The following is a 72,089-nucleotide window of genomic DNA, read 5'->3' on the forward strand; positions in this document are numbered from 1 at the left end:
AGAATGCCACTTAACCCCATATAATCTCATGTGCACGGTTTATCCCTTGCATACACTGTGTCTTTAATAGCTATTGTTGCCCACCAACCCTGAGGTTAAGAGGCTGGGAAATAATTACTAATATCTCATACCCTTGTTTGTATGATTTTTTCTAATCCTGCCCCACATAACATGGGACTATTTAGCCCATTCAATCTTACAATGAGACTGTACAGTGTAGGAATTTTTTAGCTTTTTTTCTAATCATTGGCTTATTGCAATCACATTATTATAATAGGCTTTACTGATTGGTGTACAATTGATTACCAAATGATAAGCTTGAGTATATACACTGGGTGTTAAGAAGCAGATTTCCTGCCAAATGAAACTTTAACTTGGTCCCAATTTTATGAGTATTAAAGGAAGTGTCCGGCAATCACAATATTATGTCTTATATGTTGGAAAAATAATTATCAAGTACGAATCACATAGTTTTATTCAAAACAAACTCATATTAACTATAAAAACGAATAAAAACAACCATCTCTCAACACGCGATATTCAAAATTCCCGCGTCGAAATTTTCTAGAGCAAATTGTGAAATCAAATAAATTGGGCAGGAAAAAACTGTCATTGGCCCCTGAGCATTTTTAAAGCAAAACCCCCTACGTAACCTGTTGGTACTTTTGTTTTAAACATGTTCAGGGGCCCAAAATACAGGTTTTTCCCGCCCAGCGACGTACATGACGTTATTTCTAATTTCATTCTCAGAAATCATGAAGATCTTGTCGACCATCTTGATTGAAGTAGTTGCCGTCTCCATGGTTACAAGTTACCCGGGTAAGTAATAATGATCTATTCCATTTAAAATCCACTCTCCCTGTGGAAGATTTAGCTAGTGTCTTCCACAGAGGGCGTATGAGTTTTGAATGCAATTGGGTAACTTCCATTTGAAATACTCACACCAGTTGTGAAAGATATAGGTAAAACCATAATACAGGGGGAGTATGGGTTTCAATATGACCAATTACATTTGAAAAACAGATATTACCAAATCTTCCACAGGGGTAGTGTGGATTTCAACTGGAATAGCCCAATCACCAATGAGGCTACACTCCAGCCATGCCAGCAAACACAAAATGTTTTTAAAACGTTTTAAATCTGCTATATTTTGGTTAAAAAAAACGTTTTAATGTCGGGTTTTAAATTGAACAACACTACAACATTTTTAAAATGTTGTCAAAATGTTATTGTAAATTATTTGTTGCAAACATTTTTTGCCAAATATTTCATCAACACTTAAATAACATTTTTCGAATGTTTTTAATGTGTTTTTGAATGTTAAGAAAACGTTTTATACCCTTTCTATAACCCGACATTTAAACGTTTTCTGACAACCTTTTACGAATATTGTCGAACACATTTTATATGCTTGCTGGGACCATTCCCATTCATGCCATTTGTGACGCTATATGGCAAATCCGCCATAAATTGTCACGGACTATATAGATAAGGGGTTGTGCAATAATTATGAGCCCTGGAAGAGGGTAAAATTGGGGTGGGGCAAGACATTTTTGGCGATCCGAAAGAGGGGGCAAGCAAGCCGAGAGGGGTGGGCAAGTGATTTTTGGCACATTCTTGGGGCGTCTTAGGAAAACCGTACGGAAACGCTTAAATATGCAAATTTCCCTGCTCGCAACATGTATATAGACCATTTAAGGTTTGCAAATTGGGATCCCAAATATTTGGCATGTTCAAGGGGGGCGGCCAACGATTTTTTGGCGGGCCGAGAGGGGGGCAAGCGATTTTTGGCGGGCCGAGAGGGGCAAGCAATTTTTGCCGAGCCCTTTGGAAATTTTACTCCCCCCCCTCCCCCATAATTATTGCACAGCCCCTAAAATATTTTCAAAATCTGCTTTAGTCTGATTTCTTAACTAAAGTAGCCAGGCTGTGTGGAGTAGCGATATAGCTTACTACTGCACTAACATTTAATCCTCGCAGTCGGCTAAGTGCTGCGTCAGAATCCTTGTCCCAATTCCGAAATTGTGACGGTGTCCACTGTCGCAATTCAAATAGAATCGGGTGGATAAAATATTGCCCTGCGCAGGGTCCAAAATATGTTCCAATGTATTAAATTTGCATAATTAATGAACTAATTTGCATAAATGCTAATTGATTATGCAAATATGCAACTTGGGGGGCGGCTTCACTATATAATACATTAGAACATATTAGAAACACTTTGACCAAGTTTCAGGGCAACAGTATGTAAAATAAAAGTACCCTGAACATTTATGCATGGATTTTGAGCAAAATATTGACAATTATAATTATGTCAATGAACTTCGCCTGTCATTTTAACTTTATTTGATATGTCCGATTTGCTTTAAACAAAAGGCATATTGATAATTGTGCTTTGCTCAATTAGTTTAAAACATGCTTGGCACTTCCATAATGCCTCCAATACCACCTTAGGCCTAATGGTAATGAATTATATTTTCAAATGTTCCTACTTTGCCCTGTGTGTCATATCTTATAAAATCATAGGGATCAATATCCAATAAAATGCAAAAAACGGTTTTATTCTATTTGTAGATACTTATCTTCGAACATTACTGGATGCATTGGATCAAATAACAGGTTCTGGTAAGTTCACAAATTCCTTAGGTAGGCCTTAAAAATGAGCGATTTCGCAATGGTTAAACATAAATCAATGGGAATTGTAGACCTGTTATTCCCTTCTATTTTGAAAACATACAGAGTATCCAGGAAAAAGGTTTCATTTTACAAAATTTTGAAATGGTGCAACAAAACATGTAATTTTTCATATGCTTTTTATTGCTCCGATTTTGATATTTGGTCTCAAATTGTTCCATTTAGAAAAACATTTTAACCAATGAATAGTTTGCTATATCGCACGTGTCAATATCTAGGTAACATGGTAAGCCCATTGAAACTCTCTTCAAGCGGGTGTCGACTGCAGACAAGGTTTTTTTAATTCAAAAATTTCAGAAATGTAAATGTTCATGTCCGTATTTAGAATCGGCATGACAAATGCATTTAAAGGACTACAAACAAGCCTAGTATTGGTTCAGTGCTTCTTAAGATAGCTTTTGAGATATCTAAAAACCTGGACTTTATTATGCTGAAGCATATGGCTAGTACTGTTAAATATCAAAATTTTTTAATAATTTGCCATAAAATGTGTATTACATTGCGAATTTCAAAAAAATCAAAATTATTTGATATCACTATATATCAGAAGGACATTCTTCGTATTCAGAATGCAATTCGATATGTCTGATGTGCTCTAATGTCCCACAATAAATACTGTCCAAACGTTCATACCCCATCCCTTAACGATTTGGAAAAAAAAATCTGTTCAACTGTACGAGTTTAAAAATTATTGAAACGGTATTTTTTAATTTCTCCTTAAACTTAGATGCAACATCCAATAAAAAACCCTTTAAAAAGGGATGTACCGGGACAGGAATGATTTCATGTGATGATTAAATAATCCTTCTGAAAGATGCTTGTAATGTGTAATATTTGACAGGCGAGACATGGTTTTAAAATGACAATTGTGATTCAAGGATGTACATCTAATTGATTGGTCTTGGTTGGATGCTTGCAATTAAACATATGGGGTAATCTCTGATAATTATGTGATATTGTTGGCTGGCAAAATAGGGAGATTTTGGATGGTGGGAAGTACTGGTTGATTGGTGGTAGGGCCTATTGGTGAAAAGGATTAGTTGACGCTAATTCACATGTCCTCCTACTCAAATATTATTATCACCAGGTTTGGATGGCGTGAGTAGGAAGCAGATACTGTTAGGGTACAAACACCCCTACACATATACCCCACATACATGGATTGCTAAATGGTCTTGTGGCCTAAAAAACAACCGACGTTCGCACCTTAGGGCCTATATTATAGATTAATTCATTCATAGCTCTTTTTGTTTTTGAGAATTTAAGCATACAAAGTAACAAGCAAAATTTCGAGAAATATTATTTTTCGAAAACTGAACCCAAAAATAGCACCTTTAAAGCCACACTGTGAATGTAAAAAGTGGTAGGGTATTCTAAAAGATAGCCAATATTCTAAGTAACAAAATTCAATCATTACTTAGGACCTATGCCCTAAGCTTCATTCTAGTTGTGACATATTTGTCATCATAAAAATAGACCCAAATATTTGAAGGTGATGTGTGCAGCAATAGCTTTTGGTCATCATCGTGTTACCAGGAAATGTACATAGGCTATTTCCAATATTCAGTGATCTTGCTTATTTATTAATAGGCCTACAGGTCTTCGATGTGAGGGATTCAACTTTTACCATGTTTACTGCATGTTGCATGGTCAAACATGTTACATGTAGTTGAAAATTATCCAACACATAGGCCTATTAAGATAACAGACCACCACAGACAGACCACTAGGAACATGAATAGAGTAAGATGTGTAAATTAAATATGTCATCATAACTCAGCAGGTAGCTCTCACCAGAGATATTGGATCACATACCATACAACACACTGAGATACTGAACTCACACAAAGCATGTATGGTACCCGGTGTGTCTGCCCACATGATCCCATAGCCTGCCAAGATAAGTGTTCTAGTGAAGAGAACCAGCAAAACTTCCTAGTCTAGATTCAGAAAAATTATTTTCCTAAAACATATACCTATGTTACCTTACCATGCAAAATCAACACAATATTTCTGATATCCGTTCAACCACAAGTTATATGTTTACACATTACAAGCATAAAACATCATAAAAATAACTTGATTCAGGTACGTGCTTTCTTCATGAATGTCTGTTTCATACATAGCCTAGAAACAGCAATTTTTTATATCCAACTAATAAGTACCGCGGCCAGCTTTGCTGGCCCCGGTACAAAAAGACGAATGAGAGGGCGCCCGACGCATACGCGATGAAAAGAGGAGAATATGATTGGTAAGTAGGGCTAATAATGGGAACTACCTGCCGATTGGCCAAAAAGAAGTTTGCATTATCAATTGGCCCAATCAGCAACATTGTTAGAATAATTTCACCACGCAAAAAATTGGTGAATTATTTGCAAAGCTCCATTCTGATTGGTGATTAAAGTGAAAATATCATTGACCAATCAGAGGCAATGTTAGATCGACAGGTAGTGCTCAGTGGCGGTCCAGAATCAGCCTCAATATGAAGAAAATCACAAAAAAGTGAGTTTTTGGCAATATTTGTTAGGTACATCATGACAAAAAAACACTTTCCAAAATATTTTATTTTGCTTTTAGCTCAATCTTGAGGCTCCATTCCAAAAACTGTTTTTTTATTTGTTTGATATTGGCCTTATTTTTTGAGATTGACCATATAAGGCATCAAATTGAACTTCTTAAAATTCAAAAACGCCTATTTGCACAAAATCATGCCTAAAATCGGAAATAGACCAAAATATAAAAAGAGAAAACCGTTTCTTGAGTCGATCATGCTTTTTACGATGATCATATTTGCTTACCTATAGATGCTGTATTTATTGAGTTATCGTGTACCTAAATCGTCATTTTACCGAGAAAATAAACATTGAAATAATGGCCGTTGAATACGCCCAAATGTATTAGGAATACGCCCAAATGTATTGTTAACGCACCCAAATGTATTAGGAATACGCTCAATTGTATTAATACACTCGCCCAAATGTATTAGGAATACATTGTTGTACTATACATCAAAATGTGTTGCTTTTTCAAACCACCGAAAAAAAATTGGGTCAACCTTTTCGGGCTGTTGAGGAAGGGGCGGCCACGGTACGCCACTGCAAATGTATTAGGAATACGCCCAAATGCAACAGGAATACGCCCAAATGTATTAGGAATACGCCCAAATGTATTAACGCACCCAAATGTATTAGGAATACGCTCAATTGTATTAATACACTCGCCCAAATGTATTAGGAATACACCCAAATGTATTAGGAATACATCCAAATGTATTAGGAATACATCCAAATCTATTAGGAATACACCCAAATGTATTAGGAATACGCCCAAATGTATTGGGAATACGCCCAAATGTATTGGGAATACGCCCAAATGTATTGGGAATACGCCCAAATGTATTGGGAATACGCCCAAATGTATTGGGAATACGCCCAAATGTATTGGGAATACGCCCAAATGTATTAGGAATACACCCAAATGTATTAGGAATACACCCAAAAGTATTAGGAATACGCCCAAATGTATTGGGAATACACCCAATGTATTAGGAATACGCCCAAATGTATTAGGAATACGCTCAAATGTATTAGGAATACGCTCAAATGTAGTAGGAATACGCCCAAATGTATTGTTAACGCACCCAAATGTATTAGGAATACGCTCAATTGTATTGATACACTCGCCCAAATGTATTAGGAATACGCCCAAATGTATTGGGAATACGCTCAAATGTATTAGGAATACGCTCAAATGTATTGATACACTCGCCCAAATGTATTAGAAATACGCCCAAATGTATTAGGAATACGCTCAAATGTATTGGGAATACGCTCAAATGTATTAGGAATACGCCCAAATGTATTGTTAACGCACCCAAATGTATTAGGAATACGCTCAATTGTATTGATACACTCGCCCAAATGTATTAGGAATACATCCTAATGTATTAGGAATACACCCAAATATATTAGGAATACACCCAAATGTATTGGGAATATACCCAAATGCATTAGGAATACACCCAAATGTAATAGGAATACACCCAAATGTAATGGGAATACGCCCAAATGTATTAGGAATACGCCCAAATGTATTAGGAATACGCCCAAATGTATTAGGAATACGCCCAAATGTATTAGGAATACAGCCTAATGTATTAGGAATACGCCCAAATGTATTAGGAATACGCCCAAATGTATTAGGAATACGCCCAAATGTATTAGGAATACGCCCAAATGTATTAGGAATACGCCCAAATGTATTAGGAATACGCCCAAATGTATTAGGAATACGCCCAAATGTATTAGGAATACGCCCAAATGTATTGTTAACGCACCCAAATGTATTGGGAATACACCCAAATGTAGGCCTATTAGGAATACGCTCAAATGTATTGATACACTCGCCCAAATGTATTAGAAATACGCCCAAATGTATTAGGAATACGCTCAAATGTATTAGGAATACGCTCAAATGTATTAGGAATACGCCCAAATGTATTGTTAACGCACCCAAATGTATTGGGAATACCTTCAATTGTATTGATACACTCGCCCAAATGTATTAGGAATACACCCTAATGTATTAGGAATACACCCAAATGTATTAGGAATACACCCAAATGTATTGGGAATACACCCAAATGTATTAGGAATACACCCAAATGTAATAGGAATACGCCCAAATGTATTGGGAATACGCCCAAATGTATTAGGAATACGCCCAAATGTATTAGGAATACGCCCAAATGTATTAGGAACACGCTCAAATGTATTAGGAATACGCTCAAATGTATTAGGAATACGCCCAAATGTATTAGGAATACGCCCAAATGTATTAGGAATACGCCCAAATGTATTGTTAACGCACCCAAATGTATTGGGAATACGCTCAATTGTATTAATACACTCGCCCAAATGTATTAGGAATACACCCAAATGTATTAGGAATACACCCAAATGTATTAGGAATACACCCAAATGTATTAGGAATACACCCAAATGTATTAGGAATACACCCAAATGTATTGGGAATACACCCAAATGTAGACCTATTAGGAATACACCCAAATGTATTAGGAATACACCCAAATGTATTGTTAACGCACCCAAATGTATTAGGAATACGCTCAATTGTATTGGGAATACGCCCAAATGTATTAGGAATACACCCTAATGTATTAGGAATACACCCAAATGTATTGGGAATACACCCAAATGTATTAGGAATACACCCAAATGTATTAGGAATACACCCAAATGTAATAGGAATACGCCCAAATGTATTGGGAATACGCCCAAATGTATTAGGAATACGCCCAAATGTATTAGGAATACGCCCAAATGTATTAGGAATACGCCCAAATGTATTAGGAATACGCCCAAATGTATTAGGAATACGCCCAATTGTATTAGGAATACGCCCAAATGTATTAGGAACACGCTCAAATGTATTAGGAATACGCTCAAATGTATTAGGAATACGCCCAAATGTATTAGGAATACGCCCAAATGTATTAGGAATACGCCCAAATGTATTGTTAACGCACCCAAATGTATTGGGAATACGCTCAATTGTATTAATACACTCGCCCAAATGTATTAGGAATACACCCAAATGTATTAGGAATACACCCAAATGTATTAGGAATACACCCAAATGTATTAGGAATACACCCAAATGTATTGGGAATACACCCAAATGTAGGCCTATTAGGAATACACCCAAATGTATTGGGAATACACCTAAATGTATTGGGAATAGGCCTACACCCAAACTTGTGCGATTCAATGGCACCAAATTCCATTAAACCATTGATGTCTCGATTAATCATGTACCACGGCTAACCTAACAAAATTGTCCACACGTTCATATAACTTGCATATCGTTACTGGGCGGGAAAACTTTTGGCCCTTGAACATGTTGAACATGGATGAAGCAAACCATTCAATATAAAGTCTACACTTACAAGGATTTATCATCTTTCAAGGGCCAAAAGTAAATAATTACGAGGTGTTTCCTGCATGTACTCTTGGCCCTTGAACATAACTTAACTTGCATATCGTTACTGGGTGGGAAAAACCTCATAGGCCTGTACCTTTGGCCCTTGAACATGGATGAAGTAAACCATTCAATATAAAGGTTTTTCCCGTCCAGTGTCGATATTTTAACCAATACCCGTCATTTTTAAATGAATTTTTGGTATAGCCTTGCAATGAGTTTTTCATTCTCTTTCTATACGATAGGAGTGGTACAAAGACACTTTGCGGTAGCACGTTGCAGACATTTAAAGGAAATATTTGTGGCCGAAAGCGAGAAGCTAAAGGTAAATATACACTAATCGCCAAACGTATTTAAACTCCTGTAGATAGAAGATGCCAAAATATTACCCCAGGGGGTTCTTCATTTTTTTTGTATGGGATACCGACTTCCTAAAAAGCATCCAATTGTGGGCGCATTTGTCTCCACTGAAAACCCACCATCGATATACCGAGATCGCTGAAAAGGTCATGACCCCAAATCCGTGGCACATCTGCAATAGCTGCCCATGCATTATAATAGACATTTTTACAATTTCCGCATTCTCTTTTCGAGAAATTTTGTCACGAAATTTGCAAAATAGTCTCGTTTGCAATCGTGTTTATATTTGCAAACTTCCGCGCAACGCTAATTTGCAACATGTACATTTATGAAACTTAAGGCGATATAATACCCTGATTTTCATCAGTACCCATCTTCTTTTTTTTCTTGCAAATTAATGACGTATATAAATATGTTCATCATCTCATGTCCTGAACTTATAAAATATCTCTACATATAAAGGGGTTTTAAACCATTTTAGAAAATCATTTTAGCCCTATATATTTTGTTTACTGTAGCCTGGTAACTGAGATGTGTGTTTCATGACAAACCATAATTTATTCTTTTGAACATGTCCAAGTAGAATACATGAATAGAATACATTAAATCCTTTGTTATACTATCTATAGAAATGTACTCACTGATTATAACACTGAATAAATTAAATATGCCTAATCTCTTCCACATGTTTCTTCTATAATGTAGCTTAATGTGTTGTTAGGACAAGAGATTAAAAAAGGCTATAAGGTCATCAAAGGTCAGGTTATAGGTCAATTGGTTCAGGTCAAATTCAGGCATCAATTTGGAATACATGTGATAGTCTGTGATATCATACATGTCATAATGAGGCATCAATTTTGATATTTTGTCTGTTACTAGATATATAATGGAAATGTGTGAGGTGGATATACTACAATACCTTGGGATGTAAATGGTGAGTACAATTTAGATTGCCTAGTTGAGATGGATTGGGCAAATAAATATAAAATAGTTACCAAATTCACAAAAATGAAGCTTACGGAAAACTACCTAATATGGCGGTGTAGGTGACAAAAAAATACAATCTTTTTCAACATTGCTGTAGTGTGGTTGTGGTAACCTGTTACCTATGGCTTAATTAAGTTTCAGTGACATAGTGTCGCAAGTTCAAAATACAAAATATAGCTCGACATTGAAAATAGAAGCATTTTAACCGGTTCGTTTTTGATAGTTGTGGAGCACCAAGTTCATGAAGTCATAAAAGAAATCAGGGACCACTTATTCCCATTTTACATATCAACATTATTTCCCTAATGTGTTAGCATGTAAGCTACATTGATACCGATGCCACCAATAAATTTGTCCCTTCATTTTGCATACCACTTTGCCCAATTTTTTGTTGTAATTTCTTCACAAAATGCAAAAAAATGCAAAAAAAAATCAATGGGTGTAGTACCCCCTTAATGCAGAAAATACAATCTAGCTCAAGAGAATTAAAAGATCAGTTGAATATAATCGGCATTTTTGTCTCGCCTGATAAGGCAGGAGACTATAATAATCACTTTTCCGTATGTGTGTATGTATGTGGTGGTGGGGGGGGGGGGGGGGGGGTGCGACAAATTTGGTTAAAGTTTTGGTTAAAGTTTTCCTTCCGCCTGTTTTCTCGGAGACAAGGGGTCGCACGTTCCTCAAACTTGGTGGGTGGGTGTATCTAGGGTTCATCTGAGGTCAATTTTTGAAAAGGTCATTTCAAGGTCACCAGGGGTCATCTGAGGTCAAATTAGTAAAAACTGTCATATGGGCATGAAACTTGGTGGGTACAGTCAACATTTAAAGCCAAATTTTTGGAAGGTCATTTCTGGGTCACCAGGGGTCATCTGAGGTCAAATGAGTAAGAACTGTGGTATGGGCATGACACTTGGTGGGTAAAGCCAAATTTTGAGAAGGTCATTTCGAGTCCACCAGGGGTAATCTGAAGTCAAATTAGTAAAACCTGTTGCATGGGCATGAAACTTGGTGGGTACAGTCGCCATCAGTCGGCTAATCGTGCCCAGCCGATAACCGCCAAATTCATTTACCTCTACCAAAAGTAATCGCAAAAGCAGGCGGTCACAAAAGCAGGCGAGACTCGTGGTTCGAGAACCGCCTTGTTTAAAACATTGGATATGATGATAATATTATTGATAATTGTGCTTGTTCCCCAAGTTGTAAAAAAATCACTTTTAGTCCTTACAAATATCCGCTATCACCCACAAGTCGATTTTGAAGCCATTTTTCAAACGTCACCACGGTCAAGGTCAAACACATATTGAGGTGGGTTTGCATGTGATGTGTGTTTGAGTCTATACGTCGCATTAGTGGGTATAAGATGCCCTCAATGTATCCCGGGGGTGGGGAAAGTCATTAATGTAACGGCACAAAAGATGATTCCCGGCCCTCGCATATCTGAAGGTAGAGGTCATAATTGACCTCCCTTAATAGTGCAACGTAATGCATAAATGAATACTCTATATATGTTCGGTCGTTCTGTGCCATGTAATGATCACGATTAAGACCCCTACCCTCAAAGAAACGAGGGGGGCCGGTAGGTCATCTTTTGTACGGTTACAGTAATAACTGTTCCCACCCACGGGGGTGTATAGGCATCTTATACCCACTAATGTGACGTATAGTCCCACACACGTCACATACACAAACCCACCCCCAATGTGACTTGACCTTGACCGTGGTGACGTTTGAAAAAGGGCTTCAAAATCAAAATTTTGGCCTCCATTTCCATCCCTCCCCTCACGATGCACAGTGTCATCGCCCGATATCTTCATATCAGAAATCGCCATGGTAGGTTGAATCCACGGCCATTTTGTTCCGACCTGTTTAATAGTTTTGAGACGCATAATGAGCCGAGGGACATCCGACCAAGGCTACTGACAATAGCCTGGTAATTGACCTCTGTGAGTGAGCATGTATACGCCATGGGGTCATCTGCTTTTAGACTGCCTCGAGTGAGTGCAGCTAACCTACACTGCGCTATAGTTCGGCACATATAAAATTAGAATTTTCGTTCAGTTTTTGAGCTCAAGACGCACGCTTCTTTCTCAATACGCAAGCTAACGACTATCATATTATTTCAACACACATGTTCAAGTGCAAGGAAATAAATTCATTATTTTATACCCCGGTATCCAAAGATTTATCGCCTGAATATCAAATCGTGCATAGCACATTCACGTGTATCGATCCCGTGTATTCATTTTAGCGTCTCTGCTGTACAATGTAATTATTAACCAGGCGATGTCGGTGTGCGATGTGGGTGATGGCGGATATTTGTAATGAGTGAATTTTGTGTGCAGCTTGGGGAACAAGTGATGTAATGAAAGATATTAGTATCATATCCAAAGTTTTCAAAAATGCCGATTATATTCAACTGATCCTTTTTAAAAAGAATTTCAAAAATTCTTTTGAGTGTATAATACGAAAGGATTTCAAGTATTAGCATCTATTATAATAATAATAATTAATGACGAAGGTTAAAAACGAACAAATGTGAGTGGACACCACGAATCGGCCGTAAAGTCGGCCCGGTCAATTTTGTTTTATTTCGGGTTTAGAAAATACAGTAAGCAAAAGAATTAGGTAGCAGTTGTGTTCACCCCTGTATATCCTAAATAAAGAATGTCAAAATTCAAACAAGCAGCCGATGCCTGTACTCTTTATATTAGCTCTGATTTAAGACTTTATTTGTTGAAATTGGTTGAGAATTAAAGAAACGGTGATCCAAAACCTAATGAAAATACGAAATAAAAAGTTGCACTTTTGTGTTCTAATCAATGAAAGCACGACGCTAGTTCTCTTGTTCGCGAACGCTTTGTGTACAAATCAATAGGGCATGTAAATAATGTGGCAAACTGCAACTTTTAAATATGCATCTTCCTTGGGTTTTTGGATCGTCGTGTATTTAAAATATTTTCTCGAACAAATTCGAGCCAAAAGATGCAGCTATTGGCTGTTGGTTCCAATTATGACATATCTGTCTTTGTGTAGGATATACATGGGGTGAACGCAACTGGTACCTTAATTATTTGGCTTACTGTATATATCATATATATCATTTGACTTAAAACGATATCCAGAAGCGGGGTTATGGTTTGTTGAACTCTGTTCCTTCAACAAAATTGTACCCTTTTTCGGTTCTACGTGCGTCTCTTTTTCCACATTTCTGGTAATAAATATCAAACTGTCATAATTGGCGGTCATTTTAAATCATCCCCAAGTCAACGAGGTTCAGGAATGTCTTCTCAATTGTTAATATTGTTAAATGCTTTGTTATCCACCACTTCAACAGGATTTAGCCAAAGCAAACAAAGACAACTAGATTTAAGGATTCTATAGAAAGAGGTAGAAGCTTATTCCTCTTCATCAGCAATAGGATTGATTATTGATTGGTATAAACAGTGTTTGATGATATACTTGTCGCACCGTATTACGATACCTATGAATACGACCTTCACGCACATTTTACACTAACTCGGAATACAAGCTATTTCGAGGTATTTTGGGCTGCTCTTTGGATAACCAGAGAGTGGCGTGTTATTGCTTAAATAAAAGTGTAAAGCCTATGCATGAATTTGAATCGCCATTGCCAAAGTCGCATTTGTACAATTATCGAAAAAATCGGTCCGCGAATTAAAACGTGGGCATTGATGTATATAGAATTGGCTTCATTATTAACTAAATGCAAACTATAGATGGCGCTATTTATCCTAAATCATATTTCTTTGTTTGCAAGGGGTAGGTGATTAATACTGCCATTAAAACAGCTGGAATAGGTGAAACAAGCAACAAGGAAACCTATTTTATCAAACAATAAAATGAATTATTTGTATTAAAAGCTTGAAAGAGCAATTTCCAGTAACTAAATAGCGCCACCAATTTTGTCATTAAAAGATACATTTTATATCCGAAAAAGCTTTAAAAAATGCTATAAAAGTGAATAATTTTGTAAAAGAGGGAAATTAAAGTTGAGAATGACTCAAAAGCATCTGTATACATTAGCTTGATATCACTTTAAGCTGTTTAAGTTTTGTTTGAAAAACTAATAAATGATCCCATCAAACAACCGTGGGCAGAAACGGGTTTCCAGCCTTGAGTTCAAGCATGGAAATAGTAGATAAGGAACCAAACTAATCATCAAAGTTCCAAACACATTGCCGTCACGTTTCTATACAATTAGTGGGTTTTTAGCGGGTTCGCGCCGTCGGACAAGTTTAGAACTGTCAAGCTTTCGTCAGGATACAGTAGGCCTACCTAAGAATGAGACCTGTAGACCGCCCCTTGTCTACTGATGACTCTGAAAAGAGCCGTTCACTGAAGACTGCCCCTTGTCAACGGAGAACAAGCAGGTCTCGCCTATCTGCTAATAAAGGTTTTGGTGGCTCTGAAAAGAGCCGTTCACTGAAGACTGCCCCTTGTCTACAGAGAACTAACAGATCTCGCCTATCTGCTGATTTTGTAAGTTTTGGTGGCTTTGAAAAGAGCCGTTCACTGAAGACTGCCCCTTGTCTACAGAAAACAAGCAGACCTCGCCTATCTGCTAAATTAAACTTCTATACACTTCAACCGCTATTGTTAAATCATAATCCTCGGGATTATATCCCAACACGATGGTCATCGGTGACGTAACATTTCTATGACATTACATTTTCAATTCTAAGGCTGCAGTCAAGCGACCATTGCTTATGGACTAAGTGCGGCCTTGTGAGCAGGAAAGGGCGGGAAATATGAATGCATTATGGGACAGATGGGATAACATAGCCAAAAATAATGCCTTGTGGGAAGGATGTATTACCAAAATCGGAAGTAGATAGCCATATTTGAAACATTTAGGGGCAAATTTACCTATGTGGGAGGTCTTGGGATCATATGCAATTTGATAGAATTGATTAGTCACAGGCGATCGAAAATCGATATGGTTAGTTGTGGTTCCTTCTCATCTAGGGCCTACTATTTGCATGGTTCAAGCCAAAAACAGTGAGGGCGTTGTTTACGGGCTTGTACCGGGAAGGAGGGATGAATTGCAACATAAAGTAAAACATTCATCGATTTGTAATCGACTGGTTATTATCAAATATTTGAGATATTGCCCAAAAGAACTCCAAACGAGCGAAAATTGGCATTTTTACGTGTATTTCAATGGGGCGATTATTTAGTATTCGCCACTTGCACGGTTCCGCCATTATGCACTATGTGCGGGGAGAGCATCGAACTGGCAGCATACATGAATGGGAAACGAACCAGTCATATAACATTCTGTGTAAGGTTACGTAATTCTTCCTTTCATGTATGCTGCCAGTTCGAGGCTCTCCCCGCATATAGTGCATAATGGCGGAACCGTGCAAGTGGCGAATAGTGCGCTCCCTTTAGTATCAAAATTTAGCACTTTCGCGTCGTCCTTTGTGCGCATTTGTTCCGGTCAAGTAATTTTAGTCCATGAAGAAGGTCATTGGGTCGACTTGGAAATATTATTGTGCTCCCCTTGGCCCAAAAGCAATAACGCAGCCTGGAATGGCATGTAGGCGATAATGAGGCAAATTGATAACCCCTCCGGCTCAATATCGGGAAAAATCGATCAGGCCCCCCCCCCTTAGGAGGGTCAAAATTATTCAGACCCCCCCTTTTTTTGCATCGGCCCCCCTAACAAGTGTTTGTGAATGGTCCCTAATTGAATGTTGAATGGCGAGTTGATTGGTTCCGTTCTGCTTGAATCGCTTGTCATATACCCAAAGGACAAGCTGGTGAACATTGGGCTATTCCATTTGAATTCTTCCACAGGGGTAGTGTGGATTTCAACCGGAATAGCCCATTGGTAGAGGTCTCACAAACCTTAGGCGTCCATTGGATGCATCTGTACTTATACTTTTTAAACAAATTATTCATTCTTTGTTTTATTCATTATAGACGCTCTTGCATTCCTGAAAACAGATGAGACGCCAAATCGTCAGATTACAACATTGGACCAGTTTATCACTTACGCAACATCTACCACGCTGAGCATGGCGCTGAGTGAGGAATGTTGTGGGGAGGCGTGCTCCCGCGAAGAAATTGCCGAAACATGCTGAAAAATACTTGACGGTCACGTAGACGGTGTTATCATTTGTCATAATTTGAAATGCATGAATTGAATTTCTTATCAGTAAAATGGTATTGTATAAAGTAGGCCATAGGTCTACAGTTATTTTCTAACGGGTGTCTATAAAACTAAGACCTAAGACCTAAAAACTAAGACCGGAAAACTAAGACCGGAAAACTAAGACCTAAAAACTAAGACCTAAAAACTAAGACCTGACACAATCAGCAAGCTCTTACTATCAGTTTTATATTAATAAACAAAATATCAAAATATATACTGTACCGTAGCTATTGTTGTTGAAACAGCTATAGCCACAGACGGGGCCACAGGATAAATTTTATCTCTGTGCTGCTACATGTAGTGAGCAGCACATGCTTGTTTATTAATGTACAAGGTTATACAATTTTTACAGGGAAGGGTCAGGGACACGGTGCATGATGTAATGTTATGGTGTGCAGTTATTATCATGATTATGGTCAAGATCAGTATCATTGCAGGGGGGAGGACAACACAAATTCAGAAGACTAGGAAGGCAGAAATGAAGAAAGAGGAAGGAAAAATCTTCTCATACCTGTTTCACACCAAAATTCAATCACACACATTATCCAAATAAAGGTTTTTTTTACATTACAAAGTCTTTCCAAGCAAACACAAAACGTTTTACGTTTAAATGTCTGGTTTTATTAAAAGGGAATAAAATGTTTTAATACGGATAATATTAATGTTTTTTTCCCCGAACGATCATTTTCATCACCTTTATATAACCGGACATTTAAATGCTAAACATTTTGAATAACATATTTATAACGTTTTAAGAACATATTTGTGTTGGTTTGGTCTCCCTTAAAAAACCGTCATGATGATGCACACCAGGAAAATGTCCAGCTATGTCACCAGAACCGTTATGAAAATTTTTGTCCCCTGACCAAGAAGGCGGGGTAACCCCAGGTTCTGTTGGGCCAAGTAAAATAAAAAACATGTCCGGGTTTGTGAAAAAAAGGGGACTTTTTATTTTATATTTTTTATCGCATAATCAGTGTAAATACCTCTTTATTTGTTGTTCTGAGAGATAGACCCCCTCTAACTATCACAGAACCTTATAAAAGTGTTTCTTGTGTATTAGCAAGGCTATAGAAAGCATCTCTACTTCCTAGACATATTTTTTGAAAAGTTATAACTGAATTTCAAAAAATAAAATTGAAGAAACCTCAAATGGAAGCGGGAGGGGACGTGAAACATGTTTATTTTTTTATTTGGCCTTATGCAGTTTGTTTTCTATTTTGTTTGCTAGAAATTCCATTGTGAAGGAATACATGTTGTAAATGGCCCAAAAGTTGAGCCCAAAAGATTAATAGATTTATTTCATCGCAACAGTTTAGCTACAAAACTATACAGTAATATAAATATGTCCACAATATCATTGCCCACTTAGCTCTGATCAGACTATAATGATATAATCTGTGGTTGAAGACTCAAGACTAGGATCTTTGATGCGCCACCATCAACGATCATTCTGCCACATGCCGCACAGTGCCACTCGGCATAGCATAATAGAAAACGGAATTCCCGCATATCAATTAATACCCTGCCGAGCACAGTGAATATCGCAATAATTTATCTCCAATTGGGTCTTTTTAGTTTTAAAGGTCTTTTGTTTTTGGGTCTTAGTTTTTGGGTCTTAGTTTTTGGGTCTTAGTTTTTGGGTCTTAGTTTTGGGGTCTTAGTTTTTGGGTCTTAGTTTTTGGGTCTTAGTTTTGGGGTCTTAGTTTTGGGGTCTTAGTTTTGGGGTCTTAGTTTTGGGGTCTTAGTTTTGGGGTCTTAGTTTTATTGGTCCTAAGAATTTGTACATGATGAATGGGGTCTTAGATCTTAGGTCTTAGTTTTATAGACACCCTTTTCTAACTAGTGTTTCCCTATGCTCTAAATGTAAAAGGACCACTCCAAAAAGTTGGCCCTCCCATTGGGGTGCATAAATACTCTTTTTGTTCACACGAGAGTAATCTTAACATCGATTTTTTAAGTGTACTAGTGTAGTCACTGCAAGAACTTGAGGCACGACCAAGGAATGAGCCATTCCATTTAAAATGGCTCATTTGAAGATTTTGGAAATATCTTCCACAAAGGGAGTATGAATTTCAAATGGAATGAACACATTAAGCAGCTCCATTTGAATTGCACACACCTTCTGAGAAAGATTCAAGCTGATTCAACAGGAGGGAGTTTCAAATGGAGGTGCCTAATGTGTTAATTCCCAGGGTTAATTCCATTTGAAATTCATACTCCCCCTGTGGAAGATTTCCAAAATCTCCCACAGGGGGAGTGTGAATTTGAAATGGAATAGCCCAATCTTTACCCATTTCCCACGTAATTTCTACAAACTCAATTCTCTCGGATTTGTACATTTTCATGACCATGTTTCGAATCTGCATGAAGAATACAATAAAATGAGTACAAACAACCCCAATAAATTCCTGTAACAATCGTGCCAATCATGTTAAATTTGCTGCATTTGGCGGAGATACAGTACTTGCAGTGCCGATTATTATAGGTTATGGGTGCATTTCAACAGCACCCTTATTGGTGGGAAAAGGTCATTGGACTTTACGGAGGTCAAGTTCAAAATTGCTTGGACTTGGTTAAAAATACAAGCAATGTGTTCCTCAGATTCAGAAAAAGTAGTTTCACCCCGGTCCCCGCACTCCGTGCATCCGCGGGTATTCATGCTCGTCGAAAATTTCGCGAGATAAGGGGTGTTTTCAGATGAAGAAACGCGATTCGCGAAACGCACAAAAGGGGCGTTTTTTCAAACCGCGTGTTCGCGAAATTGAAAAAAAGGGTATTTTCATCGAGCAGCCTACGCGTTTCTGCCAGAAAAGGGTATATTAGAAATATCGTTCGCGTTTTAGCGAAAATAGGGGTATTGTCGAAGGGCAAATAATTCGCGAAATCGCTAAAAAAAGGGGTGTTTTTCCCCTAAAAACTTCGCGAAATGAGATGCAAAAGGGGTGTTTTTAAAGTTTCACCGATCTGCGATGTAGGCCTACAGTCATGGAGTTGCATGTAACATCGTGACGTCATGCGTCTAATTTTGGCACCAGTTGACAAAATTAAAAAAATGCTCCGATTTTGTTGAAAAATTGTCCCAAATTAATGGCATTTTCATAATAAATCGGAAAAATAATACTTTGCGCTATGTAGGATGTTTCGTTACTTCAGTAGGCCAACCCATAAAAATCGACAACGCCCATTGAGTTCTATTCTATTGAATCACTTTGAACTTGACAAATTGTTGTGTTACCTGGATAAGAAAGCACCCAAGATTCAGGGTGTCCCAAAAAAAAAAAAGAGGCCCCTCATTGCGCCCTCTTTTTCTCCTTATCTGAAAATATGATCAAATATATTTTGGTATGTAAAGAAACCTTGAGTCGTTAGCTTTAATAAACCAAAACAATTATATCAATCAGCTCACAACTTTGAAGATATGCTCTTTTAAAGAAATATACCCGTTTTTCACTCTGTCCACAGAAGGTTTGGCTACTTCAAAGATTGAAAAGGAGTACACATACCATGCATGAATATCAAACATTCCTCAATGATAACTTTATTAAATTTGTTAATAGTGTCATTTATTTGTGGGTAAAATGGATGCCGAATGGGACTTTTACTTTACTTGCAATTACTTATTTTTGCTTGGTTATTTATGCCTTTTTGTTTTATTATGTTTCTTACTTTCTTACTTTGTTGTTTCTTGCTTTTTTTTTTTTTTTTACAACATAAGTCATTTCTCTTTTTAGGATAAAAGGTAGCCCTAAAGGGCTGTTTGGTTGTCTTTGGTTCTTCTGAAGTGAGTTTACTGTGCTGCTCTGCCCTCTATACCTGGTTGCCTCCTTGGCAAATACAGGTTTCAGCCCTGGTCCTCATTGCATCAATTGCGTTGCGTACCATCCTTGTGCGCCGGATACTTGCGTATGCATTCAGTAATACGTTTTGCGAAGATCTTGGATTTTGCCACAAAGGAAAAATCAAGTGGTGCGAGGTCTGGTGATCGTGTAGGCCACTCCACAGCATGAACCATCACAACCACTCTCTTTGCTATCCGTGGACAGATTGAAAACGGGTACTTTTATTCAAAAGGGCATATCTTCAAAAGTTGTGAGCCGATTGAAATAATTGTTTTGGTTTATTAAAGCCAACGATTAAAGGTTTCTTTACATACCAAAATATATTTAATCCACTTTCCAGAAATAGGAGAAAAAGAGGGCGCAATGAGGGGCCTTTTTTGGGGGGGACACCCTGTATTCTGGGTTTTTGCAGCACTTTCATTCTCGCCCCTGCGGAGGCAAATTGGACCTATGACGTCACAATGTTACTCTTTTTCCACATAACTCCATATGTCATAGACATGTCAAAGTATACTTTTTCTTAATTCTTATTACCAGAGAATCACGATGGTGCGAGTTTTGAAACGGTCAGTAATTTTAAACCCAACCCTCTATGCAAAGTTCAATGACCTTCTACTAAAATGAGAGGGCTGTTAAAATGCCTCCATAGACTAGATTATCTGCCAATTTTAACACAATATGCATGTAAACTGAAATCGATTGCACTAAAAGGTAACCTTGTGAGACTTTGTACGCGTTCGTGTGACTTTAATAATGGAAATAGGATCACACCTAAAAGTAACGGGGTTTTCACAAATGCTTTCTGAATATTATCAAAACATTTTGTACCCTAATATAATAATTATATAATTATATAACCCAACTTCTGCAGGGAATATAATATAATATATATTATATATAACATGGTTGTAGATCATACACGTAGGTCTGTGTGGTGGTGTGGTTATTGAATATATTCATTAAATTATTCATGTAATTGACTATTGTACTTGGTCTTTAACCTTCATTTCGGTCTCTTTTGTGTGCTGCGCCCCACCCACCCCTCCCCGACTTGCCCCTCTCCCCCACCCCGACAACATTCCAGGTATCCTACTGCTTGCAACCTGTGTAATGTATACATAAATGGCAAAATGAGACCGTTTTTGTAGCATGAAAAACTGTCGCATTTTGTCAATATAATTATCCATGATCATTCTGTAAAAACAGTCGCATTTTGTATTCATTACACATGTTGCAAGCAGTAGGATACCTGGAATGTTGTCGGGGTGGGGGAGAGGGGCAAGTCGGGGAGGGGTGGGTGCGGGCGTGTGTTACTTAAGATAGCGAATCAGTACAGAAAATGTAATGGGAGAATTGCATTATCCCGGGGGGGGGGGCACTTCCATGACGGATATGCATCATGTGCCTCGGGAGGCTTTTTCAAACCGGCTTGTACCCAATGACCCCCGTGTTATGGTCCTACCTATTACCCAATGACCCCTTTAAAAAAAATTCATGTACTCAATGACCCCCTTTTTCTATTTCCTGCTATACCCAATGACCCCCTTTTCCAAATTTAGGTGGTATTTGTGTTCTCCAAGGTGGCCAAGTTGTTTTTACGCAGTTTGGCACTTATGTGTATACTTGATGATACTCTTTTGCCAATCCTGCACTCAATGACTCCCATTTTTACCTTTTGTTACCCCAATGAACATCCTTTTTTCAAAGTTTCATACCGAATGACCCCATTTTTATTCAGGTTTGACCTGAATGCCCCCTACTTTAAACATGGCCGAGACGCATCCCTGCCATTTCAGATAGGGAGTGCCTCCCCGGGAGCATTATGAGAAAAACCTGCGAGGACGAGCATGGATCGGCAACCAAACTCGCATGTGGCACCGCGGGGAATTGAACCCGGGCCACAGTGGTGAGAAGCGAGAAGACCACTGATCGTAAACAGACCTAAGGGGCGGTGCAATTAGGGGGCAAGAACGTTTTGGCGAGTCGAGGGGGGCAAGCCATTTTGGGCCATCCGAGAGGGGGCAAGCCATTTTGGGCACATATTCATGGGGCGCCTTTTAAATAAAACTCTCTGAAAAGGCTTGGGGAAACAGTACGGAAACGCTTCAATATACAAATTTTCCTGCTCGCTGCGCTCGCAACATAGACCTTTTTTATCATTTTATGTTTGAAAATTGGGATCCCAAAAAATTGGCATGTGTAAGGGGGGGTAAAATTATATGGCGGGCCGAGAGGGGCAAGCGATTTTTGGCGAAAGCTGGAAATTTACCCCCCCCCCCGTGCTCATAATTATTGCACAGCCCCTAAACGGTAGTTGTTTTCCAAGACGCAAATATTCCTGAACGGAGTTCGTCGGTTTCAAGAGTGGTTCTAATTTTGCCATCGAAGAGAATAAATGTCCATTTGTAACAATAGTTGGTATAGGATGGAGTGCATGTCGACTGCTGGAATTCGGTGGATACAGTTGATGCAAACGTATCAACCCGTAATGCTTAAAATGTTATGTGTGCTGGCGATAAGCTTCAACATAAAAGTCAAAATTTCTGAAAATATCAAGTGCTACTTCAAGAGTCTCTGAACCAATACTAGGCTTGTTTGTACTCATTTTAATGCATTTTTTGTGCGGACTCCAAATATGCTCGTGAATATGTACAATTCTGAAATTTTTGATTTTTCAAAAAAATTGAAACCTGCGTGGAGAGTTAAAATTACGTTTTATGGACTTCATGGTTTTCAAGTAACGACTGAACCCCGGGGGGCACTCAACACAAATGACCATACGGGTATGCTCCCCGGAAAGACCCCTTTTGGGTTTCGCAGCTCCGAAAGACCCCCTATTTTTGACCAAAATAACGCTCCGAAAGACCCTTGATTTTGATAATTTCAGCTCTAAAAGACCCCAAAATTGCTCATTCCTCATATTTCTTGTTTTCTCAGGCGATTTTCAACCAAAAAGCCAAGAAAGACCCTTGATTTTGACTTTTCGCAGCTCCAAAAGACCCCATTTTACTTGTTCACAGCCCGGTTCGCAGCTCCGAAAGACCCCTTTACCAGTACGCCGTCAGCTCCCAAAGACCCACCACCTCAAAATTCCGGGGGAGCATACCCACCAAAAATTTTTGATGTGCCCCCCCCCCCCCGGGGACTGAACCATATGTCATAAATCGACTATTAGCAGACTAATAAGCATCATTAACATAATGTATTTTCAAAATTTTGAGCAATTATATTTAGGCCTACGTGTTCAATTCACTTCAGTTCAGTTTTTTATTTGTTCGATGTTCAATAAGATCCTTCACGAGACTGTTAATTAAAGAAACTGAAATTTGAAGAAACTAATGGTCGTTGTGAGGACATCCAGCAGTGTTCAGAGTCGAAAAAGATTGATCCTCTTGATTTAGTTTTGTGCGGTCATCTAGAGTGGGAAAAGTCTACCATGATCGTCTTAATTTAGTTTTGTGAGACTATGAAGAATCGGGAAAGTCTACAATTTGGTCCTCTTGACTTGAGTTTTGTGAGAGCATCCACAGTCTGGAAAGTCTATACCATAGTCTGAAAAGACCTTCCTTGATTTAGTTTTAGTTTTGTGCGGACATATAGAGTGGAAAAACTCTACAGATCGTCTTAATTTAGTTGTGTGAGGTCATCAGTCTACATTGAACCTCTTGGTTTAGTTTTGTGAGGGAATCCAGAGTTGGGAAAGTCTACCTTGATCCTCTTGATTTAGTTTTGTGAAGATGCCCTCGCAAAACTAAATCAAGAGGATCAAGTTAGGGAGGTAGACTTTCCCGACTCTGGATTCCCTCACAAAACTAAATCAAGAGGACCAAGGTAGACTTTCCCAACTCTGGATTCCCTCACAAAACTAAATCAAGAGGACCAAGGTTGTGTAGATCACCGTCCCGCACGCCGTGTACGTACTGTGTGTTATGAACATCGTGTATGTGTTCGACTAATAATTCCATCGTATTAATAAGACACCGGTTCCGGCGCTTTATTCAAAATCTCGGATTTTGACAAAACTACAGCACCTAGAGTCTTGACATTTGCAGGGTATATTGGTTTAATAAAGTACAATATAATCGTGTAAAAAAATTAATTTTAAAAAATCATTGAGGGCGTCCTGCTCAACAGCAAATGTTATAATATGGCTTTAAAAGGGCGTTTTGTGATCCACAGCATCATCCCCCACTTTTCTCAAAAAAAGTTGATATTTTTATATGATCACTGGAAACCTCTGGCTACATGATGTTTATATATACAAAAAAAAAATTCTTGCAGATTATTTCGTTTAGCAAAGATATCGTGAATTACAACACATTGTCTATGGAGCATTTTATCCACATAATGCATAACTCGCAAACGCAAAATTGGAATCAACTGAAATTTTGGAAATAATCTACTGAAAAATGTCATAAAAAGAGGATGCTAGGATCACAAAATACTCCTTTAGTAGCAGGGGCGTAGCCAGCGTTCTTGGTCAGGGGGGGCAAAATAAAATTTCTGGGGCACAGACGAAAAAAATTGCAGTTGCATCATACAATACAGAGAGACTGTATGTCTTTGAGCTTCCCGAAAAGGGCCTTATTGGGATGATGTGCGCGCGTAGCTTGAAAAAAATGTTTTTTTACACTATTTTCGCCTATTATCCGGCTGAAAAGGGCTTTATTGTTACAATGTGCGCGCGTAGCGCGGAAAAATTTTGTATTTTACACTATTTTGGCCCTGAATTTTGCTAGAAAAGGGGCTCCTTGCCCTTTTTCTTTTCCTTTGCCCTTCTGATTTTCTCTTTCATTTTTTTTGTCAGAGGGCACTTTTTCTTTCATTTTTTTGTCAGGGGGCACTCTGCCCCAGCCCCCCCCCGCTGGCTACGCTACTGTTTAGTAGTATACTTTTTAGATGTTAACAAACCTATTTGAGGAAGCCTGACCTATACCATTTTTCACCCCGATGTGGCAGTGACGTCAACACGTTGAAGCAGCTGTTTCGCTCGCGCATCTATGCGGCGCACAGTGTCATCGCTCCGATATCTTCATGGCAGAAATCGCCATGGTAGATTGAATCCACCGCCACGCATGGCCATTATACATATCGACCTGTTTAATAGTTCAGTCGCATAATAGGCTGAAGGACATCTGACTAAGGCTACTGACAATAGCCCCGATTAGCTCGGTGACTAACCTCGCTATGTGTCAGTCAAGCATGGTATGCCATAGGTCATATTCTTTTAGACAACCTTCACGATTGGCCTATACACTGCGCTATATAATTCGGCACATGTAAATCAGAATTATTGCGGAATTATTGTCAGTTTTTGACTCAAGACGCAAGCTACTGTCTCAAAGCGCACGCTAACGACTATCATATCTGTTCAAAATATACATTTATGTGCAAGGAACCACATCTGGTTTCTGTATACGAAATCATTTACGGGAGATATTCATCATTTTCTACACCGGTATCCAAAGATTTTCTTCTCATATCAAACTCATGCACAGCAAATTCACGTGTATCGATCCCGGGTATTTATTTTAGTATCTCTGCTGTACCAAGTAATTATTAGCCAGGCGATGTCGGTGTGCGGCGTCTTTAAGCGCGTGCGTGTGTACACCAGCGCTTTGATCGAACGCTAGCGAGTGTAATGAAATTCACACAGTGCTGATGTCACTGCTACATCAGTAGCCTGAATCCTTCTGGCCTCTAATGACGGCGCCTTTTATTTACCCACAAACCTTCACGTTGCCTTATTCACCAACAGCACAACTCGATGACCGTGCGTAGTTGTTGAAAGACTGAAGGATCCAGCCTACCACATCAGGGTGAAAATGGTATAGCTTATCGCAAACCAGCCAAATTTGTCATATCGTCGGGTGTATTACATAGTGACGGATGTTAAACTTCGCCAGCAAAAAAGTTTTTAAGTTAGACGCGATCAAAGAGTACGCCAATTTGTGATCAACCATAGCAGAACACTAACAAGTAAAATCCTCCAAAAGTTGCTGTAATTTAAAAAACTAGTATCTAAAGTATCTTGAAACATCTAGCACATTAAATCAGTAAAATGATTACAAAGTTATACGTCAGCATGTAAAAACGTGAAAACGTTGCACCCCAACATCCGTCACACATCCGTCACACATCCGCCACTATGTCTTGCGCCAATATTGCGCACGCTAATCTGGTCTCTCGTGTTGATCTATGGACATCCGTCACACATCCGTCAGTATGTCTTGCGCATAAAAGTCGGATCAAGGAAGGACTTCGAAGCATCCGTCGGTTCTTTACGCTTATTATTAAACGCTTTTTTATGATAAAACCGACTCGTCACGAGTGCCCACGACATACATGGCATATTGTATTTGAGGATTTACTCCTGATCTTACTAGTTCTCACTCTCATGATATAGCTAGTCACACAAGCTGTAACTTCTTTTTACAAAACGCCAATGATTGTATTCAGTTTTTACCAATTTACACTGTATTATCTGTCAATTTGAAGCCGCCTCTATACGCCTCTGAACATCTTTTGATCATCTTTCAATAACCTACGGTACTCATTAAAAAGGATCATATTTTCGTTTTTTATTACTTAACCATCCCTTTTATATTGTAAAGTTTTGAAATAATGTCTCTAATTGTCGAATCATCTCGAAGCATTCAAAATTGATTAAAAGTGATATTTTACTAAAATAATGATCCATTGAATGTCTGCTCTACGTAAACGTTTTTGGTTTATACCCAGTTATCAACATACGTCAAGAAATCATGTAGGTTTCAATGAACGATATTGAATTACGTACGTTCAAATTGAAAAATCATGTTTTTACATAGTGACGGATGTGACAGATACGCCATACAATTTAGTTGTTTTTCCGAGTAAACGGCGGCGTTTTACATAGTGACGGATCTTAGATACGTCACTATGTAAAACGTCGGGTAATGTAATATATCAACATCCGTCATTTGCATAATTAATTAACAAATTAATTATGCAAACTTGAGCTTCAAATCTTAGTAATATTATACTACTCACTATTTAAAATACATTGCCCAATTTTCATAAAAATGACAAAAATCAACATCCGTCACTATGTAATGCACCCGACGATATGTTTGAATAGCTAGTAGAACACCCGTCAATATAGTGTCAGAAACTCTCACACATCTTAGAATAACCTTGTCATTAATGTGAGACCGAAAGCAATGCCATTTTGGGAATATATTTGAATATTGCGTGGGAAAACATTGCGGTAAAAGTAAGTTAATCATGAAAATCGTTTAATTCTAATAATACCAACCAGTAACGGACGGACACTTAGCCAAGACTATGTGAGAAGTTTGGGGTATGTAAAGCATTTTCTTGTTATAAAAACAAGGAAAAAGCAGTCCAAAATTAAACTTTTTATCACAACGCGATATTGAAAAAAAGGAACATTTGGACAAGGCCTACGCTGGTTCTTTTAATTCTAGTTTCAAATCTGTTCATCACCTGCAGTCCATTTGGGATCTATGGTTTCATAAAAGTATTGGGAACTAATTTGGGTGGTATTTTGGTTTAAAAAAACGATACTGTTAAAAATATCGGTATTTATGCCAGCGACATTTCTATTATGTAAAATGCATTGAAAATTGTCGGCTAAAAAGTGCATAAATTAAAATCGCGAACAGTAATAGCAACAATAATTATCTACATTCCAAGCGGAAACGCTTTTCAAAAACATACCACCTTTTTTGGGCAATTGCTAAAACTGAAATATGAAATTCCAGGCCACCTGTAAAAAATTGCGTGAGCAAAAATAACCATGAACTTGGGTCACCGAAACAAATGTTTATATTGATGTCAGGTCTTTCATAGTGATACAACAATTAGCCCCCAATAATAGCTTTCATTTGAACCGTTATTTGTTAAACTGCGATATTTACTTTGAGAGAAATTAATGAACGTATCAAAACACTTTTCGCAAATCGATATAAAACTGCCCGACCCGTTAAAATGTCATTTAAACTTTAAAATGTTAAAATATACATGTACCAGCAAAATGTAGTCCTTCAAGGAGGACCACGCTCCATTTAGTACGATAGTCCACGCCGTCAGGCGTGGGTCCTTCTAGATTAGACATATCCTGACCTGGAAAGTCGAGGGAAATGTCAAACTGATTAACCACGCCTATTGATTAGCTACTAATGATATTCAGCCAATCCGATTGACTAAATATCATCAATAGCTGTCAGTAGGTGTGGCTTGCCTACCTGCTACCAGAACACTAGCTTCCAGCTTGGAATTGACACCAGTATTGCGTAACAAAATTGATTATTAACCCTCTTCAGTTGCATGTGTTAATCCTGTTATAATACTCGGTTTTCTTCTTAAGGCCGGTTTACACGATGCAATTTTCCATGCAATTGCCTGTTGCACAGACCTTGGAAAAAGATTGCACCGTGTATTTTGGATTTGCAAGGAATTAATCCCCCAAGCATCAGGCAAATTAATCCCCCAAGCAACAGGCAAAAAGGTAGAGACATGCTCTACTTTTAAGGTTGTTGCATGCAATCTAACCTCCTTCAGCCAATCAGCTGAATGAACACCGGCTGGTCACTGCATTCATTTGGGCATGTGTAGGGACCAGCTTGATTCACCATCCACAACATGATAAATGTGTGCACATGCTACATTATAATACACTTATGTAGGCCTATGTTGTTGTTGGTGGTGGTGTTTAGCCCTTTTGATCTTAGTTTTCCTTAGCCTTTTATTTATGGAAAATTGTATAGATATACAGGAGAGGATGGCAATCTTTTGCTTTCAGGACAACACATGAGCCATTTTGATATTAATACGAAAATCATTAACCACTACTTTTTGAGTATATCCCAAACCTATGGCCACGCTCAAGGAATTGCAAGGCCGAACATTGCTTCGTCTATTTTGATCAATTGCACAGCTTCATGGTCAGTGAGCACATAATCTCACCCACTAAGTAATGGGCCTTGCAATGGAAATTTCATCGTGTAAAGCCACCTTTACCCTCAGTTCAATGACCTGTAGGTTGCACACAATCAATTCCTTTTGTCATCACTACATTTAATATTGTCCTGGTTAACCTCGATTCCTTACTATTTTTGTATAATGGTTGTGCTTGAAATTATTGATTGCAGTGCAGTCCATTCAATCAAATGTTGTCATAAACCATTGAGCGTGTTTATAGTGGTGTACGGTATTTATACGGTATCTTTATACGCATATGGGATTAGGCTGGAATGTGACATATCCGTTATCTCGGCTGTTTATTCGCTACTTGCACGGTTCCGCCATTATGCACTATGTGCGGGGAGAGCCTCGAACTGGCAGCATACATGAAAGGAAGAATTATGTAACCTTACACAGAACGTTATGACTAGTTCAATTCCCATTAATTATTCATTTATTTATTTTATTTTCGTTGATTGATTTATATATTGCCATTGATCAGGCTTATTATGATTTCTTTCATTTTTGCTTGCTTACTTTTTTGTTTAGAGATTTTTAGATCAAAGACTAATCATATCAGTGATTATTGATGCTTAATCAGTCACTAATGAATGAATATCATGCATATGAATTATAAACGAATGCAATTTGTAATTGAATTATAGAATAGATTGGTTGATTGAGAGACTGATTAATTTGAGATTGATGAAGTTATGAGCGGTCAATAACTATTTGGCTGACTGATTGAGATTGCCAGATCTAACACTATGGACCACAATGGCCTCATCCTAATGACATAGTGACCTCAAGTTTCAGAGTATGAGTTTTGTATTAAAATTTTCAAAGGTCATTCAATGACTATACAAATGTATTGGGGTTAAAGAATTGTGCCCTTATTAATTATAGATGAGCATGTTGTGGATCCTAGTGTAAGACCATGAAGAGACAATTGAGAGACTGATTATAAATTGAGTGGGTGCTTGACTCGATTACTTGATTGATTGATATTTTAACACCAAGATACGGTACATTAATTGCGAGACTACAATGTAATTTGTTAATAATTGATCGATTGATCGAATGAATGATTATTGATTGATACTTGATGAGTAGTTCAATGATTGACTGACTATCAATTCATCGATATATCAATCTAATAAGTTTTTGTGATTCTATTATACATGTATTATATTATTATATTGATTGATTGGATGACCATATCAATTAATTGATTAATCAATCAATTCAATAATGATTCTGATTGTTTTCTTGATTGTTTGTTGAATACTTATTGGACGGATCGTTGGTTGAATGAACCAACGACTGAGTGATTAATCAAAGAATCCCTTGAACTTGAAGAACAGTTTGCATCCATTTTTCGAAAATCGGAGCAACTTTTAATTTTTCACCCCTAGCGTGCAAATTGACCTTGGACCTGTCGAACCTCAAAACTCAATATGTCCTACGTGCGCAAATAATGTTACACATATGACATGAGCATGTAGGGTGTTTGAGGGTCTTTTTTGAGGGTCACGGAGTTCCAATATATAATTTATATAGCTTGGTAGACAAAAGTTTTGAATTCAGCATACCCGAATTAAACAAAACAATTTGGTTGCCAGCTTTTACGCGAACTTGCCGCTTGATGCTTAAATAAGCACATTTCCAAAATAAAGCCAGACTAATATAACAACACTGATTTTACAAAATAAATCAATATGATATCACGATTTGGGCCTACACTGGTCGAAACCCAACTACTTCAAAAGTGTGAAGTGTTTTGATCCATGCAATCTCATAATCAATCGATTGAGATGACTAGCGTACTCGTCCCAGTTACATAACAGATGCGGTTAAATAATGGGCGGGTTTACCAACCATATTTGGAGTTATTACGTTGTCATTAACTGGGTTGGTTCAGGTCACTGCTTATGGTAATTCGAGTGCGCTGCTGGGGGTAGAGCACGAATCTATAAGGACCAAAGCCTGACGGCGTTGATTATAGTGCTAAATATTGCGTTGGTCCTGTATGGACTAGCAAAATGTGACCCAAGGCAGCTATTGGATTTAGCGCCTTTTGGAAAAAAAACTCTTCATATGGCGGACTACTCAAATGCATTCAACAAAAGCATGATTGCAATCTACTGCGTCAGATCGTCTCACACACATAACAAATGCACTACGATCAAACAGGTTGATGACAACATTTGATTGAATGGACTGCATTGCGCCATGATTACGATGTCCTTCACCGGTTCAAATCCTTTGTTTGGAGCCAATCGATAAAAGCATGCAGGTCCTCTATTGATACATGCAGGTCATTCACATTATAACTACAATGCCATTCATGGAATTCACAAAGCCTAGAAACCGATTGCGGGGGTAAAATAGTATCCCTGAGCAAGAATAATGAGGGAGCACCTGGATTGAAATAAAGCAGGTGAAACCTATTATGGGATGGCACGCATGGACGGCTAACAGAATGGATTGTGGACAGGAACCTCTCTGGTGAAACACTTTCACACAGGACATCAAGCAAGAAGCAAGTGGACGTGTTACTCTCGTTGTGCTCATCAGATACGTAGCCTTTAGTCAGTGATAGATAGGTGGGTAAGTCCACAAACTCGTCTTGTCTAATGAACATTTTGATTGGTTAATGTTTATTTCTTATTCACATATAATTATTATTCATTAAATGAGTATTTTGTGACTCTAGTATATCCCGGGAGTATATCATGGACTTTGATATCAAAAAGCTTATTTCCGAAATTTCAGTTGATTCCGAGTTTGCGTTTGCGAGAAGCATGGTTAGACTTTAGTAGTCCTGCCATGCCAGCAAGAACGACGGGCGAATGAAAAATTTTTGTACTTGCTCAAAAGGACGTTGGCTCTTATCAAAGTTCCTTGTTATGTAAATGAGACGGCCTACTTTCCGTAGCTTTTACACGCGGACTTTGTATATCATAGGGAAAGTCGAGCCGACCAGTGTTGTGCATGGATGATGGAAGGGGGGTGGGCACGGGAGATTAAAATACTGCTTTGTATCTCACAAGATGATTTGTGTATTTTGGACAAATTAATAATTCAAAGAAATCTTTGTAATAACTCAAAAATATCAGAAAGACAATTGCAATCAGTTATCTTTACGCTGCTTTATTAATGTTACCAGACCCAGATAAGCTAAGTGTAGGGCAACCCCCGGAAAGTCGCTTCGATAGCGATAGTAAAAAGTTCGTTTAAACGTATCGTCCTGCAATTTTCTGTGAATTTCTAGAACACATGTCTCGATCTAAATCTGAAATCTGGAGGTGTGCAATTAAGAAAAAGCGAGTTTCAATGTTTTTGTTTGCCACGGTTAAGGGATCTGGAATGAGCGTTTTGAGCATTTCGACAGTATTTTTTGTGGGACATGAGAGCACATCGAATTGCATTCTGAATACAAAGAATGTCTTTCTGATATCAAATAATTTTCATTTTTTGAAATTCACGATATAATACAAATTTTATGACAAATTATAAAAAAAAATTCACATTTTTATATAACAGTCCTGGTGTAAATCTTATAAATCTAATGATATATTCTTGAAGTGTATGTAGCTGGAGGAAAAGCCGACGATCAATTGAAAATTGTGACCTTTCGTATTGAAGATATGGATTTTTTTCCCAAAAGGACCTAATTTTTTTGGTGTTTTGGGGGAAAAATTCATATCTTCAATACGAAAGGTCAAAATTTTCAATTGATCGTCGGCTTTTCATCCCACCTACATACACGCTAAGTATAAATCATCAGATTTATGCCATACAATGTGTATTACATTGCGAATTTCAAAAATCAAAATTATTTGATATCAGAAGGACATTCTTCGTATTCAGAATGCAATTCGATATGTCTGATGTGCTCTAATGTCCCACAATAAATACTGTCCAAACGTTCATACCCCAGCCCTTAACAGGTTTGTGTACAAAACGTATGCGCATGCATCTCAGTCGTTTTGTGGCTGATTGACATGATTGAGAGCTTGAAGTTCATTAAGACTGTATAAAATCTATTTAAACTCGATTTAAACTCGATTTAAACTTGATTTAAAAGCATTCACAATTTAATACTACGGAACAGTTACACACTTAAAACGACGGGGTCAAAATATCAACCCTTTTACGGGGTCAGTTTTATTTAACCCTATTCGTGGTTGAAACCAACTACGGTCGGGGTCATTTTCTGTTTGGCATCATTTTTAATTGACAGGGTCATATTTAAATGACCCCAAATATAATCATTTTTCAACCCACGTTCCGGGGTCATTTTCTAATCGGGACCCCTGAATGAAGTTATTTCAACCACGTTAGGGGTCATTTTCTAATTGTGACCCCTGAATATAGTCATCTTTTGACACTAATAGGATTATTTTCCAACTGATTATGTTAGGGGTCAAATCATTTTTTAACCTTAAATATAGTCATTTTTAACCACAATTTGGGTCAAATTTTTCACCAGATCACCGGAGTCAAATTTGACCCTTTTTAGTCGAAGCATAGTTGACTTGGAGAGCGGGGTCAAAAATGACCCTTTCGGGGTCAAATTTTGACCCCGTAGTTTTTTGTGTGTACGAACATCTCCTTGGCACATTATTGTCTTGCAAAATAGCGCGAACAGCGCACCTCCGATCAACCTACCTTAAGTACTAATGGAAAAATAGCATAATACCGTGAATAGCGCCGGCTTCAGTGGTAAGGCATTTTCTGATCAGAATGGACCAAAGTTCAAAAACGCAAAATAGCGCGAATAGGGCCCCCCCCCCCCCCCGGTCTTTCATCATAAGGCCGAAAAAACAGTGTTGCCCTCAAGTGTGACAAATGGGAAGGTTGGGTCGGTCGGTTTTTAAAAATCCCCACAAATATTAACCTAGAAGTATATACAGAGCCATATTTTGTAACACGGACTACGAAGGGGGTTGTGGCAACCCCCCTAATTTTCAATTATAAACATATACCGTTATAATTGGTACCAGTGTATAGCTATAAGTACAAATATGCCTCACATGATGTCGCTATGATGTCATAATGCGAGTGCGCCCATGCAAATTTGGGAAATTCTGACTATGTACAACAGTATAGGCAAAATTGATTTTCAGCAAAAAACTCTACGAACATGCGATTTTCACCGACGTTTCTCGTATAAAAGGAAATGAAAGGTCAGTAGCTCTTGGGAGTAATTTTACAAGAGCGAAATGAAAATCATTGATTCTACTATAGACGAATCCAAATACACGCATTCCTACACCTGACTAGCAGCCTTTAGTTGGGTCCCCGTCGGCTACAATGCATCCAAAATGTGAAATGATTCGACCTTGGCGGAAATTTTAAACTGCATTCCATCACCCGTTTTACACCTTCCGCGAAAACACAGGTAGACAAAAGAAGTTTACAACACAATACAGTTCCAACAGTTGTGCAAACAAAAGCCGCCTTACACCTAGAGAAGGTCGAGGAGGGTTAATAGAATAATACAATAGAGATAATTCCGCAGGTAATCCCGTCGCATCTATTCATGGATGTACAAATGGATGAACAAAAGGACTATGTATGAATAGACATGATAGATGCGACAGGATTACCTCTATTGTATATTATTATTCTATTAACCCTCCTTGTCTTTGCATCTTTAGGTGTTAGGCGGCTTTTATTTGCACAATCGGGTGCTCAAAACCCCAGGTTGGTGCTAGCGGGAAACCAAAGATGGCCGACCAAATCCTGACCATGACTTGGCTCGTTGGATTCGTCTATAGAAAGCAATAGTGGGCCTCGCCAACAACCCCCCCGCCTTTTTTTTTTTTTTGATGGCCGGTACTACCCCCGTGTTGGTGCTGGGTTAAAAATTGTATACTAAAATGAGCGCAAAGGATGGATCTACGATTAGCTTAGAGGTCGTTTGGACGCAAACACGTGCATTTTTTATGACGCATAAAAAATCGTATATAAACTCAAAAAAGTTTGGAAACTTTCAAACACGGTTGTATATCAGAAAATTTTGAAATCTTATCTCCATATTGTTTCACACCAGCGAAAACATTGTTCTTTTCTATCAACAATGATACCTCAATTGTGACAATAGCTTATTCCACGGCTGAGTAACTTGTTTTAAAAGACGGAGGTCTCAAAGAAAATGTGCGAAACTGACCATTATCTGCGCTCATCTTATTGCTCTGAATGAATGAACGAGTGGTTTAATGCATGAATAAAAGAATGAATGAAAAGTACATCAAGTTGAATAAAAAGTGCTAGGATGGGATTAGCAGTTCTACTCGTGGATTCAAACAGATCAACGCAAGTCAACCTATCTTGCTGGTCACTTCATAGTGGTCATTTGCAAGAAATTTCTAAGCAAACATGGCTCGATTACCAGACCTGGATAACGCTCGCGCTATTGGTCAGCTTGAGGCTGCCATACCTCAGAATCACGGCAACATTTGGATTTTCCTGCAGTATGATCTCCAAGCTAAAAGTCAGACCGGAAATGTCAAAGACAGACCCAGAAGTGGCCATCCAAGAAAAACAATGGCTGCAGAAGACCGGTACGTGAGACTGACACACGATATCTTCATGGCAGAAATCGCCATGGTAGGTTGAATCCACCGCCACGCATAGCCATTTTATAGCGACCTGTTTAATAGTTTTGTGTCGCATAAGAGCCGAAGGACATCTGACTAAGGCTACTGACAATAGCCCCGATTAGACCGGCTACTGTCCTCGCTGTGTGTTAGTCAAGCATGGTACACCATAGGTCATATGGTTTCGGACTACCTTCACGATTGGCCTATACACTGCGCTATATAATTCGGCACATATAAATCAAAATTATTGTCAGTTTTGACTAGTATCTCAAAGCGCAAGCTAACGACTATCATATGTTAAATATATATATTCAAGTGCAAGGAACCACATCTGGTTTCTTTATACAACATCATTTACGGGAGATATTCATCATTTTCAAACCCGGTATCCAAAGATTTATCGTCTGAATATCAATCGTGCATAGCACATCCACGTGTATCGATCCCGTGTATTCATTTCAGCGTCTCTTGCTATAGTGTAATTATTAACCGGGCGATGTCGGTGTGTGACAGTACTTTGAAACCCGTTTTTTAATGAAACGGTATGGTATTCCTTATTCATCTTTACTGATGCAAATGGCGCAGACAATGACAGATTTGGCACATTTTGTTTGAGAGCTTGTCTTTCAAAGACAGTTACTCAACAATAAAATAAGTTATGGTCACAAATTTGGTATCATTTTTGACAGGAAAGAACAACGCTTGTATTGATATGAAATAATATGGAAATAGATTTCAAATTTTTCTGATATAAAGCCGTTTTGTTACGTTTCCAAACTTGCTTTGAGGAGTTTAGTTCTAGGGTTAAATAAAAGTTAAATTTTGATTTTGAACTGGGGGAAAATTGGCATAACTTAAGAAAAATAAAATAGTGTCAAAATACGCAGAATAAACTTCCCCATCTATTTAACATAACAATGCTGCATAACAATATGCAGACTATTGTTCTCATTTAGGAATCGAAAGGCCTTACACAGTATTGTTACTGTGCATACATCCACTGTTTTGTAATGGTGCATCCAACTGAAATTATAATACCCATAGCATACCCATTGCAATATCGGAATCAGAAACATGGGTTTGTGAAAATAATCTCTTCATATATGGCACATGTATTGAATACATGTGCATAGCTTGACTGACCTCTTGAGCTGCCTAACACTAGGATCCACAGCATGCTCATCTACCAGGGCACAGTTCTTCAACTTCTATACATTTGTACATTCATTGAATTGGAATGTGGGTACAAAAACTCATACTCAGCAACTTGAGCTCAAATTTTGCACTGATTATTTAATTTCTAATTTCATTCTCAGAAATCATGAAGATCTTGTCGACCATCTTGATTGGAGTACTTGCCGTCTCCATGGTTACAAGTTATCCGGGTAAGTAATAATGGGCTATTCCATTTAAAATCCACACTCCCCATTATGGAAGATTTAGCTAGTGTCTTCCACAGAGGGGGTATCAGTTTTGAATGCAATTGGGTAACTTCCATTTGAAATACTCACACCAGTTGTGAAAGATATAGGTAAAATCATAATACAGAGAGTATGGGTTTCAATATGTGACTGGACGCGGCGAATCAGCCGTAAAGTCGGCCCGGTCAATTTTGTTTTATTTCGTGTTTAGAAAATATATACCATAAGCTTTAAAATGGTATATCATTTGACTTCAAACGTTTTTCAAAAGCGGAGTTATGATTTGTTGAACTCTGTTCCTTCGACAAAATTGTATTTTTTATCGGTTCTACATGTGTCTCTTTTTCTACATTTCTGGTAATAAATATCCAACAGTCATAATTGGCGGTCATTTCAAATCATCCCCAAGTCAACGAGGTTCAGAAATATCCTCTCATTGTTCATTGTTGATTATACATACCTAGACAAAATACAATGCTTTGTTATCCACCACTTGAACAGGATTTAGCCAAAGCAAACAAAGACAAGAACTATTCTATAGAAATAGGTAGAAGCTTATTATCCTCTTCAGCAGTAGTATTATTGATTGATTTAAACAGCGTTTGATATTAAGATACTTGTCGCAACGAATTGATACACCTATGAATACGACCTTCACATACATTTTACACTTTAACTCAGAATACAATTTGCCGAGTTTACGGCTGATTCGCCGCGTCCACTCACATATGGTCAATTACATTTGAAAAACATACCCCCTCAGTGGAAGATATTGCCAAAATCTTCCACAGGGGTAGGGGTAGTGTGGATTTCAACTGGAATATAGCCAAATCACCAATGAGACCTTTCTATAACCCGACATTTAATTTGCTTCAAACAAAAGGCATATTGATAAGTGTGCTTTGCTCTACTCAATTAATATTTTTAAAACATGCTTAGCACTTCCATAATGCCTCCAATACCACCTTAATGGTAATGAATTATATTTTCAAATATTCCTACTTTGCCCTGTGTGGATCTGATCGTGTCATCGTGTCATATCTTATAAAATCCAGAGGATGATTTAAAGGAAGCCCCATCATACACTGCCACTTTACTTTTCAAATCCCATTAAATTCTGTGCAAAAGATGTCGTTTTATAATTGTGTGTATCATTATTACTTGGTCGATTTCAGATTAAAAGTGATGTGTGCATAAAGGATAATTCACACCTTCTGTAGATAACATAAAATGTGAAATCGATCAGCAAATTAATAGTGTTTTTATTAATTATAACTGTTCAAATTCAAATTTAACCATACACATTATGCAGTGGTCGAGCAGTGTTCACTCACACTGCTGCTAACAAGTTAACCCAGTGGGGTGCTGGGTAGTACTTAAATCATCCTCTGCAAAAATCATAAGGATCAATATCAAAAAAAAATGCAAAAAAACTGTTTTATTCTATTTGTAGATACTTATCTTCGAACATTACTGGATGCATTGGATCAAATAGTAGATTCTGGTAAGTTCCTTAGCTAGGCCTTAAAAATGAGTGATTTCACAATGGTTATAAACATAAATCAATAGGAATTGTATGTTATTCCCTTCTATTTTGAAAACACACTAGAGTATCCAGGAAAAATGTTACATTTTACAAAATGAAACGCATTTTGAGATGGTGCAATAAAACGATGTATTTTTTCAGATGCTTTTTATTGCTCCGATTTTGATCAAATTTAGTCTCAAATTGTTCCATTTGGAAAAACATTTTAACCAATGAATAGTTTGATACATCGCACGTGTGAAAACAATGACATTTTGAAGGGGTCATTCGGTGATTATCATTTCTTGAAAAAGGGGGTCTTTGTAAAACAAAAAAGGATCACTGGGTGTGAGGGTGTTGAAAAAATGGGGGAAAATGTGGCCGCATATTATTGTCGCCCTAAAAATGAATGCCACCCCCCGACTCAAGTCAACCCCAAAAATTGCATATGTTTAAAAGAAAATTTATTCCAAAAATTTTATGGGATCTGGAATGAGCGTTTTGAGCGTTTCGACAGCATTTTTTGTGGGACATGAGAGCACATCAGACATTGAATTGCATTCTGAATACAAAGAATGTCTTTCTGATATCAAATAATTTTCAGTTTTTGAAATTCACGATATAATACAAATTTTATGACATTATTAAAATTTGATATTTTTCACATTTTTGATATATAACAGTACTCGAAGTAAACTTTATAAATCTAATGATATATTCTTAAAGTGTATGTAGCTGGGATGAAAATCCGACGATCAATTGAAAATTTTGACCTTTCATATTGAAGATTTTTTTCCGAAAAGAGGTCTATTTTTTGTGTGTTTTGGAAAAAATCCATATCTTCAATACGAAAGGTAAAATTTTCAATTGATCGTCGGATTTTCATCCCACCTACATACACTTTAAGTATTAATCATCAGATTTATAAAGTACTGTTAAATATCAAAAATATCAATTTTAATCATTTGCCATAAAATGTGTATTACATTGCGAATTTCAAAAATCAAAATTATTTGATATCAGAAGGACATTCTTCGTATTCAGAATGCAATTCGATATGTCTGTGCTCTAATGTCCCACAATAAATACTGTTACCCAGGGGGCCAAACTCAACTTTTTGGTCAACCTGACATGGGATGCTGTAAAAGGTTGTGTGGTATCAATGTGTTCGAGGGACCTCCCTGAACAACTTCTAGGTGGACAACCCTGAAAATATGCTACTGAAAAAATATGGCAGCCATTTTTCAAAATGGCCGCCATTCAAAACTATTTTGACTATATCTCAGTCCATAATGTACATAGAGTTGTGATTTTGGTGGCTATACCCATGTTTTGGGGGTCGAAGAATCCATTGAAACAATCAGATAATACATAGAGTCGCTGCATCTACTACAAATCCAAAATGGCGACTAAATTGCAAACTTATTTAATTTCACGTTGCAAACAACTACTTTCTTTTCCTTCATTACAGCTAACATGAATAAGGTATAAGTGTCCTTCCAAGGACTGGTATCAATTCTCGCTATTCGCAATAAGGGCGCCGCCAGCGGTTTGCGATGTATCATGGGAAAAATCGTGATGTATCATGGGAAAAGGTCGACATCCAAGTCCGCGCAATACGAATATTACCATGCTATTACACATGAACACGTGACAATATTTTTTAGTTTGTCAATATAACGGTATTACACGCAAGTCGATAGAGAATTAATTAATTGTGCACATTTCAAATCACATTATTAAGTATTATTGAGTATCGATTCGCGTGTAACACCTTTATTTTGACAAACTAAAAAAATATTGTCACGTGTTCCTATGTAATAGCATGGTAATATTCGTATTGCGCGGACTTGGATGTCGACCTTTTCCCATGATACATCACGATTTTTCCCATGATACATCGCAAAAACCGCTGGCGGCGCCCTTATTGCGAATAGCGAGAATTAAAAACCGTTATTTAAAAGGAAACTAAGTCACCTAGGTGTAAGTATGTATCCATCTAGCTCATAACTACCTGACGGCAATCTGCAAGATTATGCGCGAGTCTGGAGCGGAAAACATATTGATAGTTTCTGGTCTTTGCCTCGAGGGAACCGCTAAGATGTTTGGGCATAAAGCAGACTACTACCAGACTATGCATGCAATAAATATCCTTAGTGAAGCTGTGCGGCGACTCTTCTGGGAGGAGTTCGAGAGCTGGTGTGCAGATAATGAGTTCGGCGATACAGACAGGACCGATGATGTTGAAAAGCTGCTTCAGATCCTGGGTGATCAATCACGATCTCGAGAAGAGCAGTTGAAACTAATTGAAGCAAATCACGCACAGCTCAATGTACTTCAGGAGCAACTCGCAGTCTTCCGTGAATCTCTTCAAGACAGACCAACAGCACTATTCTGGATGAACTTTCTAGATATGACTGACATTCTACATAAATTCATCCTGCATGAAAGAGAGGGAAACTGGCTTGGTTATTTGTCAGAAGCAGCAAAGATGCTTCCTTACTTAACTGCAGCAGGCCATTACAAATATGGCCAGCAGTCATTGCCGTTGTACCTGCATGAGATGAAACATCTTCAAGAGATAGCACCCGAAGTTCATCAGGCATTCATGCGAGGAGCCTTTGTTGGAAGGAGAGTTGACGGTTATGACAATGGTGTATCTCCAGATATGCTACTGGAACAGAGCTACAATAAGAGTGTCAAGGAAACAAGTGGTTTAGATGGAATAACAACAAATCCTGCTGCTCGAACCAAATGGGTATATACCAAGTCCATGACTGCAGCGGTCTCTTCACAGTTAAAGAGTATGCTGCATCTAGATCCAGAAACCGAAGACCCGCGTCATGAAGGAGGTCATGCTCGCGTTGAAAGAGTCTGAGGAAGTTGTGAAGGTAAATGCTGCGATTGAAACAAGCCCATTTGCCAAGAATGCAAATCTCAACATATCTACTGGTCAGAAGGCAGATAAAGTGGTACAACAACTACTTCAAGTGAAACAAATTGGTACCGAAGCCTTGTCTGAGTCAATACAGATGAAACAAGAAAACCAAAACGGTGAAGCTTCAGACATTTGCTACTCAGAACAAGGCAGCAAAATCTGGCAAAAAAACCTCGGCAAGCGCGAAGAGTGATGAATCTGTTGCCCTTCTTCGCATGATTCAGATTACTGCAAGCGGTGGAAAACTTGACATTGTCCAGTATATCGGCAACCATGAATGCACGAAATTTCCACCATCGATATTCACAGTAGATGGTCAAATGAGATCTGGCAAAAAAGCAAACTTCGTCAAGGCCATAAAAGCGGAAATAGAAGTTAGTTCGGTTCCTCAGTTGCCAGAAAGCCAGTTGAAAACAGCAGTCATAGTAGATGCCACGTTTGCCATTCGTCATTGGTCTTTCCATAAGGATGAAACCTTTGGAGAGATTGCCCAGCGATTCAAACAGTTATTACTCTCAGATGTACCAAGTAATACAGAATCGATTCACTTTTGCTGCGACAGATATATGGCAGCAAGCTTGAAGGGAACTGAACGTCAAAAGCGAATCAAGACAAAATCAGCACAACCCAAAGTTTATGACATTCAAGAACAGATCCGTGCACCAGAGCCACTTTTTTTCGGTGTCTTCAAACAAAGCTGGATTGCAACAGTTTCTTTGTGACTTGTGGTCTGCGGAGGAAGCAGAAAAGACATCTCTGGGGAAAACCAATCTGTATCTAGGAGGAGGCTTTAAGGAAGAAACCAAGACTGTCATGATCAATGAAGAGTCTGTCACTCCGATACCTGAACTAGAATCCACTCAGGAAGAGGCAGATACTAGACTCATACTGCATGCTGTCTATAGTGTACAGAAAGATAATGCTGAGCGTTTGGTTGTCTATGCCAATGACACAGATGTGGTTGTCCTCTTCCTATCCTCGCTGTTTCAAGATGTGTCAGAAATATAGATAAGAACAGACAGAGATACACACATACCTATACACGTCATAGCTGCTGCGTTAGGACCACCCCGATGCCGATCGCTACCGTTCCTCCACAGTTTGAGTGGAAGGGACACAACTAGTTTCTTTTTAAGGGTATTTTCAAACTGCCCGTCTTACTTGGGTCTGTTCTGTCCTGTTCTGTCTTGTCTTGTACTGTTCAGCCTGTCCATACACCATTAATTTATTTGGCACAATATGTTTGATTCCGATCTTATCCTAATTATCTTTCAAGTGAGGGAATCATACACTTCTCGTTTCATTCAGCCTTGTGTCAAAATATGTTATTTATTATATTTTTTTATTGTTGTACTTTAAGTATTATTATCTGATTTATTGATTCCGTTCAATTAATTTTCATTTATTCTTATTTCGGCCACATGATACATTCGTTGTACATATTAATTTTGTAGCGTAAGTTAAGTTTCACGCTCTGCGTTTTTGCGGCATCCACATCTCTTCACTTTTCATGTTCTTATTGTGTTTCTATAAGTTATCTCATTATGTTTTCCTTATCTTTAATTTCCATTTGTATAATTTTATTGTGAATTGAGATGAAAACAAATAAACTTGAACTTGAAGAACTTGAACTTACACCAGTAAGAAGGTATGGTTATCCACCAGCAAGGCTCTCAATCTAACAGCCCTACAAGATTTTGCTGAAACTGCTGACTCTTTTGATGTTGAAGCTAATCTTACGCAGCAAGCAAGACAACTTATGCTCAGTGTGTATGCCAGAAATACCGATGTAGATCTAACTCTTGATGTTTTCAGAGCTCACAAGTTTCTGAATAACCGATCCACTCTCTTGAAACTTCTTCCACCAATCTGAAACGTGCAGCATTGGCAAATATGACAGACAAGTTGGCTCATATTCCCAAGCCAAATTTACCAGCATTTCAAGAATTTGGCTGGACTGTCAAAGATAACACCTTTGTTCCTGCAACAACTTCTGACCCAGTATGGCCTCGGGAAATGGTTCGATCTATTTCCTGTATACCTGCACCAAAGGATGTGGTATCAGATGTTCCTGCGTTAAGAAATATATACCATGCTATATCGGCTGTAGATGTACCGGATCACAAGACAAGTGTAATCACACACGACTTTTGGCACAGCTTGATGCACTGAGTAATGATGAGAGTGACAGTAGTGCAGAAGATAACTAATCATGAAATGTTAACATGACATTAAGCCTACATATGATATGAATGAACTATGTTTGGCAGAGTTGAGCAGCGCAGCCATGAACTTTACAATTCTGACATCATTATAATATGTGCAGAACCATAGACGATTTATGGCATAACTAATGGTGCGTAATAGTAAGTACACCAAAAATGTCCAACGTTTATATAATACCAATATTTAACTATTTCGGTACTTATATTCACCATTTTAGCGCCACTGTGGTAGTTACGGCAGCCATATTGGTGGCCATTTTGGATTTTTGTTGTAGATATAACTATACTATGTAGTAAATGATTGCTCCAATTGATTCTTTGACCCCACAAACCTAGGTATAGCCACCAAAATTACCACCCTATGTACATTGTGGGCTGAGATATGGTCACAAATCGTTTTGAATGGCGGCCATTTTGAAAAATGGCCGCCATATTTGGTTTGTCACATATTAATGTATTACCTGATTGCTCCAATGGATTCTGTGACCCCAAAAACCTGGGTATGGCCACCAAAATCACAACTCTATGTACACTGTGGGTTGAGATATGGTCAAAACTAGTTTTTAATGGCGGCCATTTTGAAAAATGGCCGCCATATTTTTTCAGTAGCATATTTTCAGTTAAGGGAGGTCCCCTGAAGACTTTGGTACCAAACAACCTTTTACAGCATCCCATGTCAGGTAAACCCGCGTGGCCCCCTGGGTATGTCCAAACGTTCATACCCCATCCCTTAACGATTTGAAAAAAAAACTGTACGTGTTTAAAAATTATTGAAACGTATTTTTTTACATTTCTCCTTAAACTTAGATGCAACATCCAAAAAGACGAATGAGAGGGCGCCCGACGCATACGCGATGAAAAGAGGAGAATATGATTGGTAAGTAGGGCTAATAAAGCAAGGGAAATCACGTGAGATCTACCTGCCGATTGGCCAAAAAGAAGTTTGCATTGTCAATTGGCCCATCAGCAATGTTAGATCGACAGGTAGTGCTCGGGGACGCTCCAGAATCGGCTTCAATATCATAAACTGACCTAAAAGAATAGGAAAAACTTTGGTGGCAAAATGTGATCTTGTTATAAACCATGCCAAAGTATGAACCGGATCATAATGATTCAGAAAAAATATTGCTTGACCTATCTGAGATGCATGGTTCTTGAGTCATAAGTAACTTATGTCAAAGGTCGTATTTTGTTCTCCACATGGGTCAAAACATGCTCGACTTTCATTAAAATAGTCTCTAATTGTATAGGTATTTCAGGGTTCTAATCCTTAATCGCAAAAAAATGCACGACATTGAACAAGTTCGGAAGAATTGGCTTGCGAGGAGAAAGTAACGTGGAAAATTTTGTTAGGTGTGGTCGCGTAAAATGGCAACTTTGGGCACTTTTCCAACCATTGCTTCCAAACAAAACCAATTATAATTTTAATGAATTATTATGACATTAGGGTTCCCTTCTACACCTTGAAGTTTTAATAATTCTGTAAGGGTGCCCTAGGGTTTAAAAATAGCCTGACCAAAGTTACCCCGCATTTGTTTTTTTGTGACATTTCAGTACAAACTCAAAATGGAGAGATATATTCAATTTGATTGAAATTAATATTCTATTATTGACGCAGATTGTATTAGGAATACGCTCAATTGTATTAATACACTCGCCCAAATGTATTAGGAATATACCCAAATGTATTGGGAATATACCCAAATGTATTGGGAATACACCCAAATGTATTGGGAATACACCAAATGTATTGGGAATACACCCAAATGTATTAGGAATACACCCAAATGTATTAGGAATACACCCAAATGTATTGGGAATACACCCAAATGTATTAGGAATACACCCAAATGTATTAGGAATACACCCAAATGTATTAGGAATACACCCAAATGTATTAGGAATACACCCAAATGTATTAGGAATACACCCAAATGTATTAGGAATACACCCAAATGTATTAGGAATACACCCAAATGTATTACACCCAAATGTATTAGGAATACACCCACATGTATTGCGAATACACCCACATGTATTAGGAATACCCCCACAATGTATTAGGAATACCCCCACATGTATTAGGAATACACCCAAATGTATTAGGAATACACCCAAATGTATAAGGAATACACCCAAATGTATTAGGAATACACCCAAATGTATTAGGAATACACCCAAATGTATTAGGAATACACCCAAATGTATTAGGAATACACCCAAATGTATTAGGAATACACCCAAATGTATTGGGAATACACCCAAATGTATTAAAAAATGCTATTCAATGGCACCAAATCATTTAAATCATTGACGTCTCGATTAATCATGTATCTTTTTATTCAAGTTTGGTATAACTTGCATATCGTTACTGGGTGGGAAAACCTCAAGTACTTTTGGCCCCTGCACATGGATGAAGCAAACCATTAAATATAAAGTCTACACTTACAAGGATTTATCAATCTTTTGGGCCTTGAACATATAACTTGCATATCGTTACCATGGTTACTGGGCGGGAAAAACCTCATAGGCCTGTACCTATGGCTTTTGGAATATGGATGAAGTAAACCATTCAATATAAAGGTTTTTCCAGTCGATATTTTAACCAATACCCGTCATTTTTAAATGAAAGTTCAAAAAATATTTTGACCACAAAATGTCTAATTAATTTACAGCAATCAAATGAAAAAGGCTTTTCATTAAATTTTTGGTTTAGCCTTGCAATGAGTTTTTCATTCTCTTTCTATACGATAGGAGTGGTACAAAGACACTTTGCGGTAGCACGTTGCAGACATTTAAAGGAAATATTTGTGGCCGAAAGCGAGAAGCTAAAGGTAAATATACACTAATCGCCAAACGTATTTAAACTCCTGTAGATAGAAGATGCCAAAATATTACCCCAGGGGGGTTCTTCATTTTTTTTGTATGGGATACCGACTTCCTAAAAAGCATCCAATTGTGGGCGCATTTGTCTCCACTGAAAACCCACCATCGATATACCGAGATCGCTGAAAAGGTCATGACCCCAAATCCGTGGCACATCCGTTATACATCTGCAATAGCTGCCCATGCATTATAATAGACATTTTTACAATTTCTGCATTCTATTTTCGTGCATCAAAGTGTCATTTTGCGAGAAATTTTGTCACGAAAGATTTGCAAAATAGTCTCGTTTGCAATCGTGTTTGTATTTGAAGACTTGGTTTCGTATAGTTTGGTAATGTTTTATACATGTTCAGGGGCCAAAACAAATCTTTCATAACCTTTCATGATGTTTTCACCGTGGAACATGTATTAAACATTATAAAACCTAAGACACTATACGTAACTTTAGTGTATACATATTGAGGGGCCAAGTGGACTTACGGTCTTCTTGCGCGCATGTCTTCATTTGTAACTTCCGCGCAACGCTAATTTGCAACATGTATACATTTATGAAACTTAATGCAGAAAATACAATCCTCAAAAGAATCGGTTGAATATAATCAGCATTTTTTAAAACATCAGATATGATGATAATATTATTGATATTTGTGCTTGATCTTTCATTACATAACTTGTTCCTTAAGTTGTAACAAGAAATGTCTTTAAAAAAGACGGCGCAGTGAATGAAGAAAAAATGTTGGATTTCACATTCACTGAGAGGACCTTTGGCTTAAAAATGAGCTTTTAGAAACGACACTGTAAAAAGGAGAATTATGTTTGTTTCCTTTATTTTATTTTGTCTTAAAAACCCACAATGAGGGCACAAATTAATTTATATGCTTAGTACTTAGTTCATTTCTTGGTATATGATGACATTTACTTAAAATGAAGAACATATTCTCAAGTTTGTACTTAACATAAATGAGTTAAAAAGTTGTATGCATTTGAGCCTTTAATAAGGCCTAGGAATGATTATAAACATAATACTGTGGTATGGGGTAATACATGTACATTTATATTATAATATCAATTCCTCATTGATAGCATGGATAGTGTCTAAGTCTGATGACGAGTCTTCAGGTTCATATTGTGGTTTGGATATACCATTGACTGACATCGGGTATGGCCATTGCTTTCAATTTTGCGATGAATAGTTATTTCATTTTATGAACCAATTACAGGTAGGCCTATTTCTGGAAAGCATTAAGAACCGAGATTAAACTGACCAAAATTCGAAATCAATATTCAGGGTGTACTAGACGAAAAAACAGTGTGTAAAAATGAACTTTTTAAGGAACATGTGGTATATTTTTCTTTTCAGGAATATTTTCTCAATCTGAGGACCACAAAATCAAACAGAGCTTGAATTGAAAAAAGCCAACCAGAAATATACTTTATTTTGGGTGCGATGTTTGCTTCTATGTATACAGGGTGATCAAAATTTACTTCATTAACAGACCTAATTAAACTGACCAAAATTCGAAATCAATATTCAGGGTGTACTAGACGAAAAAACAGTGTGTAAAAATGAACTTTTTAAGGAACATGTGGTATATTTTTCTTTTCAGGAATATTTTCTCAATCTGAGGACCACAAAATCAAACAGAGCTTGAATTGAAAAAGCCAACCAGAAATATACTTTATTTTGGGTGCGATGTTTGCTTCTATGTATACAGGGTGATCAAAATTTACGTCATTAACAGACCTAATTATTTATTCAAAAGGTTTAATTAGCGCTAATTAGCTGCTTAAACTGCTTTCAGTCATAAATACTCATTCCAAACCAGAGAATACAATATCTCTTTGTCACTTTTAGACTACACTTGCAATTCTGATAATTGACTGTTTTACATAGACCCCTATGAGGGGTGTAAGTATTCATTTTGAAAATATCATTATCATTTCATTTGTTCAAGAAAAATGTCACGCCGTCAGTCTTTTGGGAGTCTCAACTTATAACCGCATGGTCCTTTACACTGCACCATTAGGCCTATCAATTTAATATCCAGACCGAATAGGATATTTAGTAATAAATAAAGCAACTTGAAACAAAATGATGGAGAAATTATCACTTTCGTAAAAACAAAATAGTATGGTCCACAACACAGAAGTCCTAAACAAACTGTAGGCCGAAACAACGGCCGAAAATTGCATAAAAATAGCTCGGACATGTACCGCAATATCAAACACTGCATTTGGTACATTTTACAGGTTCACTTTACCATGCTTACAGCACGGTGTGTCAATTGCGGGAAAATCCGCCAAGGTGTCCCGAAGAATAATCATTTACAGTTGAGTCACGGTCACCGGCCATCTCGTTTGCATATCCATATTAAACTACAGCGCCTCTAATGACGTGCATGCACTGTTACTGTGCGACTGAACAACCTTTGTTTATTACTTTAGACAGATCAGCACGCTGTGATTGGATGTACTATGTAAATAAGTAAGTTGTTGTTGTAATGGTAACACACCATACTTTGGTAACACGAAACTTCACCCATCCCATCCACATGTAATGACACGTGATACAGTTTTTGAAAGCTAACTCCCCAGGCTAAATCCATATTCCTCCGCCGGCAAAAAATATAGCCCATGATAAAATTAATCATCATTAGTTATAATTATTTTCTTCAAATGTGGTTGTCGGGTTCAGTATACCACAATTAATACAACAATAAAACAATTCCCACCAGATAATTACTTGATATGTATATACTTTCTCAATCTAAACCTGAGGTATAATGGTTTCAGATCTAAACCAAAATCAGTACCACTGACGTCATCTCTGTCTACCAACCAAGTTATCAAAAATTTTCTATGGCATATGCAAGGTATTCTACCGGGGCAATACACTAGAATAAATTATTACTTGTGCTGTGATAGTTGCCATCTGCGACGTGATTGGAAATTATGCACATTTACAGAAACATAGGCCTATGTTTAAACTGTTAAAATACATCACGCATTTTGACTATAAACTCATCTATACCATTTTACTAGAAATGTACTATCTCCAAGGACGCTACGACCAACTCAACGAACTCATGCATATGCAAACGAGCCCAATCCCTATGCTAAATCAGGGATGTGAGAGTAGAAATTGACAGGACGCATGCTCAGCTAATGCTTGTAGCTAATATTCCTCATGCAAGGAGCCCAGGTTGAGTGTGTTGTTGAAAATCATTGCATTAAAAAACACTTCTTTCAATGAAATCGCATATAAAATCAATGGATACACAACCAAAATTCTACAAAAGTCAATCTTTATATTAATAAAGCTACCGATGTGTACGAAAAACTTCAGTGGTACAAAATGCCTTTCACATTCGAAAATTTCAGTATAGTAACACCCATTCAATTCAGAATTAATGCAGCACTGCTGCAAAAAAATTCACTCCTTTTAGTCCTTACAAATATCCGCTATCACCCACGAGTTTCGATTTTGAAGCCATTTTTCAAACGTCACCACGGTCAAGGTCAAAACGCACATTGGGGTGGGTTTGTATGTGATGTGTGTTTGGGTCTATACGTCACATTAGTGGGTATAAGATGCCCTCAACGTATCCCGGGGGTGGGGAAATTCATTAATGTAACAGCACAAAAGAGGACTCCCGTCCCCTCGCATATATCTGAAGGTAGAGGTCATAATTGAGCTCCCTTAATACCGGGCCTTAATAGTGCAACGTAATGGATAAATGAATGCTCTATATGTTAATGCTTCAACATCTTATGTTCCGGTTTGATGCCAGAATCATGACAATTGTACAAATTTTTAAACCCATTGTAAAGAGCATACCACTAAATCAACGCGCCATTCGTGGTAGAGGTGTCCCAAACCACAGGCGTCCATTGGATGCATCTGTACTTTTCAAACAAATTATTCATTATTACTTTATTTTATTCATTATAGACGCTCTTGCATTCCTGGAAACGGATGATCGTCAAACGGACCCAATATTATTAGCATTGGCACTAACATCTACCACGCTGAATGAGGAATGTTGTGGGGAGGCGTGCTACCGCGAAGAAATTGCCGAAACATGCTGAAAAATTCTTGAGTCACGTAGACGGTGTTATCATTTGTCATTATAATTTGTCATGCATGAATTGAATTTCTTATCAGTTAATGGTATTGTATAAAGTAGGCCCTAGGCCTACAGTTATTTTCTAACTATTGTTTCCTTAGCCTCGATTCGAGGCTTCTGGCTCTGGGATGGTGTTCCCCCCCTTTTTTTTTTTTTTTTTTGCTTCTCGATTTATTTTTTATTCTTGTGTCTTCATATCCTGTCCACCCACCTCTGATCTGTACGTGATAATATCAGATTACTACCTCTCTTTGTTGTCATGGTTCTGAGAAAATAACTAGAGAAAATTGCTGATTCCAATCAAGTTTTATGTCTTACTCACAACACTGTAATGTTCTCAGTGTATTATAGGCTCCTTCTAATTCTTTCTTGTTGCCCACCAGAAAGATCACTATACTAACGGAGCCAATTATAGATTGAGAACTTCTTGTAGTTGAGAGCAGTTTAAGTGATGAAAATTGGGATCAGCAATTTTCTCTATAATACATAGTCACCTCCCTGCCTGTTTAAATCATGGCAAGCAGGACCTCTGGAGATCAGAGGTAGGTGGACAGGACGACACTTAGAGAGATCAGAATAAAAATAAATCTAAGCAAAAAAGACAAATGAAAGACACAAAAAATAAGATAAATATATCAAGAAGCAAAAAGGAAAAAAAATACTATCCTAGTGCCCTAACGCCTCGAAGGGAGAGTTTCAAATGGAGGTGCCTAATGTGTTCATTCCATTTGAAATTCATACTCCCTCTGTGGAAGATATTTCCAAAATCTTCCACAGGGGAGTGTGGATTATAGTCCAATCCGGGAGTCCAATCTTTACCTACTATAATTATTTCTCATGTAATTTCTACAAACTAAAAAGACTCAATTCTCTCGGATTTGTACATTTTCATGACCATGTTTAGAATCTGCATGAAAAATACAATAAAATGAGTACAAACAAACCCAGTATTGGAATCGGTGGTTCTTAAGATAGCTTTGAATATTGTGAAAAATATCTCAAAACACGGCATTAATTCAGTGCATCTCATAAGTATATAAATTCCTGTAACAATCGTGCAAATTATGTTAAATTTGCTGCATTTGGCAGATCAAGTACTTGCAGTGCTGATTATTATTTATAGGCTATGGATGCATTTCAACAGCACCCTATGGGAAGAGGTCATTGAACTTTACAGATGTCAAGTTCAAAATCGCTTGGATTTTGTTAACAATACAAGCAATGTGTTCTCGGATTCAAAAAAGGAGTTTCACCGATCTGCGATGTAGGCCTACTAACAGTCGTGGAGTTGCATGTAATATCGTGACGTCTAATTTTGGCACCACAGTTAGCAAAATTTAAATAATGCTCGATTTTGTTGAAAAATTGTCCCAAAATATTGGTATTTTCATAAATCTGAAAAATAATACTTTGGGCTATGTAGGATGTTTCGGTAATTTCAGTAGGCTAACCCATAAAAATCGACAACACCCATTGAGTTCTATTCTATTGAATCAATTTGAACTTGACAAATTGTTGCGTTACCTGGATAAGAAAGCACTACCCAAGATAGTCTGGTGGGTTTTTTGCAGCACTTTCATTCTCGCCCCTGCGGAGGCAAATTGGACCTCACAATGTTACTCTTTTTCCACATGTCATAGACATGCCAAAGTATAGTTTTTCTTAATTCTTATTACCAGAGAATCACGATGGTGGGAGTTTTGAAACGGTCAGTAATTTTAAACCTAACCCTCTATGCAAAGTTCAATGACCTTCTACTAAAATGAGAGGGCTGTTAAAATGGATGCCTCCATACTCCATAGCCTAGATTATCTGCCAAATATGACAACTTTAACACAATTAGCACGATTTTAGTGCATGTAAACTGAAATCAATTACTTCCATGATTACACTAAAGGTAACCTTTCGTGTGACTTGAATAATGGAAATCGGATCACGCCTTAAAGTAATAAACCCAGCAAACACGAATGTTTAAGAAACGTCATTAATGTTTTAATGATGTCCGGTTTAATAACGGGGTTTTCACAAATGCTTTCGGAATATTATCAAAATATTTTATACCCTAATATAACAATTATATAACCCAACATTTAAACTTCTGTAAAACGTTTTGTTTGCAGGGAATTCGGGAATGTATTATAATATAATATGATATTATATATAATATAACATGGTTGTAGATCATACACATAGGTCTGTGTGGTGGTGTGGTAATTCAATATAGTCATTAAATTATTCATGTAATTAACTAATGTACGTCGTCTTTAACCTTCATTTCGGTCTCTATTGTGTGCCGGTAATGTATACATAAATGGCAAAATGAGACCGTTTTTGTAGCATGAAAAACTGTCTCATTTTGTCAATATAATTATCCATGATCATTCTGCATTTATGTAGAAAGATCCATGATCATTCTGCAAAAACAGTCGCATTTTGTCAATTATGTATTCATTACACATGTTGCAAGCAGTAGGATACAGTGGCGTACCGTGGCCGCCCTTCCCCGGGGGGCTGAAGAAAATCCAATTATGCCGCCCCTTCCTCAACAGCCCGAAAAGGTTTCCCCCAATTTTTTTTAAACCGCCCCAAAAGCAACACATTTTGATGTATAGTACAATTTTTTGACATTTTCCGCCCTTTTTTCTTTACTAATTCTTTTTGCCGCCCCTTCTTCCGCCGCCCCTCTTTTTGCCGCCCCTTATTCTTCCCGCCGCCCCTTCGATTTTGCTGCCCTGCTTTGACCCCGGGGCTAGCGTTTCAAAGCCCCCCAAAAAAAAAAAAATACGCGCATGGGATACCTGGAATGTTGTCGGGGTGGGGAGAGGGGAGGTGGGTGGGGCGTGTGTGCGTGTGTTACTTACGATAGCGAATCGGTACATGTAATGGGAGAATAGCATTATCCTGGGGGGGCACTTCCATGACAGATATGCATCATGTGCCTCGGCTTTTTCAAACCGGCTTGTACCCAATGATCCCCTTTTTTGTGTTATGGTCCTACCTATTACCCAATGACCGCTTTAAAAAAAATCATGTACTCAATGACCCCCTTTTTCTATTTCCTGGTATACCCAATGACCCCCTTTTCCAAATTCAGGTGGTATTTGTGTTCTCCTCCAGAAATTTTTCACATTTCCAAGGTGTCCAAGTTGTTTTTATACGCAGTTTGGCACTTATTTATGTGTGTATACTATAATGATACTCTTTTGGCAATCCTGTACTCAATGACTCCCATTTTTACTTTTTGTTACCCCAATGAACATCCTTTTTTCAAAGTTTCATACCGAATGACCCCATTTTTATTCAGGTTGTGCACTGAATGACCCCATATTTTTGTAATTGTACATTTGACCTGAAAGCCCCTACTTTAAACATGGCCGAGGCACATCCCTGCCATTTCAGATAGGGAGTGCCTCCCCGGGAGCATTATGTGAAGTACAAGATTTATTTTATTTTATAACATTCGGCCGAAGCCAGGCTAAACACCTACCTTGGTCTGGGGCGGACATTTTGAAACGCTATTCAAGGGATGCCTCCAGATATGACGGGACAGGGATATGGGAAGAGGTCCGATTTTAGGAGGAAACTGGAGCACCCGGAGAAAAACCTGCGAGGACGAACATGGATCGGCAACCAAACTCGCATGTGGCACCGCGGGGAATTGAACCCGGGCCACAGTGGTGAGAAGCAAGAAGGCCACTGATCGTAAACAGACCCAAGGGCGGTGCAATTAGGGGCAAGAAAGTTTTGGCGAGTCGAGGGGGGGCAAGCCATTTTTGGCCATCCGAGAGGGGGCAAGCCATTTTTGGCACATATTCATGGGGCGCCTTTTAAATAAAACGCTCTGAAAAGGCTTGGGGAAAACAGTACGGAAACGCTTTAATATGCAAATTTTCCTGCTCGCTGCGCTCGCAACATATAGGCCTATGGTCGAATCCAACGAAAAGTGTTCACGGCATGTTCAGGGCCATAATTTAAAATTATACACACAATTGGCTTTCGTTTTTGTATTGGGTTTATTCGCCCTGATCATACGCTTCGCGTCATAAATAATAAGACCCCCTTCTGTGAAAAACTTAGACACAGAGACCAAAAAACATGCTTTTTTGACCCATCAGTTATGAAAAGCAGTCATTGGATTTAATCTAAATTGATTTCCTGAAAGGTGTGTATTCAAACATTACCTGTTCAATTTTTCACATATTTGTACACAAGTGAATTTTTGAACATTTTTGAGTGGTATTTTTTACATTACGTAGGCCCCTAAATGACTCCAAGATGGACTTGACAAGTGTGTAATAACGGTTTTAAACGATTTGTGTTCATTCATTCCTCATTCAACCGCTGTGAACCAACATTATCAATATCAATAATGATAGGGTCTCTAGTATCAATAAACGCACATAAAGAAAATAATACATTCAAAGTGCTTTATAAAATGAAGATTTGATTGAGATATCCACCAAAAGTCTAATTCTTTAGCTACAAATACTGAAATGTTACGAATACAGCATAATACATCACATGTGTAATTTTATGGCAAATCATTAAAAATTGATATTTTTGATATTTAACAAACTTTATCAATCTGATGATTTATACTTAAAGTGTATGTAGGTGGAATGAAAAGCCGACGATCAATTGAAAATTTTAACCTTTCGTATTGAAGATATGGATTTTTTTCCCAAAACACCAAAAAAAAATAGGTCTTTTGGGTAAAAAAATCCATATCTTCAATATAAAAGGTCAAAATTTTCAATTGATCGTCGGCTTTTCCTCCCAGCTACATACACTTTAAGAATATATCATTAGATTTATCAAATTTATTTCGAGGACTGTTATATATCAAAAATTTGAAAAATATCCAATTTTAATAATTTGTCATAAAATTTGTATTATATCGTGAATTTCAAAAAATGAAAATTATTTGATATCAGAAAGACATGCTTCGTATTCAGAATGCAATTCGATACGTCTGAGGTGCTCTCATGTCCCACAAAAAATACTGTCGAAACGCCATAAACGCTCATTCTAGATCCCTTAACATAATAGCAAAATCTTAACCTCTAAACTCAATATAGATATTGTTAAATCGATCATGTTACCTACGAATATCCGGGTTTCTTCACCTATCATTTTATAAAGCGTTAGGTGTATGCGTACCGGGTATAGTTCCTAATATTCCTAAAACAGATATCCCACTCTTTCTTATACAATATGTAAATTGATTCATACTCATTTGATAAATAAAGTACAGAAACTAACCTAAACTAGCATAAATTGAATAAGATCATATTGATCGCGTTATAAAAATTAAAACAAATATTTTCTGGTTGAGCTAGCATTTTCCTGACACCCTGTGGTCTACTTTAGCCTACATGAAAAAAACATTAATGGGAATATTCCATTTGTTTTTGGTTGATCGTTTTGCGATAGTGAAAGCATCCATAGTGGTATTCGTAGGTAACATTGGGTTATGATGTCACATTTACTATCACACGTCCTGGATTTATTTTTCAAGATTAGTAATGGCACTTTTTCATGCTTTTGGTTCCTATAAGAGCGTGTTTATAGTGAGCCAGATTATCGGTATTTAGCTGGACTGCCACGCAGTCTATATTTGTTTATGTTTTACTAACCATTGCAAATCTAGACTACGCGGTATATAGATGAGGTGACATGTGTTTACATTTGATACGCCCTCTGTTGGTCTGTGATCAAAACTGTCGGGCAAAAACACGTTTACATGGAAGAAGTTAATTTTTATTCATTAACTTTGGTTTCAAAGCAAATAATACAAAAAATGGTATCAATCTTGTTTATAAATGCATCAAGCTATATACATAATATCACACAAAACTTCAATTTTATTTCGATATACGTGTCGAAATAAAAGGAGAATAGAAACACCGCGTGCGAATCAGAGAAACATTTGCTGTGCATTGGGATCGCTTCGGAAGCTGTGAGCTCCGAATAATTTGACGATTTTTGCGGTCCAAAATCACATTTCTTTGACAAAAACAGTTTTGTCGTTTTATTTGACATTGTCGGAGAGCCGATATTTATATAGTTTACGCTATCACGGCGAAATAGGATCATTTTCATCCACCTTTATCGCACGTGAGAATGGCGGAGCAGAATTCGACAGGTATGTCGCCTAAGTCAGCGTCGATACAATCGGCAGCTGCCAACAAGCTTAGCTCTACACGTGGTGAGGGCAAAACAAGCAAAAAAGATTTGCCAGTTCCTTCGGCTGTACCTAAAAAGAAGCCAGGCAAACAGCAGCCCCAGGGCAATACTAGTTCTAATAAGACTGGTGATACTGGAACTGATAGACTGGGTTCAATTGAGAAACTCTTGATCCAGATGCATAGAGATTCACGTGAGCAAAAGGCTGAATTTACAGCCAGAATTGACAAGCCAGAGAAAGAATATCATGCTAGCAATAGTAATATGCAGTATATGTACCATGACTCCGACTCAATGAGCGGTGAACAGTGTGAAAATGCTTATCCAAATTATGGATATTATGGCGGGGTGAACATGATGTCATGGATATGACTAGTGACGCTATGAGTGAAACTCATGCTTATGATGATAGCACTGGTGATATTGCTGCCCCAGAGGAACTAAATGAGCAGGTGCTGAGCACTATTAGTGACTTGGTGAAAGAATCTGAGAAACAAAACGTGTCTAAAGATACACCCACTCCAGCAGCAAAGCCCACGGGCTTTGCAAGGAAATTTGCCGATGTTGCGGAGGTGGGGCCTCCTCTTAATGGGGAATTGACAACAGAGATCAATACCATGTTGGAGATGAAACTCAAAGAAAACAAGATCGCAGAGTTACTTGCAAAACATATCGCACCCTCCAACCTGTCTCGGCTTAAATCGCCCAAGGTAAATCCGCCCATTTGGGCATCAATGACTCCTAAGACACGTGCATTTGACATACGCTTACAAAGAATCCAGAATTCTTTAACTGGTGGAATGTGTGCTCTTATGCGCTCCATTGGGGATGACAAGCTTACATCAGAGCTGGAAGAGGTGGTTGCACTGCTGTGCAATGCAAACTATGAACTGAGCAATGCTCGGAAGGACCACATTAAACCTCAGCTAAACCCGGCCTATGGCCACTTGTGCCAGACTCAAACTGGGTCAGATTTCCTGTTTGGAGATGATCTCCAACGTAATGTGAAAGATATTACAGAGGAGAAAAAAGCTGTCATGATGTGCACAAAACAGGGGAAGCCATATAAGGCTTTCGGGAAGAATCCAAGGTTCCACCCCTATTCTACGCAAGGCGTGCACCAATCCAACTTTCATCAGAGAAGGGGACAGTATCGCCCTGGACCTTTTTTAGGGAACAGATCACCCCAGATGCAGGCACCCTACCGCCAGCAACCGCTGTACCGTCAGGGATATCAGCAACCGCAGTGGCGCCAGACATTGCCTCCCCAGAAACTGTACAACAGAGGGAAGCACCCTCTACTCAAACCAGACCAAGCCAGTAGTAAAACCTGCAGAGGTAGGTGAGTGCAGTGATGCAAATATAGTAGGTGGTCGATTGAAGTCATGTGTATCTGAATGGTATAAATATACATCGGATCCTTCGATTATAGAGGCAGTTAAAGGCTATAGATTAGATTTAAAGAATTGCCCCCTTATCAAACTGTTAAGCCACATCCATATAATTTGTCAGAAATGGAAACAAATGCAATTGATGAGGAAGTGAAATCCTTATTACGGAAGGATGTGATTGAACGTACTCAACCAGAAGAGGGTGATTTTTGGTCAAATATTTTTTCACGTCCCAAAAAGGACGGAGGTAGACGTATGATACTAGATCTATCCCAATTAAATAAATACTTGACCTATCAGCACTTTAAAATGGATACATTTGAAGTTGCAAGAAAGCTAATTTCTCATGATTGCTACATGGCTTCAATCGACCTCAAAGATGCCTATTATTCAGTACCCATATCAAAACAGCATAGGAAATACCTGAAATTTCTTTGGAATGGTGTTTTATATCAGTATAAAGCTCTACCAAATGGACTTTCCTCAGCTCCAAGGCTATTTACCAAAGTGTTAAAACCACCTTTTTCCAAATTGAGGAGCCTAGGTTACTGTATTGTTGGGTACATAGATGATACCCTCATTATTGCTCCATCAAAACAGGAAGCAGAACAGGCAGTGCACCACACAGCCAATGTCTTGTCTAAGCTGGGGTTTATTATTCACCCAAGAAAATCAATATTTGAGCCAACACAACAAATTAAATTCCTGGGCTTTGTGATAAACTCAAGTGACATGACAGTGTCATTAACAGGAGACAAGAGACTTGATATTAAGAACAGGTGTATTGAACTCTTGCGTAAACAAAAACCAAGCATTAGACAAATAGCTGAAGTTGTTGGGAAAATAGTCGCAGCATCCCCTGCAGTTCAATATGCCCAACTGCATTACAGAGCTTTGGAAATTACAAAATTGTATCTCTCAAGCATAATGCTGGAAATTTTGAGGCAAAAACTGTTTTGGGACAATCTGCTAGAAATGATCTGGATTGGTGGATTTGCAACATTGATCAGGAAACAACTAGGGCACAGGTTCAGGTACCTAATGCAGATATACAGATTGAAAGTGATGCCAGTGGCTTAGGATGGGGTGGTACAAATGGTATTGATGAGATTGGTGGTAAATGGAATGCCCAGGAACAGCAGTTGTTTGAGTCATCAGGCATTAACACCATGGAGTTGCTAGCTGCATTTTTTACGGTGCGAGCATTTTGTAAACAAATGAAAAACAAACATGTTCATGTTAAATGTGACAACCAAACAGCGGTGACTTACATCAATAATATGGGGGGGTAATCGTTCAACTGGGTGCAATGCTTTGGCAAAGGAGTTATGGCAGTGGTGCATTGAGCATGATATGTGGCTGTCCGCATCTTATTTACCCGGAGAGTATAATGTAATCGCAGATCAAAGGTCCCGCAAATTCCAAGATCAAACGGAATGGATGCTGGACAAGGGTGTTTTTGATGAACTGTGCAGTCGGCTAGGTCAGCCAGATATTGACCTTTTTGCATCTAGACTGAACAAGCAGGTAACCAAGTACATATCATGGAAACCTGACCCAGATGCTGAAGCGACTGATGCATTTACAGTCAATTGGGGAAATTTTTTCTTTTATGCTTTCCCTCCATTCTGTTTGATCTATACTTGCCTCCAGAAAATAGAAATGGAAAAAGCAGAAGGCATTATTATACTCCCTAAATGGCCTACTCAGCCATGGTTTGCTAAAGTATTGCACATGCTGGTTGCCCAGCCCATTCTCTTGCCCAAAGGTGTCATCTCTCAGCCCATATCAGGGGTAAAACACCCACTCACTCATAAATTACGCCTTTTGTGTTGCAGATTGTCCGGAGATCACTGCAAGAGCAAGGAGTTCCGCAGGAGGCGATGCTCATTATTGAGCAATCATGGCGACCCTCAATAGCTAAACAGTACCATGTGTATATTACAAGATGGCTTGACTTTTGCAGTAGATGGGGCACTAATCCTATGCAATCGGATGTAGGCCCTGTTCTCAGTTTTCTTACTGAACAGTTCAGCAATTTCAATTTAAGTTATAGTGCTATGAATACATGTAGGTGTGCACTATCTACATTTCTTATTATACCAGGAGCTCACACAGCTGGTACTCATCCCTTAATAACAAGATTTATTAAGGGTGTATTTCAAATTCGTCCTACATTACCAAGATACAGTGAAGTTTGGGATGTCACAATTGTGTTGAATTATTTGAAATCTCTACATCCAACCAATCAGTTGCGTTTGAGAGATTTGACATTCAAACTTACAATGCTGATGGCATTGACTACAGGGCAAAGAGTACAGACACTTCACATGTTAAATTTAGAAGACATGGTGGTTCACAGTAACGACATAACATTTTATTGCTCAAAATTGCTTAAACAATCTAGGCCTGGTAATGTAGGAATGAAAATTGAGTTCAAATCATATAATGTAGATAAACGTGTATGTGTGCTTTCAGTGCTACAGCACTATATTAAGGTTACTAAAAGTTTAAGAGGAGATGAGCAGCAATTGCTGATTAGTTTTAGAAAGCCACATGGTAAAGTTACTAAGGACACTATTTCAGGCTGGATAAAACGTACTATGAAAGCAGCAGGTGTCAATATAGAGGTATTCAAGTCACATTCAACACGAGCAGCATCTTGTTCTGCGGCAAACTCTAGACATGTACCTATTACAGATATACTAGCTGCAGCAGGATGGTCTGGGGAAAAACTTTCCAGCAACATTACAATAAGCCTGTTGTGAAACAAAGTGAATTTGCTAATGCTGTGTTGGAGTAAGACACGTAAAGAAAACAAAGAAACTCTACATTCTACAAGTAGCCCAAGGCTCTTATATGTTTATTAAAAAGTAAACATGTATTGTGTATAAACAAGCAAAAAATTGGTAATGGTTGATATTACAAGTTGTCCAAGAAGGACAATACTCTGATGTACTTTTGCATGTATGATTAAAGACTTGTTGTTGGTGAAAACTTACCATTGTTTTCAGTTTGTTGTTGTGCTATGAGGCTAGACTTGCTTTAAAGTCTCCTTTTATTTCGACACGTATATCGAAATAAAATAGGAAGATTAAACGAGAACTTACCTTAGTTCGAAGTTTGATCCTTATTTTATGAAGATATGGTGAGTGGAGGAATAAAATGCCCTCCCTCCCATACCCAAGTCTTCATAAATATGCAATAAGCAAGACAACACACCTTTTGTGAGGTTACCTGTTTGGTTTTTTACATTATTATTATCAAGCTAGCCTCATTACTTTCAAGGCTGATTCGCACGCGGTGTTTCTATTCTCATTTTATTCCTCCACTCACCATATCTTCATAAAATAAGGATCAAACTTCGAACTAAGGTAAGTTCTCGTTTAATCTTCCTATTATTCGCTAAATGCGCTGCGCTTAAACGCGAATAAAACATTTTCATACGCGCTGCCGCTGTTTCCCTAAACATAATAAATACACACAAAAACAACATTCACATGGGATATGACGCCTTGTCGCAGCAGCTCCTCCCGTAAAGACCAAAGAACGGGCTTATCGAGAAAAGGGCTCAATTAACTATAAATATGCATAGGCCCTACATTGAACCGTGAAACCGTTTAAACAATTCTCTAAATGTTAAAGCAAATAGTGAAATCGCAACTGCTCTCATTCTAAAGAGAAAACTTCTACATGATCTGATACAAGACATTAATCCATGTAGGCCTAATCACGTATACGAGCTTGAAGAATATCTTCAACACAACCGAATCTTTGGCATATTGTGAACGCAAACACTTTGCTACTTCACGACCTGACTGAGCCGCCGCATAATCATATTCCTCCAGATCTTGAGCTATTACTATAGGAAAAAATCCTTCAAAATTCCAGCATGCAGCACGCAATAATGTATATATATAACAACTAGCCTATAGCTTTCTAAATAGGCCTACACGTGTGTTCCTTTATATAACATTACTACCTCAGAAATATATTTATGAATGAGAACCCGCAAAACCTTAATTGATGTGAAGAATTAAATCCTTGCCTACTTAAAACCTTATTTGTTACTCTCTGCAATTGTGAAGAGCATCATTAAAAATCTGAATACCGCATCTCTTCAAAGCTTAAATTCCGCTGAAGAAACCTGCTAAAAGCAAAACGTCCTAAGGCATTATACGTATGCTATTCATCTCCATGAAATTTTTGCCGGATGCTCTTTAGCAAACCAATTTCAAGCCAAAACACTGCTTGAAATCTCCATGGCTTATTAAAGCTTAGTATTAAAGATATCAACATCATAATGCCAATTGCCATATTTTAATGCGTAGAACACTGATGATTAGGCCTATGTTATCGAAGTGTTATTAGTATGACTCGGATGGCCGGAACGGTAACGACAAAAAAAGGAAAGACACGATCAGTCTACTCAAGAGAATAATACAATTTTTTCGAAATTCGCACAGGTGAAGTCATTGCGAATAGCTGCAACAGAATACGAAACCAAAATGGGGAACAGCTTAGTAGCGGATTTGTTGACTAGTTGAAATCACAGCGTGCATATTGATGCCTGAATGCCAGTATATTCGTCTTTAAATATCTATTGATCTCTGAATCGTTAGATTTCTGGCCGACAATCTTAAACCTCATGCTGCTATATCAATTTTGGATTGCGCCTTGACTTGCTAATAATGTATAGGCCTATATATATATAATATGAACGGCCTTCAGCTGATATTAGGCCTATTTATGATTATCTTCTCAACACTAGGCATCTTTGTGCGCTTACAAAACGATATTTTTATATCTTGTTTCTTTTTAAAGAAACATATCTACTCAGATCTACTCTCACTCGGAGTATAAATTTCATTATTCCTTATATATCGATTACGATAAGTATACATGCTCTGTAGACGTCTCTTAGAAAACATCCTGAACAATAACTATTTCCATTTTGTAACGAATTTATAAAGACCGTTACACCGTGGTTCCTCTTGGGAACTCGTTCATGACCTTCGTAGCCAATAGACATAATTGCGCTTACCAATCAGTAACTCACGATTAAGCTTTGGTTCATCTCATGAACACATTCATGCCATTCGTAGCCAATAAACTTAATTATGCTGTCTGATCAGAAAATCATTACTCATGATTAAGCTCTGGTTCCTCTTAGGAACTCATTCATTCATACTTCAGCAATGGAAATTCCTCTTTCCATTTAAGTACTCATTGCGCTCCGGTTCCTCTTAGGAACACACGTATTCGGGGCATTCTCAGCCAGTGGATGAAACTACCGTGTTCAGTCAGAATCTCATATTTACGCTCTATTTCCTCTTAGGCACTACTACGTGGCGTTCAGTGCCAGTTTTTACAAGTCCAATGTACTTTCCATAACTCATAATTACGCTCTGGTTCCTCTTAGGAACGCAATCATGGTGTGTACAACCAATGGACTATTAATCCCGCTGTCCATTCAGGCTCTCATAATACCCTCTGGTTCCTTTTGGGCCGCACTCATGGCATTTACAGCCAATATTCTGCCAATGAACTTTTAAATCCGCTTTCGAATCATGTTTTACCCTCTGTTTTAGCTTCATAGCATTTAAAGGCCCTTTCAGTGATTTCACAGGAACATTTAAAAAAATGGAAATTTGTCAGAGTTGCTTAGAAATAAAGAATAAGTCTACAGAATTTCATTAAACCACTTTTCCCCTGAATACATCGACAAATTAGTCAAAAACAGAAGTTTTAGAAAGGTTTTCTACTTCAACTCAGATCGACTCGAGAAAATCGAGATTTTCGTACAGTGCGCCACCAATCGACTGGAAAAACTTCCTAGTCCAGTGTTTCTAACACGGGGAAGTAGAGTCTAAATTGATTTAAAACAGACGCTTAATTTTTGTAGTAGAAAACAAAATAAGCAATTAAACGTCACCGAGGCAAACTAACGGTCAATTCAAATATGAAAAACAGTTAAAATTGTGTATTTTGTTTAAAATAGTAGCTACTGATGTAATAAGTAGTAGAAACAATACGCAACGCGTGTTGGTACGTGGAGAGTGAGCTTCTTTCGATCTTGAGTCGGACTTTTGTACTGTCAGTATCAAAAGTCCAGAATCATGCAAATGCTTTATTTTGTCTAAAATACACGGCTTTCGACCGAACCACTAGCAGGCTATGTTAGCACATCTATGCCAATTACAAAGGTACCAAAATCTGAATTTTGATGATTTTTACGATCATCCGGATGAGCAAATCACTGAATGGGCCTTTAAATTCAAATTTAAATTCAGTGGACATAATTACTCTGTCCGCTAATCCCCCTGTTTCGTTGACAATTAACATTACCCTTGCATATAATCAAGTATGCCCGACCCATTTCTCTGGCTCCTCTTAAGACCTCAACTTGGTTACCATTATCAACGCTTCTCGTTCCATAATAACTAATTACCGAATTTTCCTTAAAAAAAAATCATTATTTTACGCCAACTCCTTTCTGGAACTCAACTAACTTCAGAAAACCCGATGTTTCATTCATATTATATTAATATAGGCAGTCTCAAAAAGAGAACCATTACCGAATATACCTGGAAAGGCATACATGAACACCTTTTCAATAATTCTGATTTTGCGCTCATGTTTCCTCTTAGAAACACATTCGTGATATTTATATCCAGTGAAAACAGCATCACTGTCCGTTCTGTCTTAATCCGAACTACTATATTATGTGCTATACTATAATACTAAACGGAAACGGGCCACCGCGTAACTGCGCTAAAAAAAAAAACTACCATTTCTCCCTTAACCAAGATTGCCCTTAACTTATGTATGACATTAATGACGGGACCGCACTTAGCCCAAAGCACAGATATTAGGCCTATGCTATGCGAACTAGACTGAAAAGCCTAATTGTAACAGATTACCAGATAGCTATGCAGGCATCGCCTACCCTCACCAGCTCTGGAAACCAGGGAATGCACCTGAAGGAATGTAACTCAGCCTTACTCCCTCTTGACATAAAAGAATACGACAAGCAGAATTCTCATCTTCATAGAAGAAAATTGAATCTACTCTACCCTGTGAAAACCAAAATCAGAATCCTTACGCGAAAGAAAACTCACCACAAGCTGTTCAATACTCAATTACCTAAATCCTACATCTCGTTTATATCCATCTGCAATCTCTTCGCGGGGAATTTAGAAAAACAAAGAAACATAATCTTAACGAGATCTGATTGCGTTCGCCTGCGACCGCGAGGATGCACAGCCAGCAGTGACAAATGAATCTGTGAGAACCGGAAGTGATCCCTTAATTACCTTTGACCCCGCAAAAATATTACATAGTGCTTAGGATATCATAAGGAATATTCCTGGTGAATTTCAGCTTAATCTGAACTTATACATGGATTTTAATTTTTTTTTAATTTATGATTGACCTTTTGACCCCTTTAATGACCTTTGACCTCAATGAAAAAAAAACCTTATGTACACCGACAAAATGCATTTTTCCAATTTTAATTAAAAATTCTATTATGTTTAGTTGTCGAGATAAAAATTCTTGAAGTTATTTAGCTAAAACAGAAAGTGACCCCTTAATGACCTTTGACCCCAAAATAAAAATACAATGCATACATCAGGTAACACTGATTCATGTATGATGATTATATTACTCTGGTCTGTTTACATTTTGAGATAAATTTTTTTAAAATTTTTTTGATAATTTTGATTTTTGACCGGAAGTAACCCCTTAATGACCTTTGACCCCAAAACTGTAGGCATCCTAAAGACCCTGGCTAGTAGCAATGCATGTATGCTAATGGCGACTCTCTGCTATGTAATTTGTAAAGACAGTGATTTTTTGAATATTTTTTACAAATTTTTCAGACTTTTACCGGAAGTGACCCCTTAATGACCTTTGATCCCAATTCTGTGAGGAACTTTTAGACATTGGCTATAGATGATGCAGGTGTGTAGGTGACGTCACGGTGCTATGTAATATGTGGGAGGAGTAGCATTTTTAGTGAAAATCCAAGTTTTGGCCATCGACCGGAAGTGGATGACATTTGACCGGAAGTTGATCATGTGACATCTGTGGCACCACCAAACGGTTCTACTGACCAAGTATGGTCAACATGCCTGAAAGCATGTGGCTACGATTGCTGATTATGATGTTGACAGAAGAAGAACGAGATCTGATTGCGTTCGCCTACGACCGCGAGGATGCACAGCCAGCAGTGACAAATGAATCTGAGAACCGGAAGTGATCCCTTAATTACCTTTGACCCCGCAAAAATATTACATAGTGCTTAGGATGTCATAAGGAATATTCCTGGTGAATTTCAGCTTAATCGGAACTTATACATGGATTTTAATTTTTTTTAAATTTATGATTGACCTTTTGACCCCCTTAGTGACCTTTGACCTCAATGAAAAAAAACCTTATGTACACCGACAAAATGTATTGTTGCAATTTTAATTAAAAAATTCTACTATGTTTAGTTGTTGAGATAAAAATTCTTGAAGTTATTTAGCTAAAACAGGAAGTGACCCTTAATGACCTTTTGACCCCAAAATAAAAAATACCATGCATACATCAGGTAACACTAATTCATGTATGATGATTATATTACTCTGGTCTGTTTACATTTTGAGATAAAATTTGTTTAAAATTTTTTGATAATTTTGGTTTTTGACCGGAAGTAACCCCTTAATGACCTTTGACCCCAAAACTGTAGGCATCCTAAATACCCTAGCTAGTAGCAATGCATGTGTGCTAATGGCGACACTCTGCTATGTAATTTGTAGAGACAGTAATTTTTTGTATATGTTTTACAAATTTTTCAGACTTTTACCAGAAGTGACACCTTAATGACCTTTGATCCCAATTCTGTGAACAACTTTTAGACACTGGGTCTACAGGTATACGCAATATAGGACAGGCACGGCCCCTTTGACTCTCATCTTGAAAATGTAAATATCAGTAACAATAACAATGGCAGCAATGCATTAAATGACTCCAATGATATAAACAACTGCAAAACTGGAATTAACTTGAATAATCATATTGATCATAACTACTGTATTTCACCTAAAGCCTCGTTACCAGGATTTAACATTGCAACAATTAATGTGTGCGGACTAAGAAGTAAACTGCAACTTGGTATTCTGGAAGAAACTGTGAAAGATTTTGATTGTATTTGTGTAACAGAAACTAAAATAAGTGCATCAAATTATGATGATATCAATATTGCAGGTTATAAGTTTATTCCGATGAAAAGCAAAGATTCACTCAAATATGGAGGAACACATGGTATTGGCATATTTGTAAAATCTAGCATTTTTCATCTTGTCAATGTATTTGATAAAACTACAAACTCTGACTCAATTACCGTATTCACTCGATAGTTAGCACATGTGCTTACTATCGAGGGCTTTTGAAAACGTGCAAAAACGAGAAAAAAATGAACAGCGCCATCCACAAAAGTGACAAAAGTGTAAAGGGTTTTGAGCAAACCATCGATACACATAGCTATATACGAACAATTAAACCTACACATTTTTGTGTTAACTACATTAGCTCAATTGGTAAAGCGACAGACTTTGAATCATCTTAAGAAGAGCGAACTGAGCAGGAGTTCAAGGCTCGTTATAAACTTTTCCGTTGCTTTATTTTTATTTTGGGGTTTGAGCTTTTCTTGATAAATTTAATCTTTGTTTTTCATTTTGTTTCTTTATTGTTTCTTATTTGCTTTATTTTGTTTTGTTTTTTCTTTTCTTTTCTTTTATTTTTTCTTCTTTCTTTCTTTTTGTTCTATTCATACTGGGGTCATGGGCTATTTATTCAACAATGTAGTTGGGTATGCCCTCAATGTTAATGAGGTGGTCATGGTCCTCTTTGCCATTACACGCTACAGAAATTCCATAAGGCTCTGATGATGGTTCTATCAAATGACTATCATTGAAGACTGAGTTCCACAGTCTATTTCAAAATACTGACTTCGTTTTACATCAAGAAAGACACAATAACTGCGACTTAAACGTGATATGGACATGCTTTTTAACCACAAAGAAATCTTTTGCGTTTTATAATTTTAACCTTATCCATTATACTTTTATGATTTTGTGCAATACGAAAAATAAAAAACAAAGAGCGTGTTTATAGTGAGCCAGATTATGCGGTATTTAGCTGGACTGCCACGCAGTCTGTAGGCCTATTTGTTTATGTTTTACTAACCATTGTAAATCTAGACTACGCGGTAGTTTAGCTAAATAACGGAAAGATTGTCTCACTATAAACACGCTCATTGTGTAACATGTAAAATCCCGCTCAGATTCAATTGTGCCTGTTGCATTGTGTGCTTTATTGAATCAGGGACCTTGCATAGAGGCCCTGCATGAAATTATCGATTGGCTCCAGACAAACGATTTGAACCGGTGTATTTCACCGTAGTTATAGCGGAGTGCAGTCCATTCAATCAAATGTTGTCATCAACCTATTTGATCGTAGTGCAGGGTTATGTGTGTGAGACGAACTGTCACGGTAGATTGCAATCATGCTTTTGTTGAATGCATTTGAGTAGTCCGCCATATTTACGGGATGATACGTCACATGCAAGGCCTCTATGGAGGGACTGGAAACGGCTTCCACCCATTACCATGAGAGATGCTGGTTTACAAATTATCCTCAGTTGAGCAAGCATGAATAATACGTTGATCAATAGACCCTGGTACGAATCCAAGCACAGTTACAACACAGCGCGTGGCTTGTCTTGTATACATTGCGAAATGAGCCTACATGTTTGCCTATAATGACAGACTCAAGAAATGCCAACATAAATCTTCAAAGAACATCATCTTAAGATGTTCTAGCATTCTGTATCTCCACAAAATTATCACATTTTGTGTTCGAAATCCTATGTAAATGATTTTCCATGCTACACAGAAATGGTGTTCGACAAAGGATAGACATTTTACACAATTTTACATAACTTAAAAAAGATATTGGAATATTTTGATGTTTTTTTGTATTTAGTAGGGCAAGATGAGTAAATAATAAAATTCAAACATAGCGCCCTTGGCGCAACTCGCATACAATCGAAGGTCGAAAAGATAACCTGATAACAATAGCTTGACAATAGCTATCAATAATCTGTTTCCAGTCCCTGATTGAATGGCCAAAAATACGCCAACAATGACATAACAGCAAGCCAAAGACGAATTCTGATCACCAAGTGGGTTGGAGAAGTATGGAAGGAATACAATGAAGGGAACCAGACATAGACCTACTGTACATATTTCAAGGAGCGTGTTTATAGTGAGCCACATTATGCGGTATTTAGCTGGACTGCCACGCAGTCTATATTAATTTTGTTTATGTTTTACTAACCATTGCAAATCTAGACTACGCGGTAGTTTAGCTAAATAACGGAAAGATTGTCTCACTATAAACACGCTCAATGAGCATAACAAACACCAATTGGTGTCGGATGACCTTTGACATGCATGCATTCTTTTGTCGAGAGTGACATGGTCTTTCAATTCGTGCCGAGTTTCCTTGTCAGACTTGACTATGCATCAGTGGTCATGAAATGATTCAATTAACCTCTGCCCCAGTAATCCCAAGCAATTGTCTGATTGCTCCTCGGAAGATTTATCATACTCCTCAAATGATAGTCATATAACGACCAAAAGATAAATGACTGACTATCATTGAGGACTAAGTTCCGCAGTCTAGGTAAAGCTGAGTCCTATCAAAATCAAACAGGAAACAATGTCGTTCCTAATTTTAACACCGGGATTTTTTTCAAATGTATATCCAAGAACTATGTTTTTATTCAACATTTTTATTCAACATTACTGAAAAAAAAAGTTTTTATTTGACCAAGAATTTTCAAAGCAAAAAGGCGTATTTCTGAATTGTGCTGAGGTCAACATGTATCGACCGACTTTTAGCACGACTATGCGTAACAATTCGCAAGGGAAATGTTACGTGTAATCCGATTATCACTGTCAGCTGGATCACGTTTTTGAGTTCTGCACCACGATCGATATGATCTATTGTGTCCCAGCAGCTATGTTTGCCATTGAGGTGTAGCATGGGTGTAGGAATGCATGAAATTGGATGTAGGGGTGAAATTTTAAAGTTGATTCAATTATTCGCCAGCGAAATGTTACGTATAATCCGATTATCAATTTGTCTATTAGACACGAAATGAGCGTATTTATTTGCCTTCAAAAAGCTGCGTGATCCAGTTACCAAGGAGTTATGTAACCACCCCACTTTTAATCCAACTGATCTCTAATTGTTCCTTTGGTAAAAATAAATAAATAAATTGATAAAAAGCCCCAAAAAAAACCCTTCAAGAATTGTCAAATGTAGGCCTATATTAGTAGTTAAAAAAAGACCTGTAAAACAAACATGGCAGAGAAAAAAAATCTAAATAGTGAAATACTAAACAGATTTGAACTTCATCGAGTCTCCAAATCCGGCGTTTTCCAAACTGAGCTAATGGGGTTCAGACATACATTTGCAAATTGAATTGTTCGTATATAGGTATGTTTTGAATAAATAACCCATGACCCCAGTATGAATAGAACCAAAAAGAAAGAAAGGAGAAAAAGAAAAGCAAAAACAAAACAAAATAAAGCAAATAAGAAACAATAAAGAAACAAAATGAAAAACAAAGATTAAATTTATCAAGAAAAGCTCAAACCCCAAAATAAAAATTAAGCAACGGAAAAGTTTTTAACGAGCCTCGAACTCCTGCTCAGATCGCTCTTCTTAAGATGATTCAAAGTCTGTCGCTTTACCAACTGAGCTAATGTAGTTAACACACAAATTTGTAGGTTTAATTGTTCGTATATAGCTATGTGTATCGATGATTTGCTCAAAACCCTTTACACTTTTGTCACTTTTGTGGATGGCGCTGTTCATTTTTTTTCCGTTTTTGCACGTTTTCAAAAGCCCTCGATAGTAAGCACATGTGCTAACTATCGAGTGAATACGGTATGTGGTTTAAAATTGAAAAGGAATTACTCGGTTTTGAATGCTTGATTGGTGCAGCTTATATTCCACATGAGGGTTCTATTCATTAAGCGTAATTTACATGGGGACTTTACCCTTGCCTACATAATAACCATAAATTTTATTTTGATGGATTACTTGCCCTGGCATGCAATTTACATGGGGACATAGAGTCCAGCAATTATGACCTCAATCAACTATATCTGGGGCAGCTATGTGACCTATAAAACCATAAACCAGGTAAATGTGCTGAAAAGGCCAAGGAAATGGACTTGAACTTTGAGGAGGACAACAAAAGTGTGCATATGTCATCAACATACCAGAGAAAACTCTCTGGAGAGTGTATACTGTCCTGAAAAAAATAGCCCCGGTTCTATTTTGAGGAAACTATGAAAGGTCAGAGGTCCAGGAGCATTGCCTGGCAAAATTACCAATATACACGGGGACTTTCCCTTGCTGGAAATAAATTTCCAGCAATAGAGTCTCCATGTAAATTACGCTTTATGACTGTGATATTTTCGAAAATGTTCAGCTGGATTTAATTGACCTTAACAGCAATTATGATTTACCAATAATTCTACTTGGTGACTTTAACGCAAGAACAGGATCACTTGAGGACTTTATTAATGTTGAGGATCATGTTAACGACATTGATTTATCTTTTGTTAACCGTAAAAATCTTGATACTTTAGAGAATCTAGAAACTCTTGGTTTAAATTGTACACGTA

The 72,089-nt window shown here is 37.8% G+C and overlaps 1 protein-coding gene across 2 annotated transcripts; it reads left to right on the forward strand.

Annotated features, from left to right (window-relative positions):
- The first annotated feature begins 753 nt into the window (after positions 1 to 753).
- LOC140146034 (uncharacterized) lies at positions 754 to 53,013 on the forward strand. 2 transcript variants are annotated; one of them, XM_072167776.1, is made up of 6 exons: positions 31,410 to 31,638; positions 36,956 to 37,024; positions 38,514 to 38,564; positions 44,556 to 44,625; positions 46,503 to 46,582; positions 50,587 to 53,013. In XM_072167776.1, exons 2-6 carry the CDS (start codon positions 36,961 to 36,963, stop codon positions 50,721 to 50,723), a joined length of 402 nt encoding a protein of 133 aa, XP_072023877.1. In that variant the 5' UTR covers positions 31,410 to 31,638; positions 36,956 to 36,960; the 3' UTR covers positions 50,724 to 53,013. The 2 variants fall into 2 exon arrangements, with proteins under 2 accessions (XP_072023878.1, XP_072023877.1); XM_072167777.1 differs by lacking the exons at positions 31,410 to 31,638; positions 36,956 to 37,024; positions 38,514 to 38,564 and adding exons at positions 754 to 819; positions 2,575 to 2,625.
- The last annotated feature ends 19,076 nt before the right edge of the window (positions 53,014 to 72,089 follow it).

Source organism: Amphiura filiformis, chromosome 2 (assembly GCF_039555335.1).
Source record: "Amphiura filiformis chromosome 2, Afil_fr2py, whole genome shotgun sequence".
Lineage (NCBI taxonomy): Eukaryota > Metazoa > Echinodermata > Ophiuroidea > Amphilepidida > Amphiuridae > Amphiura > Amphiura filiformis.

Coding starts and splice junctions, on each gene's coding strand:
- LOC140146034 (XM_072167777.1), top strand. CDS start 756: ATGAAGATCTTGTCGACCATCTTGATTGAAGTAGTTGCCGTCTCCATG. Junction 820..2,574: donor CATGGTTACAAGTTACCCGG/GTAAGTAATAAT, acceptor TTCTATTTGTAG/ATACTTATCTTCGAACATTA. Junction 2,626..44,555: donor GGATCAAATAACAGGTTCTG/GTAAGTTCACAA, acceptor CCTTAAACTTAG/ATGCAACATCCAAAAAGACG.